General features: G+C 35.9%; 4 protein-coding genes, 1 long non-coding RNA gene and 1 pseudogene across 5 annotated transcripts in view; 2 read left to right on the top strand and 4 right to left on the bottom strand.

Moving 5' to 3' along the window:
- LOC112794189 (monolignol oxidoreductase AtBBE-like 13) overlaps positions 1 to 590 on the bottom strand; it is a 2205-nt gene extending 1615 nt beyond the window's left edge. The window contains exon 1 of the mRNA XM_025836301.3: positions 1 to 590. This exon is cut by the window's left edge and continues 449 nt beyond it. Coding sequence (XP_025692086.2) covers positions 1 to 506 — 506 coding nt within the window. The 5' untranslated portion in view covers positions 507 to 590.
- A 16805-nt stretch (positions 591 to 17395) lies between these two features.
- LOC140173036 (uncharacterized) lies at positions 17396 to 18016 on the bottom strand (annotated as a pseudogene).
- A 241-nt stretch (positions 18017 to 18257) lies between these two features.
- LOC112794610 (uncharacterized) lies at positions 18258 to 19225 on the bottom strand. Its single transcript, XM_072235023.1, has 3 exons — positions 18983 to 19225; positions 18715 to 18897; positions 18258 to 18492 (listed from the first exon to the last, which is right to left on the bottom strand). Exons 1-3 carry the CDS (start codon positions 19127 to 19129, stop codon positions 18373 to 18375), a joined length of 450 nt encoding a protein of 149 aa, XP_072091124.1. The 5' UTR covers positions 19130 to 19225; the 3' UTR covers positions 18258 to 18372.
- A 7027-nt stretch (positions 19226 to 26252) lies between these two features.
- LOC140184393 (uncharacterized) lies at positions 26253 to 30293 on the top strand. The gene is made up of 3 exons (XR_011880914.1): positions 26253 to 28164; positions 28269 to 28416; positions 30043 to 30293. It is a non-coding gene; the product is annotated as an uncharacterized lncRNA (long non-coding RNA).
- Positions 30294 to 31869: 1576 nt separating this feature from the next.
- LOC140184032 (uncharacterized) lies at positions 31870 to 32640 on the top strand. Its single transcript, XM_072234312.1, has 2 exons — positions 31870 to 32399; positions 32487 to 32640. Exons 1-2 carry the CDS (start codon positions 31870 to 31872, stop codon positions 32638 to 32640), a joined length of 684 nt encoding a protein of 227 aa, XP_072090413.1.
- An 11309-nt stretch (positions 32641 to 43949) lies between these two features.
- On the bottom strand, positions 43950 to 45005 carry LOC140184031 (uncharacterized). Its single transcript, XM_072234311.1, has 3 exons — positions 44671 to 45005; positions 44148 to 44270; positions 43950 to 44100 (listed from the first exon to the last, which is right to left on the bottom strand). The coding sequence occupies exons 1-3, from the start codon at positions 45003 to 45005 to the stop codon at positions 43950 to 43952; spliced, it is 609 nt and encodes a 202-aa protein (XP_072090412.1).
- Between the last annotated feature and the right edge of the window lie 27084 nt (positions 45006 to 72089).

The raw sequence follows: 72089 nt of genomic DNA, 5'->3' as shown, positions 1-72089 counted from the left end.
TCTGATATTCTATAATAAACTTCTCCGATTGTGACTCCGGCTTGAACCCAGGCGCTATTGTCTGTTATGTTTACATTGATTGTACGAAGTTTAGCCAAATCAATGATTATGAAAGGGGTTTCAATCTCAGAAACATATGAGACTCCTTCGTAGTCATGGCCACCGCTTCGTATTCTCATGTGAACATCAAGTTTTTTTGAGCAAATAACTGCAGCTTGAACATGAGATTCATTTAAAGGTGTGAATATAAATTCTGGCTTTGGCATTGAAGGCGTCAAATACCTTAGGTTTTGTGCTGTGGAATTAAGGGTACTCATGAATGATTCATTTTTCCTAGTGATAATTATTGTAGAAAATTGTTTTGGATTGCTTGAAAAATATGAGCTTAGACATTGGATAAAGTTTTCTTCAATTGAAGCTGAAGTTGTCAATAAAACTAATAACAAAAGCACTATAATCAACAAGTATGAACTTGGTGATGACACCATGATTTTATGATCGAACATCTCAAATGTATAATCTATGGTTCCAATATATAGTACAACTTCGATACTAATTCATAGAATTAATGACATAATTTTTCACTTAGCTTGTACTCCCAAAAATTGTCTTAAATTAACAAAAAAAAAAAAAAAAAACAAAACTACTATATAAAGTCTTATTACAAAATAATTAATTATTTCTTTATTTGAAAATTATAAAGATATTTATTAGAATTGAGTAATAGGATATGAAGAATCACATCTCCACTTTATAATATGTTAAATGAGTAGAAATCACAAAGAACAAAATTCAAATCTCATTAAATTAAACATTTAGGAAATAAATCACAATATAATAACCTTACCTTTGTAACTATTTTATTTCTTGACAAAGTCGATGTGTATCTCTTTTTCATTAAGTTCGTTTCTATGTAAAATAATAGTAGTATTCAAATGATACTAAATTATTTTAATTTGTTAAGATCCACTATTGGTAACAGAATGATAGAAAGATGTTATTAATTAAAGGGCATGAACAATTTAAAGACAAGAAAATAATTTTATCTTGTTGAAAAGATATGTTTTATCTACCATAAAGTTAGCCTATTTATAGATTAAGAAAGAAAATATAAAATATAATGCCAAAATCAGTCAATTTAATTATCAACGCGTAAATTGATTTATTGAAATATTTTTCTTATAAAATTTAATGAGACTCTTATTTATATATCGAAATTGATTCTATCTTGACAAGTCAAATATTTGTCAGTTCTTATCCATTACATTTAAGTGTCTTATCAATTTATAGGAAAAAACTAATGTAAAATTTGTTACCTATCATTACAATAAAATAGTATTTTCACAATGTTTTTTTAATGTTTAGTGACGATTTTGTCATCGCTAAATTTTTTTGCGACTGTTAAAAAAGCATCACGGATTTCACTATAAATAAATGTTGAGTACTATCGGAATTACCATCGGATTTAGTGTCAAATTGTACGGGCGAATTTACCATCGAATTTTTCAACAGAAAAGAAGAGAAAATCGTTGCCATAAAAAATTACTGATGTAAACCCTACGAAATTAACAAATAATTAGCTAATAAAGAAATCATAAAATTAAATTTTTATGATTTAGAGGAGTAGAAATATTAAAAATACGAATTTTGACACTAATTTTAAAGATTTTAGTTCAAAAAAACAGACCAATAAACCGAATCGGTCGGACCGGATCCAACCGGCCCAAAAACCCAACCTATTAATTAGGGGTGCACATGGGTCGGGTGAAGCCGGGTTTGATGTGACACAGACCCGCCCCGAAATATGCACTGGGTCTATTTATTAGACCCGAACCCGGCTTTAGACCCGATGAAACCAATACACTTTCGGGCCACAATTATACCGGGTGAAAACCGAGTGAAAACCGGGCCGTTAACATTACATTACGTTGATACCTTCTTGTAAACTAGCATGTAAAAATATCCAAATTTCCAAGGCTCCAACCATTAGTTAACATGGTAAAATTCACTTAGAAAAATATAACAAGAACCAACCATTCTTTAAAATTAAAGTATAACTACAATCAATATTAAAGCATAACCACAATCAATACTAATATTGTCTAATAATACCAAATATTTAAATCAATACAAATAACACAATCTTATGTATTAGTCTAAAATCTTATGCATTCTAAACATAAAACATTAACTTATAGTCTTATAATGACTAATAACACAAAATATTAAGGTTTACAATACTTAAATTCCACGTAAGAATAGTCATGATCCATCACTAATAACACAAAATATTAATTGTGTATGATGACCGGGCCACCGGACCGACTTCGGGTGACCCGAACTATGGCACGGACCCGACCCGAAATAATGACCGGGTCTATTTTTGAGACCCGTACCCGACCCTAAACCCGATGAAATCACTCCAAATTAGTTCCTAAAGTGTTCAGGACCGGGTCGGGCCTTCGGGCCGGATCGGGTCTGTGCACCCCTACTATTAATCACCGAGGACAAGCTTTTCTTCACCTTCATTACTAAGCATACGCCGAAGGAGAGGGAATTAATGCCGAAGCAACCCTAACCCCCCACTTCGGTTTTCAAATCCTTATAACTTTCAATCTGGAGTTCCGGTTGACGAGCCGTCAGTGGCCACGTCTTCGTCTCAAAATTCTCTTCAATTCTATCTGAACAAACTGGTAAGAAATTAGCATTTCTCTCTCAGTTCTCTCCCTTCTCAATTTCGTGACTTTAGGGTTTGGATATTGTGGAATTGAATGATATTGATGGTTTAGGTGAACTCAAGCAGCAGATAATCATTGAGTTTTGTCTAATAGATCTGTAGGTAAGGTAAAAAACTGTTAAACCCTTGTGAATCATTGAATTAGTGAATTCTATGATGATTATAGTGATATTGTGTGAAATAGATTGTGTTCTGATTGATTTGGAGTTCAATTGGGCAGTTTGAAATGAAATCCGGGTAATTAGGTTTGAAGAATTGACATTTGGAGGCTTGGAGCTTATGAAAGGAAAGGTTTTTGAGATGTTTCGAGCTTAGGAAGGAATCAGCCAAGGTATGGTTTTGGTTTCTCGTAGTTAATGTTTAATGTCACGTGAAAACATAGGCTAGAAGACCTTAAGATAGGAATGAACTGAATGAATTATTGATGGATTGTGTATATGGTATATGATGTGTGGTTCGATTTTTGTAAATAATTTGCTATTAGAGTTGGTTGATTTTGAGAAAAGATTTAATATTGGAAGTGATTTGATTTTGAAATGATTTGATAGTGAAAATGATTTGAATGACTGAGAGGTGTTTGGTTTAGTGGTTGGGACCCTTGAAGGGTGGCAGAAGTTTAAGTTTTAGAGGAGATACTGCTAAAATTTCTATGAGAATTGGAATGGAGTTTGGACTTGAAGTGTTATTTTAAAAAGAAAAAGATTATTATGTGGCTTGTGTATTTGAGACTATTTGTTGACCCTTTGTCGCAAGATGTGACCGGGCACTTTAACTCTTTGGGTTTTCCCATAGGCATGCATATATATATGGATTTTGAATATTATATTATTGAGCTTGGAGTTTGACTCCATGGAATATTAAATTATTGAGTTTGGAGTTTGACTCCATGGATATTCTTTTTGAGCTTGGGGATGCACGCACATAAGGATTGTCCAATGGTTAACTACCAGTACATGTCAGACTGGCTATATAACCGACATATAAGACTCATCAGCCATAGGACAGGCATACATCATGTACATTTGTATGTTTTGCTTGGGTGTGCATTGTTTTGGTTTGCTTAATTGCTTAACTCTGCTTATCTTCTACTTGTTCTATTTGCTGTAATTGTACCTCTGTCTGTGTTTTCCTTGCTTGAATTGTATGTGTATGTTTTTTAAGAAACCCCTCTTGGCGGAGGTATGAGGGGGGAGGGTTGTTCCACCGGTGATTCGGAGGGTTGAAGGAGACAGAAAGTGAAGTGTTAAGTTAAAGTTAGATTTAGAACTTGAATACCTTAGATAACTTACTAAATTTCTGGTTTAGTTGGGTCTTTAAGTTGAAATCTGAGTGTCGAAGTTCTAGGAATGTCTTTGGCTTTCTCGGGACCTTTTATATTAACTATGTGGGCACCTTTACCATGCTGAAAACCTCTGTTTCTCATTCAATATATATTCTGTTATTTTTCAGATGCAAGTCGAGAGGCACCTGGCTGAGCGTCTGGAGTTTTCCATGCAAGCAAAGTTTGGTTATTTTGGGGTGTTGTATTTTGTATTTATGCTATGTATATATGTATATAGATTCTTCTTTGTATAAATTTTATATTTGCCCCTCCTAGAGGTTGACTTGGAGAAATAGGTATTTATTATGTAGTTTGAGTTTAATTTCCAGGTTGTATATATATATATATATATATATATATATACTCTGGCTAGCCTTAGCTTCGCAGGTCGAGTCTGGAGTTTGATATCTGTGTTTTTGGAATTCTGATCTGTAAATAATGTTTTTAGCCTTCTTTTGAGCTTACCTATTTGTTTTACGATTATTCACACAAGTGTGAAACAATTTTCTGTTTTCGCTTTGTTTAGGTTATTCTTTAAAGCTCCAAGATATAATTTATTTCAACTATATTTATATAAGTCTTTTCTTTTAGAGATCGTAATACCTCGCCACCTCTACTTTACGATTTAAGTGTAAAGCTCTGTGTGGTAGGGTGTTACATTATGGTATCAGAGCAGTTCGTTCTTGTAGAGCCTGAGGGATGGACTGACCATGGCTTTTAGGCATACTCTGGGTGTGTGTATATGCTAATTAGGATGCTAATTAGGATATCTAATTGATATATGTGGCATATTTGTTTATGAGTATGCATTTGGAACTTTGAAGCATTAGACTTGAGATATTGAGACTGATCACCTTAATATCACGTGTTTAGTATGAACAGAAACTAAATGATGACTCGTGGACGCAGACGCGGTCGAAGCAGAAGCCAGAATATTAATGCGAAACCAGAAACCACTATGAATAATCCAGTGAACCTTACAAATATTATGGAAAACATGGCGGCTACTATGCAGGCAACGGCTGAGGCTATTGGTCAGCAAGTTAATAACGGAAACAAGGGTAATAGCGAAAATGGGCCGATGACCTTAGCAACTTTTCTGAAGATAAACCCACCAACTTTTAGAGGAACCACAAATCACACAGAGGCTGATAATTGGTTTCAGGTAATGGAACGGGCTTTGCGAGTGCAACAAGTGCCTGAAGATCAGTGTTTTGAGTTTGCTACTTATCAGTTAATGGGTGAAGCTCAGTATTGGTGGTAAGGGACCCGACGCCTTCTGCAGCGAGATAATGTTGTAATCCCTTGGGATGTATTCCAATCCGAGTTTTATAAGAAGTATTTTTCAAACTCAATAAGGACGGCGAAGGAGCTTGAGTTACTACAGCTGAAGCAAGGTCCTATGTCAGTGGCAGAGTACACCAATCGGTTTGAAAAGTTGTGTCGGTTCTCTAGGATTTGTCAAGGTGCTCCGGGGGATTTTAATGAATGGAAATGCATAAAATATGAAGGTGGTATGCATAGTGACATCCTGAGTACAATGGGCCCGATAGAGATCAGAGTTTTATCTGAACTGGTAAACAAGAGCCGAGTTGCGGAGGACTGTGTGAGAAAGGTAGCATTAGACAGGGGTGATCACCGAGCTTTTGTTAGGAAAGATCAGGGGTGGAACTTTGCGCCTGGAGGACAGAATTTCAAGCGAGGAGGTTATGTCCCACAACAACATCTGGGTTAGAACAACTTTCATAGATTCAATAATAACAACAACCAGCGAAGAGGCAAAGGAAAGCAGATTCAGAATCCTCCCAATAACTTGACATGTAGGAGATGTGGGGCATATCATCCTAACACTCCCATTTAGAGCTGGAGAAGGTGTATGCTACTACTGTGGTAGAGCGGGACATTTATCCTAGAATTGTCTAGAGAGGAAGAAACAGAAAGCTGAGAGAGTTCAGTAGCAGAGACGTGTGTTTACCATGTTAGCGGATGGTGTTGAGAGGTCAGACACTCTGATTAGAGCTAAATGAGAAATTGATGGTAAAATCTTAATTGCTTTATTTGATATTGGGGCATCACATTCATTTATATCGTTTGAGAAAGCTAGTGAGCTAGGATTGAAGATAACCATGCTAACCTATGATTTGCAAGCAGATACTCTTGCCTCTGAGGCTGTCGTAACTAGATTAGGCTGTCAACAAGTTCTGTTTCGAATTAAGCACCGAACTTTTGTCCATGACTTGATTTGCTTGCCGATGACTGGACTTGATTTATGTCTGAAGGGTCTGAAAGACCTGTGGTGGTGAATGGTTATTACCTGAATACTGTCATGGTGAATTGTAGTGGGAGTGAGTGTTCGGGATTCATACTATTGGCTGCCCGTGTATCGAGCGATGAACAAAGTTTGAATCACATTCTAGTTGTGAATGAATTTCCAGAAATATTCCTTGAGGATATCCCTGAATTTCCTCCTTCTCGAGAAATCGAGTTTGTGATTGAGCTGGTTCCTGGAGCAGAACCGATTTCAATTGAGCCTTACCGACTGTCACCTTTGGAGTTGGCTGAACTTAGGGCTCAACTGGAGGAGTTAATGAGTAAGAACTTCATTCATTTGAGCATTTCTCCGTGGGGAGCACCATGTTGTTGGTGAAAAGAAGGATGGAAGTATGCGGCTGTGCGTAGATTACAGACAACTGAACAAAGTAACCGTAAAGAATAAATACCCATTACCGAGAATTGATGATCTGATGGACCAATTGCAAGGAGCTCGCATCTTTTCCAAGATTGACTTAAGGTTTGGTTATCATCAGATAAGAGTGAGAGATATTGTGTGAAATAGATTGTGTTCAGGTTGATTTGGAGTTCAATTGGGCGGTTTGGAATGAAATTCGGGTAATTAGGTTTGAGGAATTGATGTTTGGAGGCTTAAAGCTTGTGAAAGGAGAGGTTTTTGAGGTGTTCCGAGCTTAGGGAGGAATTGGCCATGGTATGGTTTTGGTTTCTCATAGTTAATGTTTAATGTCACATGAAAACTTAGGCTAGATGTCCTTAAGATTTTAGTTCAAAACAAACCAACAAGCCTAATCGGTCGGACCGGATCCAACCGGCCCAAAAACCCAACCTATTAATCACCAAGGACAAGCTTTTCTTCACCTTCATTACTAAGCATACGCTGAAGGAGAGGGAATTAATGCCGAAGCAACCCTAACCCCTACTTCGGTTTTCAAATCCTTATAACTTTCAATCCGGAGTTCTGATTGACGAGCCGTCAGTAACCACATTTTTGTCTCAGAATTCTCTTCAATTCTATATGAACAAAGTGGTAAGAAATTAGCATTTCTATCCTAGTTCTCTCCCTTCTCAATTTTGGGACTTTAGTGTTTGGATATTGTGGAATTGAATGATTTTGATGGTTTAGGTGAACTCGAGCAGCGGATAATCACTGAGTTTTGTCCAATAGATCTGTGGATAAGGTAAAAAATTGTTAAACCCTTGTGAATTATTGAATTAGTAAACTCTATGATGATTAAAGTGATATTGTGTGAAATAGATTGTGTTCTGATTGATTTTGAGTTCAATTGGGCAGTTTGAAACGTATGCGGCTGTGCGTAGATTATAGACAACTGAACAAAGTAACCGTAAAGAATAAATACCCATTGCCGAGAATTGATGATCTGATGGACCAATTGCAAGGACCTGACATCTTTTCCAAGATTGACTTAAGGTCTGGTTATCACCAGATAAGAGTAAGAGATGAAGATATCTTGAAAACTGCTTTCAGAACTCGATATGGTCACTATCAATACACTGTGATGTCATTTCGATTAACCAATACCCCTGCTGTGTTCATGGACTATATGAACCAGATATTCTGTCCTTTCCTAGATAGATTCGTCATCGTCTTCATTGATGATATTCTAATCTACTCTAAGACTGAGGAAGAGCACGCATAACACTTGTGGATCATGCTGCGGATTCTGAAAGAGAGGAAGTTGTACGCAAAACTTTCTAAATGTGAATTCTGGAAGAATGAGGTGAAATTTCTGGGTCACGTAATGAGTAAGTAGGGAATAGTAGTGGATCCTTCTAAGGTTAAGGCAGTAATGGATTGGGGACGACCTACATCAGTGACGGAGATTAGAAGCTTCTTAGTTTTGGCAGGATATTATCAGAGGTTTATCAATCACTTTTCACAAATTGCATTGCCTTTGACAAAGTTAACTCGAAAGGATGCGCCATTTGTCTGGACATCAGAATCTGAGAAGAGCTTTCAAGCTTTGAAGCAGAAATTGACTACAGTGCCTGTGCTTGTGTTACCCGAACCTAATGAGCCATTTGAAGTGTATTGTGATGCTTCCTTGAAAGGTTTGGGATGTGTTTTGATGCAACACCGGAATGTGTTAGCTTACACATTGCATCAGCTGAGACCTCATGAGATAAATTGCCCAACTGATGACTTAGAATTGGCAGAGGTTGTATTTGCATTGAAGATTTGGAGGCATTACTTATACAGAGTGAAGTTTTGAGTCTTCTCTAATCATAAGAGTCTCAAGTATCTCTTTGATCAAAAGGAGCTCAACATGCGGCAAAGGAGGTGGATGGAGTTGCTGGAAGATTACGACTTTGAGTTAAGTTATCACCCAGGGAAGGCAAACGTTATAGCGGATGCCTTGAGTCGAAAGTCATTGACGGTCGCTTGGATGATGATTAAGGAAGAGGCGTTAGTGAGCAAGTTTAGGGATTTAAGACTGGGTGTCAGAGAATTTAATGGGAGTGTATGCCTAAACCAACTGCAGATCTCTAGTGATTTCAAGTCTGAAATTTCAAAAGCTCAACAAAAGGATCAGGAGTTACAGAAAGTGTTGCCAACAATCGAAAAGGGAAAGCGATGGAGAGTTTCATAGGACGGAGATGGAATATGGAGGTACAATTGTAGGATTTGCGTACCGAACGTTAGGAATTTGTGGCAAGATATCTTGAAGGAGGCGCATAGGAGCAGATTCTCTATCCATCCGGGAAGTACCAAGATGTACAATGATCTAAAGGCAATGTTCTGGTGGCCGGGAACGAAGAATGATGTGGCATTGCATGTTTCAAAATGTTTGACTTGCAGAAAGTAAAGATTGAACACCAGAGACCGTCCAGAATATTACAACCTTTAGAAATTCCGCAATGGAAAAGGGAAAGCATTGCCATTGATTTTGTGTCGGGTTTGCCAAGAACTTGAGTTGGATTTGACGCAGTTTGGGTGATCGTGGATCAACTGACGAAGTCAGCTCACTTTTTGCTCGTTCGGATCAATTGTACCTTAGAGGAGCTAGCACGTTTGTACATCAAGGAAATTGTAAGGTTGCACGGTGTGCCTACCACGATAATCTCCGACAGAGATCCTTGTTTCACTTCAAGATTCTGGGGGGCATTTTAGAAAGCATTTGGAACTCAATTGAGTTTAAGTACCACGTACCATCCTTAAACCGATGGCCAATTAGAGAGGACAATTCAAACCCTAGAAAATATGTTGAGGGCTTGTGTTTTGGACCAATCGGCGAGTTGGGATCGATATATGCCATTAGCAGAGTTTGCATATAATAACAGTTACCATGCGAGCATTAGAATGGCTCCATATGAGGCTTTATATAGGAAAAAGTGCCAATCTCCACTATGTTGGTATGAAGCTGGAGAAACAAGTTTGTTAGGGCCTGAGTTAGTAGCTGAAACCGTCGAACAGATTAAGAAAATCCGAAGCCGAATGCAAACCGCTCAGAGACGAAAATCGTTAGAATTTGATGAAGGAGATCATGTATTCCTAAGAGTTACTCCAATAATAGGAGTGGGTAGCGCAATCAAAGCAAAGAAATTGAATCCTCGTTATATCGGTCCATTTCAGATCCTGAAGAGAATCGGGTCGGTGGTGTATCGGATAGCTCTACCACCGCATCTTTCGAACCTGCACGACGTATTTCACGTTTCACAGCTTCGAAAATACACTTCTGATGCTAGCCACATTTTAGAACCTGAATAAGTTCAATTAAAAGAGGATCTGACGCTTCAAATAACTCTGGTTCGAATTGACGATACTAGTATTAAGCGATTATGTGGAAAGGAAGTCTCATTAGTAAAAGTTGCTTGGAGTGGAGCTGAAATTGAGGAACACACTTGAGAACTTTAGTCAGAAATGAGAAAGAACTACCCGCACCTATTTTCAGGTAATTGAATATGAATTTTGGGGGCAAAATTTATAATTAGATGGGTAGGATGTAAACCCCACAAAATTAATAAATAATTAGCCAATAAATTAATTATTATTCAAAAAAATTAGGAAATTAAATTTTTATGATTTAGAGTAGAAATATTAAAAATATAAATTTTGACACTAATTTTAAAGATTTTGGTCCAAAAACGGACCAACGGACTGAATTGATCGGACTGGACCCAACTGGCCCAAAAACCCAACCTATTAATCACTGAGGACAAGCCTTTCTTTACCTTCATTACTAAGCATACGCTGAAGGAGAGGGAATTAACACCGAAGCAACCCTAACCCCCACTTCAGTTTTCAAATCCTTATAACTTTCAATCCGAAGCAACGATTGACGAGCCGTCCATAGCCACGTGTTCATCTCGGATTTCTCTTCAATTCTATCCAAACAAAGTGGTAAGAAATTAGAATTTCTCTCTCAGTTCTCTCTTTTCTCAATTTCGTGACTTTAGGGTTTGGGTATTGAGAAATTGAATGAATTTGATGGTTTAGATGAACTCTAGCAGGGGATAATCATTGGATTTTGTCCAATAGATCTGTGGGTATGATAAGAAACTGTTAAACCCTTGTGAGTCATTGAATTAGGGAATCTATGATGATTATAGTGATATTGTGTGAAATAGATTGTGTTCTGGTTGATTTGGAATTCAATTGGGCAGTTTGGAACGAAATCCGGGCAATTAGGTTTGAGGAATTGACGTTTGGAGGCTTAGAGCTTGTGAAAGCAGAGGTTTTTGAGGTGTTCCGAGCTTAGAGAGGAATCGGCCATGGTATGATTTTGGTTTCTCATATCTAATGTTTAATGTCACGTGAAAACTTAGGCTAGAAGTCCTTAAGATAGGAATGAATTGAATGAATTATTGATGGATTGTGTATATGGTATATGATGTGTGTGGTTTGGTTTTTGAAAATAATTTTTGCTATTGGAATTGGTTGATTTTGAGAAAAGATTTAATATTGGAAGTGGTTTGATTTTGAAATAATTTGATACTGAAGATGATTTCAATGACTAAGAGGTGTTTGGTTTGGTGGTTGGGACCCTTGAAGGGTGGTAGAAGTTTAAGTTTTAGAGGAGATACTGTCGAAATTTCTATAAGAATTGGAGTTTTGATTTGAAATGTTATTTTAAAACGAAAAAAATTATTATGTGGCTTGTGTATTTGAGACTATTTGTTGACCCTCTGTCACAAGATGTGATCGGACACTTTAACTCCTCGTGTTTTTCCATGGGCATGCATATATATATGGATTTTGAATATTAAATTATTAAGCTTGGAGTTTGACTCCATAGATATTATTTTTAAGCTTGGGAGATGCACGCACAGAGGGACCGTCCAATAGTTAACTACCACACTACAAAAAAATTACTTTTAGTAGCCATTTATTTTACTCTTAGCGGCAATAAAAATAGCCACTAATACATTTACCGGCAATTATACATTAGCCGTCTTATGCTTCGTCGCTAAAAGATTTTAGCGGCAATTATAACATTTGCCGGTAAAGACCGTTTTAGTGGCCGTAAAAAGTATATAACTTTTAGCGCCCATTTTCTTGGCAATTTATATGGCCACCAAAAGTAATTCCAAGATTGTAATGTTATTCACTTTTAGTGGCCATTACTATTGTCACCAAAACCTATTTTACTGGCAATTTATATGGACATTAAAAATAATTATAAAATTGTAATGTTATTCACTTTTAGTTGCCATTACAATTGCCGTTAAAATCTTAAAGCTTTTTTAATTATACTCACTCTTTTAGAAATAATAACCTATCATTTTTCTAAAATTTCAAATTATTTTACCAACAATTATTATTATTGTACATAATATAAATATACTAAAATTAATTACTACAAAATAAAATATTTCATTAAATTCAAAATATTTATACACAAATTTTTCTTAAAAAATAATAAAGCATAATACAAATTTAAACAACACAAATGCTACAAGTCTATGTTACATCAATGATTAGCACATAGCTAATGATCAAAAGTAAGATCTTGCCTGAGGATATTTCAAAAGCCTCATCATTGTCAATTTAAAGCGGATGAACAATGGCATTCTAAATTAAAATGCTTCGCATCATATGAGAGTGGTTGCAAGTAAGATGTGATACATCATCTGCTTGCTTCCTTACCTGCTCCACGATTTGCTACCCGATTTTCCGCCTCTACCTTAAATCTAGAAGTTCCTCTGCATAGGGTACAACAATCTTTGCAAACGAGAAATCTGGATTCAATGTGTACGCTATGCCTATCACAAACTTCCATAGTTAACTAACTAATTAAAAAAAATCAAAGCTATCATTCACTGAGAGACGCATGATTATAAAAGAAAGGAAAAAAAACCTTCAAGTGTTGAAAAGGCATTGATAAGTACTTTAACAGTGTATTTTTTAGTTAGGACATTCGAGGAAAAGTGGGAAAAAAAGGATCTTAAATGCAATATGGACTCAACTCTCTCATTCCATTCTCTCCCTCTCTCTCTTCTCCTTTCATATTCCAACTCACAATACACCCGAATCCAAGGTGCGAAACCCAACTATAGTAAGCATGGCAACATGAGGGATTCCAAAGGCTTATAGGAACTAAAAGCTACCTCTAGACTTGTTGAATTGCCACACCTGATCTTTGATCGAGGCAACACTTTCTAGCTATATGGAAAGGGAGAAAACAATGACATGAAATTTGAGACAACTATGGTTAACTAACAGTATACAATCTGTAGAGTCTATGTTCAGGTTAAATATAATCAGTGCAAAACTAATTACCATGTTTTACCATGGTACATAACTAAATTACAGTACAGTACAGTACAACACAGAATAGAATCAATATTTTCTGTGATTCAAACACAAAACAATTATGACCAAACGTATTCATACAAGATCACAAACTAAGTATGTAACATAGTATAAGATTTTAGTGAATGAAGTAACAGTTCAACAATGAAGTAACCATTATGAATAAAGTAATGCAAAGATGATACAAAAGAAAACATTGCAGGTTTAAGTGCCCCAAGAAAATAATAACAGCAAGATAAGCATTCTCAGCATATTACACACAGAAAAATGATTCAATGAATAGTGCATTAGTCTATGACGACATGAATCAAGCAAAGAGCTTGTGATAGTTATGAATTATGACTCATATGTCCGTATCCAAGAATCTAAACCGATCTTATGGATTGCTGAATTGGCAAAATACGTCACATGATTGACAACAGAAAGAACGAACTTACTTTATTAGAATTATACCAAACCAGAGATAGAAATCAATTGGTGATGTTTACCCTCCAAGAATTCGCCATTCTCTAACATCAACCTATATCAGCGTTTGCTAGAATGATGGCTATATATGGAGCCAAAGTGCTTTGACTGTCATTTCATTAGTGACATTCATTAGCAGTAGACAAGTGATTCACTGAAATACCACAAAGCTATAAATTGATCTTTCCAAACATATGGAACAGATTCAGTTGATTATACCATTCTCCAAAAAAATTGTTCAATTTTAAGTGTAACACCCTACCATACAGAGTCTTATGCTTAAGTCATAATTCAGAGATGGCAAGGTATTACGACCTCTAGAATAAAAATTTAGTACGTATAGTAGTATGAATGATTGATTATAACTAGGAGCCTTTATAGAAAAAGGGGTAAACAAAAACCGTAACTCGAAAGCGCAACACTCTGATCGATAACGTAACGAACAGGGATAAGCTAACGCGAGATTATATAAATACAAAGGAGTGTCAAAAACAGGAATGTCATGACTCAAAATCCGGTTGCGAAGAATACCGGTCCGAGCATAGCAATATATACATATGATAAAATAAAGAAACCCCAAAGGAAACCCAAAGGGACACAAATACAGAAACCTATTCTCCAAAATCTCCTATAAGAGGAGTCATCACAGTTTGTATTATGTAATGGAGATAAAAATATCTAATCAAAACATATAAACCAAAACAGAGTCCCAAGAACAAAGGATCTTCGCTAATCCAGAAGTCTCCAGTATGCCTCAGCGAGAAACCTCACGTCATGCATCTGAAAACCACAAAATCCGCATGGGTGAGAACCAGAGGTCCCCAGCATGGTAACAGCTTCCACATATATAATACATAATAATAGAGGAAAGCCGAAGGCAATCCTAGAACTTCCTCCAGATAATATCAAAGCTTATAAACAAGCTAAACCATAAGTGACAACTGACTAAAGATCCTTCAGTCTAACTAATACTTTCTTTTCCAATTCCTTTAGACCTCCCAACCACCAGCAGGAGTATAATATAGCAGTCACAGTTATATCAGACAAGAGAATTACAATTAGGAACAAATAAGGCATGTAGACAATTAACAAATAATATGCAGTCAAATAGGCAATCTCAAACAATTCATATAGTATGCATATGATGAATGCCTATCCCTAGTGGCTGATGATATCATCTGTCGGTTATATAGCCAACCCGACAAGTCCTGGTAGCTAACCATTGGACTGTCCCTCTGTCGTGTCTCCCCAACTCGAGTTATACTCAATATAAATTGATCATAATCATGATCCATATCCATCACCCTCATTGGTGAATATTTATGGGGGTGAGCTCATCCGGGGCTTTCACAGTGCCCGGCCACCCTGACGACATAGGGTCAACAGAGCGTTGAGTTTCAACCTGAAGCACGTGGTGGCTAGCCACTGCTTCCTCCCAGGGAAACCCTCATCTCCGATGGTGGAAGTGCAAACATTCACAATTCATTCAACAGCATATATGCATTTATACTTAGCCATAATCATGGCTCCGCCGTAACACGGCAATAATCCAGCCATTCGGCATCACGATTAAATCTATAACCAGCCAATTCATTAACAATTGCGGCCCTTCAGCCCATGGCATAACAAGCACTTCCACCGCCATCCTCCGCATCTCACATAATCATCTTTGATCCTCATAGATCATTCATTTTTCCCTTGCTTCACTCGCAAGTTACCACATTCACTAGCTCCTTTTCTCATTGCTAGGCATATCATAATGATTTAAGACATAAGTGGTGAGATCGGAGGCTTAGAAGTATGAAATTTGGCTTTTAAAACTCAAAAATCAACTTTGGGATGAAAACAGGGCCACGCGTACGCGCACTCCACGCGCACGCGTGGATGGCCACAAAACTTATCGATGCGTAAGCGTCATACGCGCGGATGCGCGGGTTGAAAAATAGCCAAACGACGCGCAAGCGTCAGCCACGCGTACGCGTGGGTGCTCTTGAGCCCCAGGCACAAAACTGGCACAACTCTGGCACAACTCTCTGGAAAATGGCTGAGCATTTGGTGCAGCGCATCGACGCGCTCGCGCACACCACGCGCACGCGTGGATGGTGCTTTCTCGAAGAACGGCGCGTACGCGCCAAGTGCGCCTACGCGCGGGGGGTCATTCTGCTAAAAATTTTCTAAGTTAAAAGCTGCAGAATTCACAAATTCAACCCCTAATCTTCCGACGGACATAACTTTCTCATTTCAAAATTTTTTTTTCACCCGTTCTTGAAACGGCATGGACATCCCGGATCCAATTTCATTTCTAAATAGATTTGGCACAAATCAGAGATCCGTAGTCCAAGTTATGCCCCGTCAAAGTATGCCCAAAAACCATGTTTTCATACAAAACCACAAAGTGCCATTTTCAAAACAAGCCATTTTCTACTCTTTTCAAAATCAACCAAAACATGCCAATTTCAACCCTTTTTGAAAATAATCAAAATGTGCCAAAATCAACATCAAGCCATCCTCAACTCACACATTGACACTTTACCAAAATTCCCAAAGTCACCATCTAACCATTTTAACACTTCTCAATCAAGTGGCAAAAGGGCAAACACAATATCATATCATACCCCCTTCCTCATCCCAATATCCAATGATACCATTTTCAATCAACCATCATTATACATAATCAACATCATACTCACCATCAACATGGTACCACCCATCAATTCAACCTCAATCATCCATCAAGCATATATCACAACATGCATTTCTCATATATCACACAATCAAGGCATCAATATTCATAATCACATATATGATCACATCATATATCTCAACCATTCAACAACATCAACAATTCAATGCCTATCTTAGGGCCTCTAGCCTAAGTATTTCCTACCACATTACATATTAGATACGGGAAACCGAGACTATACCTTAGCCGATTTTCCAAGCTCAACCGGAGCACTTCCAAACCACTTGTCCACAAGCTCTCGAGGTATCAACACCTCCAAGAACAGATTTTATCACACAAAACCCTCTTCCAAGCTTTCTAAAATCACCAATCAAGCTCCAATATTCACATATACACAACCTAAGCCACAATCATCATACCCATACACAACATCTCAATACCCAAACATCTTAGAACAACAAATTACACTAGGGTTGAGAATCTTACCACACCCAAGGTCCAAGGAGACAAGATTAACCTTCTCCTTCAAGAGAGTTGGGCCCTATAACATCAAAGAACCAAAAATCTCAACATTTTACCCATGAAACTCGAAAACAAGGGCTGGAATTTTGAACAGAAAAACGTGGCTTACCTCAAGATTTATTGTATGGGTTTGGTAGAGCTCTCCGCGGTGAACGCGTGGCCGCAAACGGTGCGACAATCGGAGCTCTAGATCAAAAGTTATGGTGGTTTGAAGATCAACTAAGGGAGAGAATTTGAGAGAGTGTTCTTCCCCCCTCCATATCAATTTTCAGCGTGTTTGAGTGTTGTGTGAGGAGAGAGAGTGCTGAAAACTAGGGTTTTGGTTTAGTTTAGTTGGGCCAAGGGCCCACTTTGGGTCCGATTGGCCCGGTTTGGCCTGTTCGGTCCAATCTTGGTCCGATTTCTATAAAATTGGTACCGAAATTCTCGTCTCAAACTCCTCTATCACATTTAGCCATTAAAATAACATTTTTGTCTTTCTAGAATAAATTCTCATTTATGGGTTAATTAGCCGTTAATTAATCGGGTCTTACATTAAGAGACATACTAAACCAGACATAGAAATTGATGTGTTCTATTTGTCATATTCTAACACTCAAAATACTACGATTCTATGAAGGAAAGATACCAACCATCTTTAAGTTTGATATGACCAAACACAAGCTCATTTAAGGTCTCGGCAACATCTTTCTTCATTTTCTCTGTAGACTCTTTCTTTGAAACTTTATTTTCTTCATTTTCACTACCCTTCTTGCGTTTCCTATCCTCAAACCCTCTCTTCGTATTTCTATCCTCCCTCTTCTTTGCCCTTCCCAAATTCTCGTGACTTGAACAAAAATCCTCAAGCTTACGATGAAGCCTTTGCCGAAGCTCTTCATAAGTCACAGACTGATTGTCCCCTTCAAGGGCAATGGGCTTAGCCTCACCGTCCTTTTCAATGCTACTCTCATTTGCTTTCTCCTTACCCAAGTTCTGCTTCAACATGTCAAGAGTAGTGGCAGGGGGATTTTCAGGATCCAACCATTCCCTTCGAGACTTCTTAATATTCTCCTTAGTTTCCCTTTTCACCTCAGCTTTCTTAGCCTTGCTGAGACCCTGAAACCACGGCTTATCCTTATCGTTGGTTAGAAGGTAAAACTAAGCAGGGATGAGTTAAATCAACTTGTCAAAGAAAAGAGTATGGTCATGAATCACATATCTAAATCTTGAACTGCATCCAGCCATTACAACAGATTGTTGCTTCTTCTTCCTTATCTTCTTCTTCCCCTGGGTCACGGAACTGAAATTAGTTTCCATTAGGGTTTAAGTTGGGAAAGCTTAGTTACTGAAACCTATGTGAAACTTAAAATTTCATCACTAATAATGGGAAAGCTTGTTACAAAATTGAACTAATAGATGATAAGAAAATAGAGGAGGGAAATTGGCACCTAAACCTTAGTGCTTTGAAGTAAAAAACCAGCAAATAGATGGAAAATAGAATGGCTGATCTTGTGTTATAGCAAATAGATCCTGCCACAGAAATATAATTTTTGATTTCTAATAACCGAGTAAGAATATTTATTTTTACAGCAATAAAACAATCAGCTGAAGGAATAATATAATATTGAGATACAAACCTCACCAATGGCAGAAAGAGTCTGTGTCTGATCTGGTGCCTGGTTAAGCAGATTGTTCAAGAAAAATTGGACAAATCTTCTTACCTGCAAGCCAAATGCAATTAAATGAACCATAACGTACAACTTATGTGTAATGTTTCATATTTTTGTGCGGTCATCAAGGGCATTAATATGGAAATAACATGGGGAACAAGTTCTGTTCTAATCCACTATTATGTTGAAATGCCACTCCTTTTTAATAAATTCAGCAGTATTATATGCAGATCTCTTCAAGTTAAAAACACAAAATGGAATAATATAGTATACCTTAATTTTCTTGTTGAAGTTTCTTTGGTTTCTCTTGGTTCTATACCTCTCAATCCTGAGTTTCTGCTCCTCAGGGCTATACCTACATGCTCTACTCATTCCTTTAATGATCATGCTGCTTTCACTTGACAATGGACTATCAGCTGATTCATTATTGTTATGCATGATGCCGCCATGAGTCCTCTGTACCAAGAAACAAACGTTGCATGCCAAGGGTAAGAGAATGAAGGAATGAACGAACAAAAGAAAGCTAATATATGGTGCGTACGTGGAGATCACCGGTGCTGCAAACTCTCCTAAGAGGAACGTCATCGTCGAACAGGTCAGCCAAGAGAGCAGAGAAGGGATTCTTGAAGGGTTGCATTGCAGTGTAAGAAATAGGCGGTACTTGAAGGACTTTTGTCTTGTTATCCATGCATTGCAGAAAACAAATATATACATAATCATTAGAATAATACTAATTCATTGTCATTGTTGTTTAATTGAAAGAGAGCATGTGACAGAATTAATAACCTAGATGAGGACCTGTAGTTATATGAGTTTAACCACTAGAATGATCATACAAATATGAGTTTAACCATTTATATTTTAATCTCTTCTGAAATTTCCTCTAAGCTTTTCTTGGGTCTAACTCTGCCTCTAGCTATAGGACAATCCTACTTTTGATTCACTATCCTAATTTGAGCCTATAACCAAAGATTAAATTGAACAATTATTCTTTATAATCAACTCTAATATGGCAATTCCTACCTCTGATTAGTTGACAATTTCAAAACATCAAAGTTAAACTCACATTAATAAAAAAGGAATAAATTTGTAACAAGGAAAAAGGCACTAATAATTGAAGATCGGGAGACTAAAAACCCGCTCTTGGCTAAGTAATGCTTCACCAATTCATTAGGTATCTGAGAAGAAGAAAGAGTTGGTCCAATGTTCAATCAAATTTAGGAAACAATTCTAATGAAGGAGCTCAAGCATAGATATTACATAAATAGAAGAAAACAGAACGAACCATAGGAGTATAATCTATTAACAAAGCCAGAAACTCAGTGAGTGAAGCATCGCATCATGCCTCCTCCATCGCTTGATTGTAGATTATGGTTAGGGTTCATCTTCTCCTCACACTATCTGTACAATAATCTACCTTGAGAATTTATGAATTTTCTTAGAATTTACTTCAAATTCATATACACGAGACATTCACATTATGCTAAGTTTATATATTAAGGATTAAAAAATCAAGAGAAAAATTTTCGGTAAGCAAAAATATGCATTAAACTAATCAAATTGAGAAGAATGACACACAATTGCTTCCTATCCTGCTGACATAGAATGCAATAGCGTCAGTCGCAAATGAGATGTGTTAACAGGAGAGGCTCTTTCTCTCAATCTCAGGGGATTCCGCGTTGCTACAAATCGGAGATGATGCATTAGTGGAGCTGGATCCCATAAGCTTTATGACAGCAGGGAAAAGAAAATGAACTACGGTGGCAGCGGCGACGGCTGCGATTGCGGCGACGGCTACGGCGAGCTTAGGGTTTCAGCAACGAACTTTTTCCTCTTTGAATCTCTCTTTTTCTGTCACTCGCCACTCCTTTAATCTCACTCTTCTTCTATTTGGGTGGGTTTTGCCGTTTTGGCAATTTGGGAGAATTTTAGTTTAATTATGAATATTGACGATAAGGCTTTTTTAGTTATGTTATTGAGAATAATAGCGGCAATAGCACTATGGCCACAAAATTTTGTTAATAAAAACATTCTTTTTGTATTTTTCAGTGGCAACAGATATATGGTTACTAAAAATTTGTTATTAAAAATATTTTTTATATTTTTTAGTGCCAATAATGATAATTGTCACTAAAATATATAGTATTAATGACAAATATATAATTGCCACTAAAATATAACTGAAATAAACAAAACAATGGCTATTATATTATTGCTACTAAAAGTTTGTCGCTAAAACTAACTTTTTTTGTAGTGCCAAGACATGTTGGGCTGGCTATATAACCGACAGATGAGACTCATCAGCCATAGGACAGGTATACATCATGTGCATTTGTATGTTTTGCTTGGGTGTGCATTGTTTTGGTTTGCTTAATTGTTTAACTATGCTTATCTGCTACTTATTCTATTTGTTGTCATTGTACCTCTGTCTGTGTTTTCCTTGCTTGAATTGTATGTGTATGTTTTCTGAGAAATTCCTCTTGGCAGAGGTATGAGGGAAGGGTTGTTCCACCGGTGATTCGAAGGGTTGAAGGAGACAAAAAGTGAAGTGTTAAGTTAAAGTTAGATTTAGAACTTGAATACCTTAGATAACTTATCTAATTTCTGGTTTAGTTGGGTCTTTAAGCTGAAATCTGAGTGTCGAATTTCTAGGAATGCCTCTGGCTTTCCCGGGACCTTTTATATTATCTATGTGGGCACCTTTTCCATGTTGAGAACCTCCGGTTCTCATTCCATATATATTTTGTTGTTTTTCAGATGCAGGTCAAGAGGTACCTCGCAGGGCGTCTAGAGTTTTCCGTGCAAGCGAAGTTTAGTTATTTTGGGGTGCTGTATTTTGTATTTATGCTATATATATATGTATATAGATTCTCCTCTGTATAAATTTTATGTTTGCCTTTCCTAGAGGTTGACTTGGAGAAACAAGTGTTTATTATGTAGTTTGAGTTTAATTTTTGGGTTGTATATATATATATATATATATATATATATATATATATATATATATATATATATATATATATATATATATATATATACTCTGGTCGGCCTTGGCTTCGCAGGTCGAGTCTGGAGCTTGATATCTGTGTTTTTGGAACTCTGATCTGTAAATTATATTTTTAGCCTTCTTTTGAGCTTACCTATTCATTTTACGATTATCCACGCGAGTGTGAAACGATTTTCTATTTTCGCTTTCTGTAGATTATTCTTCAAGGCTCTCAGATATAATTTCTTCCAACTATATTTCTATAAGTCTTTTCTTTTAGAGGTTGTAATACCTCGCCACCTCTGCTTTACGACTTAAGCGTAAGGCTCTGTGTAGTAGGGTGTTACAACCGTCGAAAGACATTTTTCAATACAAGAAGTTCTAGATGAAATCCACAATGAAATATGTGGAATTCATCTAGGGGCAGGTCACCAGCAAAAAGGTGTTACGAGCTGGCTTCTACTGATTGACTTTTCAAAGCTCACAAAAATGCTATAAGCACGTGGAATGACTCCAACTACCACTGAAGAATTGATGATTGGATTTTTGACAGTTTAGAATTCACAAATGAATCCTCGTTGCAAGTATAGTTCCTAAACCAACAAATAATCCTTTCATACAAAAGGTTGTTTGTCACAAGTACAAACCCCTAAATTTATAAACCGAAGTATTCAAACCTCGGGTCGTTCTCCCTAGGAATTGCAATAAAGTGTTCTTGTTATTGGTTAGGAAGTATGTTTGGGTTTTTGGGATAAGAAACAAGAAATATAAATGGCAAAGGAAACAAACTAACAACTAACAAAGCTCTTGGCAAGGTATGAGAATTGGAAGTCCTATCCTAGTTATCCTCCTCAATTGTGACCACAATTGTCCATTGCTCCCACTTAGTTAACCTCTAACCATGGAGGAAAGTCAAGTGGATGAATCAATTTGATTCCTCAAGTCCTAATTAACTCCTAAAGGGAAGACTAGCTTTAGAGGCATTCAAATCAACTAGCAACTTCTAATTATCAATCAACAAAGACATTAGATAACTCAAGAGTCACTAATTACTTTACAAAAGCCAAGAGGAACAAAATCTATACTAAAACCCATCTAAGCATTTTATCAAACACTCGGAAGGCATCTACACTACTCAATTGCAAGGAATTAACAACAATAAAGAAAATCAACAATAAAGGAATCATAAATTGCATTGAAAGAGAAATAGAAGAACAAAAGTGCATCAACATAAAAGTAGAGAATTACATGAATTAAATGCTAAACTAGAGAGAGGAAAAGTAGGAGAAGAAGAATTACAAAAGGAAAAGTAAATCAAAGCATGAAATTAACCTAGATCTAAGAAATCCTAATCTAGATCTAACCTAATCCTAATTCTAGAGAGAAGTGAGAGCTTCTTTCTCTAAAAACTAACTTTCCCTCCAAAACTAACTCAGATTAAACTAATGATGACTAGACATGTGATTCTCCTTCAGTCCTTGGGTTAAATAGCATCAGAGATGAGTTAGATTTGGGCCTGGGAAGCCCAGAATTTGCCCCCAGCATTTTGCCTTTAAGTGAGTCACGTGCGAGCATCGACGTGTACGTGCCATGTACGCGTACGCGTCGCTTGGAAATTTTCCATCCACGCGTATGCGTCATGTGCGCGTATGCGTCGCCATGCGATGTCACAATCCACGCGTGCGCGTCTGCTGCATGTGCGCATCGTTGGTCTTGTCCCAAATTCTTGCTTTTCTATGATTTCTCCACTTTGCATGCTTTTCTCTCCATTTCTTTGATCCATTCCTAGTCCTTCTATCCTAAAATCACTAGCAAACACATCAAGACATCTAGTGAAATCAAAGGTGAATCAAAATTAGCAATTAAGGGCTTAAAAAACATGTTTTCACACTTAGGCACAAATTAGGAGACAATCATGAAACCATGCTATTTCCTTGGATAAATGTGGGTGAAAGGTGATAAAATCCCCTAAAATTACTACAAGATAAACCCTAAAAATGAAGTTTATCAAGAATCTCCCTTTCGACATGCATATGATACAGAAGTTATAATTCCCATCGACATAAATAAAGAAAAACCAAGGGCAACATTCTGCAATGAAGTCAAAGCACAAGAAGAAGAACTCGACCTCCTTCCAGAAATCTGAGAGCAAACTCAGATAAGAGAAGAGGCTTTGAGAAATTCTACAACGAAGCTAGTAACATTCAAGCTCAAAAAGAAGAACTCGACCTCTTTCCAGAAATCCAAGAGCAAACTCAGATAAGAAAAGAGGTTTTGAGACAAAGAATGGCTATGAGGTACGACAAGATTTGCCACAAAAGCCCCCATCCTGATAAGAAATAATATCGGGTTATAGAGGTTAGGCAAAGAAAAGCTAACAACAAACTAGAAAGGACCCTGAAGTCTCAGGAAAAGGGCTACTACAAAATGCTCGATCTCAAGGGTGACGAACTGTCCAGGTCATGACATGCTTCCAACATGAGAAGATACTGCAATTTTTTATGGAAATTGATTTCCTATAACTAAAACACACTAATGGAAGCTTGGGAAACCGCAAAAATCAAGGACCAACCCTATAGAGGTTGTTCAGATAAAATGATGAGGAACCAATGGGTGGAAAGAAGTGACATACGCGAATTAGAAAAAAAAACACCTCAAAACAGCTCGAGCCAAATAGGTTGAAAGAGTTGTATTTAGAACAAGTCACAAAAGTAACTTAACTAAATATGCCCTCAAGGCATAAATACGATTTAACAACTCGACCCACACGAGTAACAAATAAATCGTACAAAATTCCAAGCCCACGATCTCATATCTACAAGTTCCAAAAATAAACGACCTAGTCGTATAAAATGTAACAACTTCACAAAAACAAGTTGTCTAAAGAAAACTTGTTCAAACATGCACAACAATATAAAGACAACTCGATTTAAACGAGTTGTGCCAGTCAATCATATTTTCGACAAACTTGTGTCAAGCACAAGTCGTGTCAACCTGAAAGCAAAGCTTTAAAAGTGATTTGTATGAATCACTAAAGCTAAATTGAAACAACTCGATATAAAATGAGTTGTAAAAAGAATCAAAAGGGTAAAAGCAAAAATGACAAGAAAAACAATTCTTCAACCAAAAGACTCGTACAGAAACGAGTTGGAAGGATGGTAAAAGCATTTCGAACAAAATTGAAACGTAAAAACAATTCTCCAATTAAAACAGCTCGAATAAAAATGAACTGTATCATATAAAATGATAACAACCTTGTAAAAGCTAGAAATGGAAGGGAATAAGTATTTAATCCCTTCACCTAAGGCGCCAATTTATGCTCGACAAAGTGCGAAAATCACGAGTCGACCTTTTTAATGGTGGCTCAGATAAAGCGATGAGGTTCAAATTGGTGTCCAATAGTTATCATACGGCTTGATGAATTAAAACAACTCAAGCTCATGAGAACGAAATCGAGCCAAAAATAAATATACGATTTAAGCGATTGTATTAAAAACAAGTCGTATAAAATTCTATCACTTTAGAAATAACTTGAATCTACAACTTTCAAAATAATTTGGTATAAAACGATTTGTTGTGTAAAATCAGAATAAGTTTTAGAAAGGTGATTTGTATTAAAACAAGTCATGTATAACACCCCGTTTCTCCACAAAGTTATTCTCAGAAATTCTATGATGAAAAATTCGATAAATATTTGAGAATCACCTCATCATAAAATAATAAGGCAGATTTAGACTTGATAAGTGAAAAGAATAGATATACCGTGAGAGATAAAAGCGTGTCCTAAGCCAACAACCGTATCGATAACGATGAATTTGACTATCGTGTTAAATTCATCTATTGAATCTTTACTACTAGCTTTTCTTGATTGTATTAGCTTAGTAGAATGTTCTACACTTGATCTAAAATTGAGATACTCTCTGCGGCTAATATCTTAATTGCCGGTTGTTCAAACCGATACGGTTTGAAAACGGTAATCTTACGGTTTAGTTATTCAACTGTTTCCCTTCCTCTCTTCGGCAATTTGGACAGACCTTCAAGGAAGCTACCTTTAATATAAATTCATAAAGCCACTGGTGCGCGAAATTTAGAACTCCGCACAGCTTGACCGGCAAGTGCATCGGGTCATCCAAGTAATACCTCAGGTGAGTGAGGGTCGATCCCACGAGAATTGTTGGATTGAGCAAGCAGTGGTTATCCTGCAGATCTTAGTCAGGCGAATAGAAAAGGTATTTGCTGTTGAGTGCGCACAAAACAAGATAATAAAGAAAATAAAAAAGAGAAATCAAGACAATTTTTAAGGAGATAATATATAGAAACAGTTAAGGCCTCAGAGATACTTATCCTTCCAGATTAATGCTTCTTACGGAATACTTCAACAACGATTGATTCATTCAATGACAAGGCTGTAAGTGATCATCGCCACGCCAATGGTCATTAATCTCCTCAGATCCACATCAAACGCCACGCCAATGGTCATCCAATCTGAACGAGGGTGAAGCTCACGCATTCAATCTCTGATGATCCTACTCACAACGCCACAGACAAGGTCAGATCTTCCAAATCAGAGAATGAAGCTCTATGGCTCTAGCCTTAGCGCCACAGAAACCTCAGTTACCCATGACTAACGAGATTTTATGTCACTTATCCAAATTAGCCCAGATACATATTAGAATCTGTGATGCATTCTCAAGCTGCAGCTTAATACTCTCCCACCAAGGATTCGCAAGAACTCATGTAGAATAAGGGGTCATACGCCAGCTCCACCCCAGATTCATAAGGATGAAGAACGACAATGCATCATAGAATAGAATCACAACGTTTATTGAAGTAGAAAAGTAATAATATTAATCCATTGAGATGAGCAGAGCTCCTATCCTTAACCTAGGAGGTTTAGTTGCTCATAATTTACAAGAAAAAATATGAAACGTGTAAAGGGTCCAAAGTTCCTAACAAGGGTGAACTCTTGTCTATATATACTAATCTAATGATTAAGGATTACAAAAATAAGATGAACTGGACTCCTGGTGCAAAAATCCACTTCCTGGGTCTACTTGGTGAGTGTTTGGGTTGGGCTTGGGGTGAATTCACGTGCTTGGACTCCTCTTGGGGTGTTGAACACCGGATTTGGTCCATTTTGGGCGTTCAATGCCGAGCTTGCTCTTTTTGGGGTGTTGAACGCCAGGAAGGGGGTGATTTGGGCATTCAACGGCCGTTTTGGGCCATCATTTTCAAAGTTAAGTATAAACTATTATATATTTTTGGAAAGCCGTGGAAGTTAGCTTTCCAAGGTCATTGAGAGCACATCATTTGGACCTCTGTAGCTCCAGAAATTTTCGTTTGAATGCATTGACGTCAGAATCTAACAACATTTGCTATGCTTTCCTTGCCTCTAACTTGGACTTTGTAAGACTCCTAAATTTTTAAAAATTATTAATAAATTATTTATGATATATTATATTTATTTAAGATTATATTTTTAGAGATTTTTATATAAAAGTTGAGTAAACCCTTATTTATTATTTAGAGTTCTTATAATTGAAAAATAATGAATAGTTTATATGCCATAATTTTAATATATAGATTTTTAACCTTATTTTATAAATAAAAGAGAATTAATTTACTTATCTCTAATTTTTACTAAATTAGTATTTAACTGAAAATTATTTAAAAATTATTAATTAGAAGACATTTTTAAAGATGGATATTTTATATTTAATTTGATTTCTATTATTATCCTACTTTTTATTTAAATCATAAATAGCTTGTTTTATAAAACTTTATTCAACCGTAAGGAAATTATTTGAATGCTTTAATGCTGCTGCTTTGGAAATATAAACAAGACATAGCACTTTATTTTATTTAATAATTGTTATGATAACTAGATTTAGCAATTCTGGTTCTGATTTTAACTAAGAAAAGATTGGGAGTTAATTATCACTCACTTCTTCCCTTTTCCTTTTCACGCTAAACAAAACCCTAACCCCTTCTAAGCTTACCCTCCACCGCCACACTCTTTTTCCCAATACCCAGCAATACCCAAGTACCCAACGTAACTCCAAAAAAAAAAAAAAAGAACCAAAAGAAAGAAGAAGAAAAGGGGAGGGCTGACCACATCACCAGCGCAGGAGAGAACCGAGGGGAGAGAGAGAGTGAGGCGTCTGAGAGAGAGAGAGTCAGAGGGAGCTGCTACGCCGTTGCGAGGGAGAGGAGGCGCCGCTGCTGTTATTGCCTCGCCGTCGCCGATTGATGGAGGGGGAAAACACGTGACTGAGGGAAGCACCCAGGAGATGCGAGGAAGAGGAGCCGCCGCGCTTTGCCGCAACCAGCACCATCGTTTCCTGCGCCGCTGCTGAGTCAAGACGTCGCCACCGAAGCCTATCGCCGCCATTCGCGCCTCTATCGCCGTCCGAGAAGCTTCCATGGTCGTTGCCGTCGAGCTCACAAGTGAGAGAAAGAGAGTTGCATGTGAGAGAGAAAGGTGTTGCGCGGCCGTTCTTTACTGTGCAGCCACCGCCACACCTTGTCATCGCTAGAGCTGCCACCGCCGCATGCCACCGCCGCTTCTCACCGCCAAGGGAAAACCTTGCCTACGCTGCTGCCTTCCAGGCTAGATTCACCGATTAATGCTCTCTGCTGCCTTAAACACTCAGATTAATGCTACTGCCGCCAGAACGGGTTTCCTGGTCTAATTTCTGCTTCTTGTGGCTCCACCGTTCTGTTTCTCTGTAGCTGCAGTTAGTCTTCCATCTAAAACCCTTATAATTATTGATGTCATATGCTTGTTTTGATTCAATTTTTGATATATGTCCTTGTCTTCGGTTTCTTGAAACTATTTCAGTCACTGTCATTGCAATTCATATTGACACGGTTGTTATAAGAGGTGTCGGGCTGTTGTTATTTCCATGGGGGTTATTGTTGTCACTGTCGCCATGAATTGAAAGAAAAGGGAATTACCACGATAAATTACGCGAACTCAGCTAGTTGAGGTAGGGATGTCTTTCTTAAATTTGTTTTCCTTTTCAGAGTTGTGATAAATCGATATTAATGCGTGAAATACATTTCTGTGATTTCGTAAGTCTTATGAATTGGATTGAGCTGTTTTGAATGAACGAGATTATTAATTTGATTGACAGATTGATCGATTGAGAAAATTGGGTGTTTTGATTAGTTGAATGATATTGTTAAAGTGGTTTTTCTTGAATTATCGGATGAGATTTATTATTGGCATTTAGTTTAACTTTAGAAAAGGTTTGATTTTAGAAAAGATTGAATATTGAAATCTGATTTGATGCCGGAATCTGATTTTAAAAACAAATTTGGGAAGGACCTGATATTTGAAAATGGCTTGTTTACTGAGAATAATTTACTATTTTGAAAAAGGTGCGAACAAGGTTTGAGGAATGGTTTGGTTTGAAACTGTTTGAGAAAACCGAGAGTTCTTAATCATTGATTGGATTTTGGATTTTACAGTTTTCTTGGATTTCAGTATGGTTGTGAAAATGGTTTAGAAATGATTTGAATGATTAACAGGCACTTGGTTTGGTTTGGTTGGGACCCAGAAAGGGTGGCAGTGTCCGAGTTTTAGAGGAGATGCTGCCGAAATTTTATAAAAATAGAAGTTTTATTTGAATTAGTTATTTTAAAAAGGTTTAATTTTAAGCATTATATAGTTTAAGATTACTTTATTTATCAAAGGAAAAGTTATGTTTGAATTGGGAATTGTTAGTGAACGGAATGGAAAGAAGGACGATGAGGATTTTCTTTGAAATATGATTTTGAATGAAATCCGATAAAATTGGAAATGAGGTATGATTGATGAATGATAATGATGTTGAGAATGACTTAGACATTGATGAATGTTGAATGAATTATTTATATGGCTTATGAAATTGAAATATCTGAGACACGAGTTTCCCTGGATAAAGTGCTGTGGCTTGCCACCATGTGTACCAGGTAGAAAATTCGATACTCTGTTGACCCTACGACGTAAGTGTGACCGGGCACTATATAAATTCCCGGGAATGTTACCCCCATTGAGCAATATTGGTTATTTGAGAAAAAGCTATGCATAGACTCTTGGGGATGCACGTCGGGGGACAGTCTAAGGACAATTCAGACTTGTCGGGTTGGCTGGATAACCGACAGATGAGCCTCATCAGCCATAGGACAGGCATGCATCATATGCATTTGTATGCTTTGCTTGAGTTTGAACTTGTTTTGGTTTGCCTAATTGCTAAACTGTTCTTAACTGTTACTTGAACTATTTGCTGTAATTGCTACCTAGTGTTTTCCTTGTCTGTTTTGCCTGTGTTTGTTCTGCCGTGCTACATTTGAGAATGAACTTTGGTGCTGAATTATTGATTGTGCTGTTTGATTGTGTGTTTGGTTTTTGATTGAGATTCTCTTATAGGAAAGGAAAGGTTTCGGATTTCTAAAAGATTAAAAGTTATTTCTTTGAAAAGGTTCTGAACGATTATTCATTGGTTTTTAAAAGATTCATAAGGCAATGATAATCACTGAGCTTAAAAACAGCTTTCTTATTGAATATCTTCTTATGACAACTTTGAAACTCCGTGGTGAGACCGTGTGGTTAGGTTCTCACCCCCCTACAGGTTTACCTTTTCAGGAACCGGGTGAAGAAGCATTAAGAAGAGTTATACTGCGTTTGGTTTATATGCTGTTGTATTGATTAGATTATTTTTCTTCCCTCGTCTTTGTTATTACAAGTTTGTAAGAGGGATAGGAATTGTATGTTTTATATGTATAATATATTGAACTATTATGTAAGGAGTCTTGTATATGAATGTATGCCTGTTTTGTATTTTTCTTAAGATAAAGTATTTATTTATGGTTTTCAAAGAAATCAACGATATAGTGTCGAATCACAGGCTCCTATTTTATTATTTAGTATGTAAAGTGGTCGTAATACTTCTTGCTATTAGAGTAGCGCAGCCGGAAGCGTGACTTCTGATAGAGAGGGTGTTACAGACTTTGCCAAAACTCTTCAATTTCAGCCAGAATTTACCTGAAATCATCATAAAATACAACTCAAAGTAGAATTCAAAAATGTGAATTTCGCACCAAAACCTACTAAAACATAATAAAACTCAACAAAACATAACTAAAACGTCATGAAAACAATGTCAAAAAGCGTATAAAATATCCGCTAATCAGAACACCAAACTTAAACTGTTGCTTGTCCTCAAGCAACAAAATAGGATTAAAAAGAAGAGAGAAATACAATAAGTCTTAAATTTTCCAATAAAGCTCAGTTTCAATTGATGAGCGGGGCTAGTAGCCATTTACTTTTGAACAATTTTGGCATCTCACTTTCCTTTGAAGCTCAGAAGTATTGACATCTTTAGGAACTCAGAATCCAGATGATATTATTGACTCTCTTAGTTTAGTTCTTCTATCTTGATTCTTGAACACAGCTTCTTTTTTAGCCTGGCCGTGACCCTAAGCATTTTGTTTTCCCGTATTACCACCGGATACATAAATGCCACAGACACTTAACTGGGGGAACCCTTGGATTCGACTTTAGCTTTACTTAAAGTCCCAGACAGTGGTGTCCAGAGTTCTTAGGCACACTCTTTTGCTTTTGGAATCACAACTTTAACTGCTCAGTCTCAAGCTTTTCACTTGACACCTTCACACCACAAGGATTTAGTTAGGGGAAGCAGCTCATTTGAACTTTTTAGGCCAAGATTTTGTTTCTTTAGACCCTTCTAACCATTGATGCTCAAAGCCTTGGATCCTTGCTCTTGCCTTTTGGTTTTAAGAGTTTTTGGCTTTTTCTTTTTATGTTTTTTCTTTTGTTTTTTTTCACCTTTTCTTTTTCGTTTTGCTGCTGTTTCTTGCTTCAAGAATCAAAATTTTTTTTGGATTTTTTAGATTACCAATAACATTTCTCCTTTTCCATCGTTCTTTCAAGAGCAATACACTTAACTCCAACATCAAATATGCACTGTTAATTCATGCATTCATAAGGTAAAAGCAAGGCCACCACATCAAAATAATTGAACTACTCTTATTATATGACTTGAGTTTATGTATCTCACTTTTCTTTTTCAAATAAATTTTCTTTTAAGCTTGGTTAGGGATACATAGGATATCTTATAACCATAGAAATTTCAAAAATAAATTACTAAAGCAAAGAAATCCTAAGAGTGATCATGCAAAAGCTAGAATAAAAAAATAGAAAAATATAATGAAATACTGAAAAACACAAAGAAAGGGGGAATGATACTTAACAACCTTAGTGTTGATGGTTGCTCAGGCTGTGCTCCCTTAATGTTGATGGTTGCTCAAGCTGTGCTCCCTTTGCTGCCATTGATGATAGTATACACCTAGAGCTCGCTCTGCAACACCAAACTTAAAAGTTTGCTTGTCCACAAGCAAATGAGTTGACTCATACAAACTTATATACAGAACAAAAGATGACTCATGAGCAAAGATTAGTATTCAATGAGATACTCAATGCTGTTATTACAGACTCTGGTGGTTTTTACTTCGTTTATGGGCATTGTGGGTGTAGTAAGACATTTATTTGGAATGGACTTTCTTCTACTATTCGGTCTAGAAGAAAGATTATTTTAAATATCGCATCCAGTAGAATTGCGTCTTTACTCCTTCCTGGTGACAGAACGGATAATTCTAGGTTTTCAATACCCATTACAATTACTAATGAATCTACCTGCAACATCAAACATGGCAATTTGAAGGCTGAGCTGCTCATCCAAAGTAGCTTAATAATTTGGGATGAAGCTCCAATGCTCAATAAAATGTGCTTTGAAACACTTGATCGGACGATCAGGGATCTTATGTCAGTTACTGATCAACATAAGACACATCAACCATTTGGTGGTAAGGTTGTGGTTCTAGGAGGTGATTTTGGACAGATACTTTCGATGATTCTAAAAGGGAGTAGATACGATATATTGTCATCAGCTATTAACTCATCCCATCTGTGATCGTTCTGTAAGGTTCTGAAGCTACATACAAACATGAGACTTCTAATGTCTTCTTCAGATCAACATGATGTTGAAATAAACAGATTTGCTAATTGGATACTGGATGTTGGAAATGAAAATATTGGTTCTGCTGTTGGTGATGAGTCAGAAGTTAATATTCCAGATGATCTGCTAATTACAACTGTTGATGACCCTCTCTCTCATTTGATAGATTTTGCATATCCATATTTATTGTAAAACATGTCAGATTACAGGTATTTCTAGAGTAAGGCAATTCTTGCACCGACGCTTAAGAGTGTCGAGAAGGTAAACGATTTCGTCTCGACAATCTTCCCAGGGATGGAAAAGGAATATCTAAGTTCTTACACAACATGTCAAGCTAATGAGAATGAAGATGTACAACAAGAGTGGTTCATACCAGAGTTCCTAAATAAAATCAAAAGTTTAGGACTGCCTAATCACAAGTTGACTTTAAAACCAGGAGCCGCTGTAATGCTACTACAAAACATAGACTAGACTTCAGGTTTATGCAACGGGACAAGGTTAATAGTTAACGAACTTGACAATAACGTAATTGGAGTGACGGTAGTAACTGATTGATCGGTAGAAATATTAGCGACAAAATGTACATTCTAAGAATGAACTTGGTCTCTTCAGATTTAGGATTTCCATTTAACTTCCCATAGAGACAATTTCCATTAACAGTGTTCTTTATAATGACCATCAGAGTCAGGGTCAATCATTATGCCATGTAGGTTTTTGCTTGCCAAAATCAATGTTCACCCATGGACAACTTTATGTTGCTTTGTCGAGAGTTAAGAGTTGTAATGGCTTCAAGGTTCTAATTTTGGATGAAGACAGCAATCCAAAGTCATCAACAACAAATGTCATGTTCAAAGAAGTTTTTAATAATATTTAGGTAAGAAAAATAGTATTTTCATTTTAATAACATGTTATGATTACACTTTTGTGCAAATGTTTATTGTAGATACAACTAATTTATCTATAACTCTACTTTCAGACTTGAAATGAAATGTGTAACAGGGAGCACAACATTATATGCCAATTGTTTTTCTAATGATGTTAGTCAAACACTATGTTGTCGATAAATTTTTATTAGCCTTTTGATATAAAGTTTAGTATAAAATTGACATGCAAATAGTTATATATAGTATTATTGTAACACCCTACCACACTCAGCTTTACACTTAAGCCGTAAAACAGAGGTGATGGGGTGTTACGACCTCTAAAATAAAATGAGTACATATAATAGCAGAAAGAATATAATAAACTAAGAGCCTTGAAGAACAGGAGAAATAAAAATTGCGTAATAAAAGCATAATGTCCAGAAAATGAGTTAACTTGCGTACAAAGAAAACTGTAGCTATGAAACATAAGATAACAAAAGTAGGAATAGAGGGCCAAAGATACAAAATAACAAGCTCCTAACTTAGCCCGCGAAGTCAAAGCTCGCCAGAGAATATATACATATATATATATATATATATATATACATATATATATATATATATATATATATATATATATATATATCCAAAACCCAAATTTACATAAACAAAATCCTGTCTCTCCATAAGCCTTTAAAAGGATAAAAAAGAACAAGTCATGCGGAGAGTATACTAGGTACACATATATATGACTATACAATCCAAAAGTAACCCGATAATCACTTCGCTTCAGGAGCTCAGACGCCTAAGGAGGTGCCTCTCGACCTGCATCTGAAAAAATAACAACATAGTATAGGGTGAGAACCAAAGGTTCTCAGCATGGTAAAGGTGCCATACATATAAGATATAAGGTCCTGGGAATGCCAGAGGCAATCCTAGAACGCCGACACTCAGATTATATAGCTTAAAGTATTAAACAAAAGTTATAAAAGGTGGTTTTCTAAGATTATCTAAACCTAACTTAACTTAATCTTAAATCTAGTCTTACCGCCTTTCCACCATACCTCCATCTCCGACAAAATATCACAGACAAATAAGCAAATAAAGGCAAACACAAGAAGGTTACAAGTGCTGCAAATAGCAAGTATACATTTAACATAGTAAATACACTTAGGCACACCCAGTTAATGCACAAATAAGTAATTCAAGTAATATGCACATGATGCATGCATGTCCTATGGCTGATGAGTCTCATCTGTCAGTTAGCAAGCCAACCCGACAAGTCCGGTTTGCTAAACCTTTGGACTGTCCCCCGATGCGCATCCCCGTGAGTCTATGCATAGCTTTTTCTCATATATATATATCAAATCGCTCAATGGGGGTACCATTCCCAGGAATTTATAAGTGCCTGGTCACCCTTACGTCGTAGGGTCAACAGAGTATCGAGTTTTTGACCTAGTACATGTGGCAAGCCACGGTACTTTACCCAGGGAATCTCGTATCTCAGATCATTTGATTATTCAAGCCAAGTATCATACATGATCATTCATTTGATTATCAAGCCAAGTATCATACATGATCATCCGTAATATTTCATAATCAATTCATCACTTTTTAGCTTTACTTCACCTCCAAGTTATCCTCATTTCCTAACTTCATCTAATTATCAAGTTTAATAATATTATTTATAGCTAAAGGAATGAAAATAGAGGTTTAGAAGTTTGAAATAGGATTTAAAACTCAGAAAAAAACATATTTGCTGGAATAAGGGCCACACGTACGCGAGGCTCACACGTACGCATGGGAGTGTAAAAATGCAGCTCGCGCGCACATCCCTTGGTCATGCGTACGCATAACTGAATATTTCATGTCACGCGTACGCGTGGCCCATGCATACGCGTGGACATGCATGCTAGTCCATTACGCGTATGCATAAGGCTACTCGCGTACGCACAGTTAAAAATTTCATGCCACTCACGCATCGCGTGGGCGTACGTTTTCCAAAAAAACCTGATTCAGTTGAAAATTGCAGAATTGCCTGTTTCAAACCAAAATTTCCATAGAGCATAACTTAATCATTTCAAATCGTTTTTCATCCGTTCTTCTAACGGTGTAAACTTCATGAACCAAATTTTCATCTAAAACAAGTTGGAAACAAATTGAGGGTCCGGAAGCCAAGTTATAGCTCGCCGATGTTCGGCCCAATACCAAGTTTTGCAAAAATCCCCTAAACCTCATTTTCATTCAAAAGATCCATTCTATTCACTACCAAACCTGCCAATTCAACAAAACATACCCTTCCTCATCACCATAACAATCAGCACAATAATCATGCTCCAAATCATCAACAAATTCATCAAATCACCACTAACCATCAAGCATCATCAACCATAAATTTACATCCTCAAATCTTTAATCAACAAACTTATCAATTCACCAATTAGTTAACAAACACCAAACCAAAACCAACTAGTTAACAAGATACTAAGCAATAATTATATACACATACATTCCAACTTATCCTATGGTTATCTAGCATAAGTTTTCACAAAATATTATATATTAAATGCAAGAAACCTAAACCATACCTTGGCCGGTTTCTTCATGGTGATCAAGACAACTTATTAAAACCAACACAGCCCTAAAAACCTCAACAAAATACTAGCATTCAGCTTCCTCCAAGTTCTAATATCCACAATTTCAAGCTCTAATTATTTATTCACAACCTAATACACATTCATAACACATATATCCCCAATTTAATACTCAAAGCATAAATTCAGTAAATTAAATAGGATTTATGGTATCCTCACCTTACCCAAACTTCGTATAAGTAAGAGTGAACATTTTTCTCAAGCTAATTGGATCCTAAAATATCAAAGAGCAAAGAAATTCAATACCTCCACTTAATTTTTTCAAAAATTGGGGAAGAAGAGGCTGAGATTGAATAAGTGAGTTACCTATGAAATTGTTCTGGTATAAACGTAGAGCTCAATGCGGTGGTCACGTGGCCGCAAACGGTGCAGCGATCGGAGCTCGGACGGAGGAGTTACGGTAATTTGAATTTTGCCGTAAGGGTTTGGAAACGTTTTCTTTTCTTCCCTCCCCTAATAGCTTTCAGCATCACTTCTGCTGAATTAGGGAAAAGAAGTGGCTTCGGTTTACTTTAGTGCTGGGCCGGTTGGGCCCACGGGCCTGATTTGGGCTTGGTTCAACCGGTCCAGCCCGTTCGGTCCAATCTTGGGCCGAATTTCTTAAAATTAGTGTCAAAATTCTCGTTTTGACGAGCTCAATTCTAATTTAATATAATATTTACATTTCTAGTTTTTTATTAAAAATTTATTTATTGACTAATTATTTACTAATATAACGGGGTTTACATCCTACCCACTTAATAAAGAATTTTGCCCTCAAAATTCAAATTTAGTTACCTGAAAAGAGATGTGGGTAGTTTTTTTGCATATCTGATTCGAGTTCCCAAGTATGTTCCTCAATACCAGCTCGACTCCAAGCTTCTTTTACCAGTGATACTTCCTTATATAAGAAGAAGGACGGCAGTATGCGCTTGTGTGTCGATTACTGGCAACTGAATAAAATTACAGTAAAGAATAAATATCCATTACCTAGAATTGATGACCTAATGGATCAGTTACAGAGTGCCGGTGTGTTCTCTAAGATTGATTTGCGATCTGGGTATCATCAAATAAGGGTTAGAGGTGAAGATATTCCGAAAAATGCTTTTAGAACACGATATGGTCATTATGAATATACGGTGATGTCTTTCGCTTTAACGAATGCTCCGGCAGTATTCATGGATTATATGAACAGGATTTTCCGGCCGTACCTGGACAAATTTGTTATTGTCTTCATTGATAATATTCTTGTTTACTCTAAGACTGAGTATGGTAGGGTGTTACAATTATTTTTTTAGGTCTCTTTCCTTATGGTTCAAAAATATTATAGACTTCGAATGGTTCCAATTGTATTTTATTTTGAATAAAGATAAAACAACATATTAAGTACGTTTATTATATAATAACGATGATAGTATTATACTAAACTTGAAAAATTTATGATTATAATTAAAAGTTGTATCGCACGAGTTTAACACTAGTTATGTACAAAGTAATAATTTTATTGGCAAAATATAAACACACTTTAATTTTTAAAAAATATACAAAAAAATTAGTGACATATATTAATATAAATTTATTTAATAAGTACACAACATTTTTTAAAAATATAAATGAATACAAATTTTATCATCTTAGAAGATATTTCCAAGGTTGCGAGAACCGGACCGGTCAATGAACCGGTGAGGTGACTGGTTTACTGGTTCACAGGTTCAACCGGAGTTCAACCGGGGTTCAACCGGTTTAATTAAATATTAAATAAAATTATTAAAAATTTAGTATATAAACACATGAAACACAATACGAGTTCCTTAATGCATTGAAGAGGAAATTATCCAATAGCTATTAAATGTACAATGATGATGCCTATACCAAATGAATTATGTAAATGGAACACAAACTTAAAAAACAATCTATAACCTCTAGAGCTCTTAGTGGCTTCAGTTCTCTGTGAAACTTTCCATGTGCATTACTCATTGACTCCCCTGCCCTATTGCATTTTTCATTGCTCTTGACCTGCTCTTCTGCTGTGTTGCACAGTTCATCAAGAACCATTCCATTCCTATCTTCACATTCACCATTCTGGCATTCTCTCTACAATCTTCAGGTGGAGATGCATGAGGGACATCCTCCTGGCAGGTTCAGAAGCATCCCTTTCAGATACTTTCACCACCAACACAATATAACAAAAATCAAGCACATAAAATGCACCAAAATTAGATAAAATTCAAACTTGATAAATTCAGATGATACGGCAATGAAGTTATTAAAAAACCAGAGTCCCAAAATTGAACTTTTATCAAAATTTATATTCGGTAAAATTTAGAATTACAAAATGATTAATCCATATAATTAACAAAATAAAAAAAAATTGAAAAGTAGAACTCAAAACAAATACTCTGCATCTGAAGTTATGAATTCAAATCTGCCCTAAATTCCTCACTGAGTAACAAATTAATTGAAAAAAAACAAAAACCAGAACAAATTTTAACATAAACAATGTAGTGAAGCAATCCATAATAACACCATCAACTGAGAATCAAACAAATCAGCAACAAACAAGTGAAGCAACTCAGAAATCAGAATAAATAAAATTAACAAACACAACAGAGGAAACAAATAAAAAACTAAAGTGAAAAAAGGAAGAAATTAGTGAAAATAAACAAGACCACGAAGATGTTGAGGGACGATGAAAATTGAAGAACTCACGGGCGAGGGCGAAAAACTAACGGGCGACGGGGACGACAAAGAAGACTGGCAGCGTCTGAGACTAAGAGCGAGATAGATTGGGGGATTTTGCCATTTTGGTGAGACTGAGAGTGAAAGAAAAGAGAGAAGAGAGAAGCAGAGAAGCTCGGTAAGCCATGCACATCAACCACAGCTCCACCGCCTCCTTCCTCCGCCGCTGCTGTGCTCCGACAAGCCTCATTCTTCTGCTGCTCTCCAAAGAACCTTTGAATTAGGGATTTTGATTTTGGTGTTGGTGACACTGAGAGTGAGAGAAGGGAGAGGGGATTGGGGGCATTTGGGCTACGCGTATTTTTTTTTAAATTAAACCAAAACGACGCCGTTTGGTGTTTAAGGAGAGAACTGGATTTCAACAAAAAACCGACCGGTTCGCTCGGTTCACCGGTTAACCACCGGTTCGACCAATTTTTTTACCGATTTTTTGCAGGCCGATTTTGGACGTTGACCGGACTGGTTAACTGACTGGTTTCCGATTAATCCGGTCGAATCGGCCAGTCCGGTCCGGTTTTCAGAACAATGGATATTTCAGCTACAAGTGCAAGGATGTCAGCAAGGGAAACAACACTAGGACAAATTTTTTCTATTTCTTCGTATGAAATTGAGATTTGAAGGTGCACCTACTTATGGCAACAGGATCAATGCTTCACATCTCTACATATATACATATTATATACGTACTTGTACGAAACAATAGTGAAAGTGGAGTCTGATGAGACTAGCAAAAAGCGGTAATTAAGATTATATATTAAATAGTATTATAAAAATTAGAATATGTAATTATTTAAATTTGGTATATATTTTATCTTATTAATTAAGTATTCTAAAATACTCGTGTGTATATAAATTATTAGAATATATTTATTAGGATAAGGTGTCTAAAGTTTTTGTATATATATTGTTAGAATATATTTATTAGACACATTTAATGTAATATATTACCTTTGTTATTATAATCATTCATATATATACAAGAGTTTTAGACACATTAACCCTAATAAACATATTTTAAAAGTTTATATACATAAAGTATTTCTAAGAGTACCTAAAAAGTACTTAATTAACAAGATAAAATAGGTACTAAATTTAAATAATTATATATTCTAATTCTTATAATACTATTTAATATATAACCTTAGTTACAGTTTTTTTTTCTAATCTCATCACTCCACTCTTACTATTGTTTATACAAGTACATATACAATATGAATATATATACCTCTATCATAATCTTATTTATTTCTATTATTATTAGGAAATAATTCTAATGCATGTATATATATGTATACATATAGGGATGTGACAGATTCGATTCTATTGCCATAAGTAGCGTGTACCTCCAAATCTCAACTTCATACGAAGATTGAATGTTGTGAATCTGATTAAGGAAGAAATAGAAAAAATTTGTGCTAATATTCTTGTACTTACAGCTGAAATATCTTCTAAAATGATAAATTTTGTATTTATCTATATTTTTAAAAAATGTAATGTTTAAGCATTAAACAAAATTATATTAATATGTCGCTCTTTTGTATGTTTTTTAAAAATTGAAGTATATTATATTCTACTAAGAAAATTATTACTTTGTACGTAACTAGTGTTAAACTCATAGGATACACAGACTTACATTTGAATTTGACATAATAAATTGAAAATAATATATGTACAAGAGTTTTAACCCCCTTTTCCATATTAAATATATTCTAACAATTTTTATATACTATATTACTTCAGGAGTATCTATAGAGTACCTAATTAATAAGATAAAATGCATACTAAATTTAAATAATTATATATTCTAATTCTTATAATATTATTTAATATATAATCTTAATTACAATTTTTTTGCTAGTCTCATCATACTCCAATTTCACGGTTATTTCGTACAAGTACGTATACAATATAGATATGTATACATCTATCGTGATTTTGTTTATTTATATTACCACTGTTAATTAATGTGGAACAATTCTAATGCATGTATAAATATGTATGTATGTAGGATGTAATGCATCAATCCTATTGCCATAAGAAGTGTGTACATCCAAATCTCAAGAAGATTGGTAGTTGTGAATCTCATCAAGGAAAAAATAGAAAAAATTTGTCTTAGTATTCTTTTATTTACAGTTGAAATATCTTTTAAGATGATAAAATTTGTATTCATTTATATTTTTAAAAAATATAATGTTTAAGTATTAAACAAATAAATATTAATATGTCATTAGTTTTTCTTTAATGTTTTTTAAAAATTGAAGTGTGTTATATTCTGCTAAAAAAATTATTACTTTGTACATATCTAGTGTTAATGCATGAGTTTACATTTTAATTTGACATAATAAATCGAAAATAACATATATACAAGAGTATTGACACGTTTAACCCAATAAGCATATTCTCACCATCTTTATACAATAGAATACTTCAGAAGTACTTAATTAATAAGATAAAATACATACCAAATTTAAATAATTATATAATTTAATTCATATAATACTATTTAATATATAACCTTAATTACATCTTTTTTACTAGTCTCATCAGACTCCAATACATTTATCATGATTTTGTTTATTTCTTTTCTTACTGTTAATCAATGTAGAACAATTCTAATGCATGTATATATATATGTATGTATGTAAGAATGTGGCGCATCGATCCTATTGCCATAAGGAACGTGTAACCTCCAACTCTATAAAAAGATTGGAAGTTGTGAATCTGATCAAAGAAGAAATAGAAAAAATTTGTCCTAATATTCTTGTACTTGCAGCTGAAATATCTTCTAAGATGATAAAATTTGTATTCATCTATATTTTCTAAAAATGTAATGTTTAAGTATTAAAGAGAATTATATTAATATGTCACTCATTTTTTTGTATGTTTTTTAAAAATTGAAGTATGTTATATTCTGCTAAGGAAATTGTTACTTGTACATAACTAGTGTTAAACTCGTGCGATGCACGGGCTTATATTTGAATTTAATATGATAAATTAAAAATAATATATATACAAGAGTATTAACCCCATTTACCATAATAAATATATTCTAACAATTTTTATACACTATAGTACTTCAGGAATATCTATAGAGTACTTAACTAATAAGGTAAAATACATACCAAATTTAAATAATTATATATTCTAATTCTTATAATACTATTTAATATATAATCTTAATTACAATTTTTTTGCTAGTCTCATCATACTCCATTTTCACTGTTATTTCGTACAAGAACGTATACAATATGGATATGTATACATTTATCGTGATTTTGTTTATTTATATTATCATTGTTAATTAATGTGGAACAATTCTAATGTATGTATGTAGGATGTAATGCATCAATCCTATTGCCATAAAGAACGTGTACATCCAAATCTCAACTCCATACGAAGATTGATACTTGTCATCAAAGAAGAAATAGAAAAAACTTGTCTTAATATTTTTTTATTTACAGCTGAAATATCTTTTAAGATGACAAAATTTGTATTCATTTATATTTTTAAAAAATATAATGTTTAAGTATTAAACAAATTTATATTAATATGTCACTAGTTTTTCTTTAATGCTTTTTAAAAATTGAAGTATGTTATATTCTGTCAACAAAATTATTACTTTGTACATATCTAGTGTTAATGCATGAGTTTACATTTTAATTTGATATAATAAATCGAAAATAATATATGTACAAGAACATTAGACACCTTTGCCCCAATCAGCATATTCTCACAATTTTTATACAATAGAATGCTTCAAGAGTACCTAATTAATAAGATAAAATACATACCAAGTTTAAATAATTATATATTTTAATTCTTATAATACTATTTAATATATAACCTTAATTACATCTTTTTTTCAGTCTCATCAGACTCCAATATATTTATCGTGATCTTGTTTATTTATGTTCTTACTGTTAATCAACGTGGAACAATTCTAATGAATGTATATATATGTATATATGTAGGAATGTGACGCTTCGATCCTACTGCCATAAGGAGCGTGCACCTCCAAATCTCAACTCTATAAAAAAATTGGACGTTGTGAATCTGATAAAAGAAGAAATAGAAAAAACTTGTCCTAGTATCCTTGTATTTGCAGCTGAAATATCTTTCACGATGATAAAATTTGTATTCATCTATATTTTTTTTAAAAAGTAGTGTTTAAATATTAAACAAAATTATATTGATATGTCACTAATTTTTTTGAATGTTTTTTAAAAATTGAAGTATGTTTTATTCTGCCAAAAAAATTATTACTTTGTACATAATTAGTGTTAAATTTGTGTGATGCACGGGCTTATATTTTAATTTGATATGGTAAATCGAAAATAATATTCTATAATCATAAAGTTTTCGAGTTTAGTATAACACTATCATTATCATCATATAATAAACGTACTGAATATGATGTTTTATCTTTATTCAAAGCAAAATAAAACCGTTTGAAGTCTATAATATTCTTGAACCATAAGAAAAGAGACCTAAAAAAATTATATATATAACTATAATAGTAGCATGTCAATTTTACATTAAACTTTATATCAAAAGGCTAATAAAAATTTATCGACAACCTAATATTTGACTAACCTCGTTAGAAAAGCAATTGGCATATGATGTTGTGCTCCCATTTATACATTTTATTTCAAGTTTGAAAGTAGAGTTATAGATAAATTAGTTGTATCTACAGTAAATATTTGTACAAAAGTGTAATCATAACATGTTATTAAAATGAAAATACTATTTTTCTTACCTAAATGTTATTAAAAACTTCTTTAAACACGACATTTGTTGTTAATGACTTTGGATTGCCGTCTTCGTCCAGAATTAGAACCTTGAAGCCACGGCGACTCTTAACTCTTGACAAAGCAACGTAAAGTTATCCATGGGTGAATATTATTTTTGGCAAGTAAAGCCCTACATGCGATAATGATTGACCTTGACTCTTGTTGATGGTCATTGCAAAGCACACTGTTAATGAAAATTATCTCCGTTGGAACTTAAATGGCAATCCTGAATCTGAAGGGACCAAGTTCATTCTTGGAATGTACACTTTGTTGCCAATATTTCTACCGGTCACTACCGTCACTCCAATTACATTGTTATCAAGTTCGTTAACTATTAACCTTATTCCGTTGCATAAACCTGAAGTCTAGTCCATGTTTTGCAGTAGCATTACAGTGACTCCTGGCTTCAAAGTCAACTTGTGGTTGGGTAGTCCCGAACATTTGATTTCATTTAGGAACTCTGGTATGAACCACTTTTATTGTACATCTTCATTCTCATCAGGTTGACATGTTGTTTCAGAACTTAGATGCTCCTTTTTCATCCCTTGGAAGATTGTCAAGACGAAATCATTTACCTTCTCAATACTCTCAAGCGTGGGTGCAAGAATTGCCCTACTCTGAAAATGCCTGTAATCTGACATGTTTTACAACAAATCTGGATATGCAAAATCTACCAAATGAGAGAGGGGTCATCAACAGTTGTAATTAGCAGATTATTTGGAATATTAACTTCTGACTCATCACCAACAACAAAACCAATATTTTCATTTCTAACATCCAGTATCCAATTAACAAATCTGTTTATTTCACCATCATGTTGATTTGAAGAAGACATTAGAAGTCTCATGTTCGTATGCAACTTCAGAACTTTACAAAATAACCACAGATGGGATGAGTTAATAGCTTATGACAATATATCGTATCTACTCCCTTTTAGAATCATCAAAAGTATCTGTCTGAAATCACCTCCTAGAACCACAACCTTACCACAAAATAGTTTATGTGTCTTTTGTTGATCGGTAACTGATATAAGATCCCTGATCGTCCGATCAAGTGCTTCAAAGCATATTTTATTGAGCATTGGAGCTTCATACCAAATTATTAAGCTACTTTGGATGAGCAGCTCAGCCTTCAAATTGCCATGCTTGATGTTGCAAGTAGCTAGATTCATCAGTAATTATAATGGGTGTTAAAAACCTAGAATTATCCGTTCTGCCACCAGGTAGAAGTAAAGACGCAATTCCACTGGATGCAACATTTAAAACAACCTTTTCTCTAGACCGAATAGCAAAAGAAAGTTCATTCCAAATAAATGCCTTACCACACCCACGATGCCCATAAACGAAGTAAAAACCACCAGAGTCTGTAATAACAGCATTGAGTATCTCATCGAATACTAATCTTTGCTCATGAGTCATCTTTTGTTCCGTATATAAGTTTGTATGAGTCAATTCATTTGTGTCATATGCTAACTCCTCCTCTATTAGCTTATTCTGAAAATGGCAAACATCAGACACCTCAGAATATGGCATTGATCAATAGTCTTTTAAAGATCTCGCATTGCTGTTGAGTATCTTCTCAATCTCAATAAGGCGAGAGATTTTTTAATTCATCATCAGTCATGTTTAGTCCTAGCAAAAGCACATGATAGTTTTATGAAATATTTAATAAGTAATTTCAAAATAAAAACTGTTAATATTATTAATAAAAATAAAGTAATTAGATAATAGAATCTTGATATAAAAAAAAAGACATAGTAAAATACCTTGATTTTTCAATGTTTTTTTTCCTCTTGTATAGTATTTCGTCAGTTAATAATGTCCAAGTTGCATTCCAAACACGATCTGGTTTGCTAACGCTATTAGATATCAGTAGCATCACAAATAGTTTTCTCAATTGATGACCAGATGCAAGTTCAGCTATCTCATTAATAGCTGCAAGAATTTCCTGTCGTCACACTGTAGTCCCACAAAATAGCAAGCATCTTGGAAGTTAGAATATCTAATCCAATTAACTGTCCTAATAGACTCATATGTTGTGCAACCTCTTTGAACAATTAACAAAATTCTCATATAGTATATACCACCTGTACCTAGTGGAACATAGTTTAACCTACCAATAAAATACCCTCTTTTACATGAATGTCATTCCCTTGCTTCTCTATCATAAACAAATTGATTTAGAAACTCACCATACATTAAAGTTTGACTTGTTTCAAATTCTATGTTGACCTCCATCCATGCTAAGAATATTGTACATTTTCTTTTCTCTTCTTCCACGATTTCCTCAAGATCGTCATCATCTTTAAAGATGATATTTTGCTCTTCAGGCAAATAAAAGGTTAATCTTATCACTGAAGACTACATCTGATAAATATTATAAGCTAAAATTCTCCACACATCTTCACATGTAGACAAATACTTACGATCATAAAATTATTTGATCTCATCAATAATACGAAAATCCTCTCCACTTGAAGGTTCCTTTAAAATTCGGTGGGATCTCTAACATTCCTATTTAAGTTTGTGCATGCAATTTTCTTTTTTATTTTTATATATTTTTGGTCATAGCCTTTAGGCCCAAACGGACACTCGGACCCAATGTTGGTAACCCTACCTATGACCTGTACCCGGCTCCGCAAACCCACCTGAATCAGCCGTCTTCCCCAAATCCAATATCCAGTGATAAACTGATAATAGTTCAGAATAAATAATTACATTTTTTGTTAGTTTTTTTAATGTTGTTGACTTTTATCTCTTTTAGTATATATAGAATTATAATTTCCCTCATATTTTGAGTGTTCCGAAATTCCTAGTCCTAGCATTGGAAATAGACACTCAGTTCTGCCAAAGTATTAACGACAAGTCAAACAGTAGTCCTACTACGTACTGATTAGTCGAAATGAATAATTGCAATCCAAGCAGGCCCAACAAGGTTCCATAATGAGCATTAATACAAATGATTTCTTAACAATTTGAAGTGTAGTTACTAGTTACTTCTCTCGTATCATGTAAAAATTAATTTCTTCAAATCATTATAGATAATCAGTAATATCAGTATTATGCTGCGAGATTTTCCATAGAATAAAATACAACTTAAAATTATTAGAAAATTTTTAAGTATATTAGTACATTAATATTTCAGTAATTTTTAACTATTAATTTTAATTATAAAAAATATATATAATATATATAATTAACATTAACGACAAAAATTTACTGAAATACTGGTATACGATATATTTAAAAGCTTTCCAAATTTATTTTTTGCCGAAAGTGGATAAAGGCGAGGTATAGCCGTATAACAGCCATCGGCATGACAAGCCAGAGAGGAAGAGTAGCAGTCATCGAAACTGGAAAGGAGTAGAGACAATAGCCATGAAACTATGGAAGGGAGCGTAAGGATCAATATTTCAGCCAGATTGGGGTAGCTTTGGGCCTCATCCCTTTCTGTCTCGTATTTAGGCAAAGCCGAAAACCTGTGGATGATAATCTGCTAATATAAAAAAAATTTAAAGGGCCATGATACAAGCTTTTCTTTAATGGTACAACTGTATAGAAAAATAAAACTTGTAAACCTATCCAGCTAGATCTAATGGCCCCAACGGCCAACGCATCTGCAGGCTAAAAGAACAACACCAAAAACATATATATTGAAACACATATATTAGCCTAATTGAGCACCGCAAGGGTTGGTTGAGTAGCAATTATGTTTGCCTTGCTCTAAGGTGCACCGAATTCAAATTCCAACTGAGGCTGATTGTTGTTTAAGAATCCATAGTATCTATGGTAGTGTGTGTGAGTATGTTGTGTAAGTGTGTGAAATGAGTGTAATACTTAAAATTAGGAGCTGTCCAATCTGTTTGACAAAAAAAATATTAGTCTAATTGAAAGATTTTTTTTATAAATAAATAATTTAAATATTTTTTTTTACCAATATAAATAATTTGAAACGTATTTACGAATTTTTATTTTCTTACTGTAAACGAATTAATTATGAGCATATTTCGTTTACACTATAAACAAAATATTATTTATGGAATGAAAGATGTGAAAATTTTTAAATGCGTAATATGGGTGCACACTTAATACGTAAAAATTGATGTACTTCACATATTTTGTTTACCGTGTTAATAAAATATACTCATAATTAGTTTACTATAAACAAAATATGAGTACTGTGATTACCAAAAATTTATTTTTTATAAGTATAAAAATATAATTTTTTAAAATAATAAAAAATATTAAAAATAGAATTTTGACCAATTCAAAAAATAAAATTCGATATTTTTTGTTATTATTTAGATCTACCTTAATTAATTTATATCTCATCTATATTTTAAAATTTAAACTAGTGTATATTTTCGTACTCTATACGGGATAATACATAAAATTATATAAAAAATTTTATTAAAAAATTAAATAAAATATATGTAATAATTATTATTATAAATATTTTACAAAGTTATAATTAAAACCAAACTCTCAAGATTTTTAATATTAAAATATTAAAAATAATTAATATTTGTCTTAATCAATTTGAGTTTGTTGAGTGATCATCTCATTCGTTTGCTTAAACAACTATTAGAAATTAGAATCTCGCCTTGTGTGTGTAGCAATCCATTGGCTAACAGTAAACCCTTAATAAATGGAGCATCAATCCGTGGTTAGACTTGGCAGGAGTACCCGAATACGCGGGTACCCGACCCGTCCATACCCAGTTGGGGAGGGTAATAACTTGACCCAAGTCGGAGCTGATTTTGCTTAAGACAGAGTATGGTCGGGTTTAAGGTGTATCCGCCCCGGATATACATATAAACACTTTTAGCAATTAGGATTTGCCTCACATCACAGATTCAGTGATTCATAGCTTCAGCCCATATTTATAACCATGCAAGAGAAACTCAATCATCCTCACCCAAAGTCTTCTTGGCTTCTTCAAAAAAATCCCCATAACTGTCGTCATCGTCGTTGCTGAGCCTGCCGCCTGCCACTTCACAACTCTCATCTTCCTTCACAACTCATGTCGCCATTGCTGCTTATCCCGTTACCATCGCAGTTGAGCCCGCGACACCTTTTTCCTGTCGAGTCCCTTATGCATGAGATCATTTTTGCATGTAATTTCTGAATTTTCTCATCTAAATTTGATCTATGTGGTTGAGTATTTTAGTATGGTGATCATCGTGATGGTTTCGGTGTGACACTAATGTGATAATAAAAGCGGCGGTAATTTCATAACTTATATGTATGAGACAGACCAGATTATTAAAGTAATCAGGGAAATAACATTCAAATGTGCGCATAAAATTTATAAGATGTGATTATCTCAGAAAAATATATATGCATAGCCCAAATGAAATATTATTAGGAAATTATTATTTCTTAATATATTTATGGGAAATACATATATTAATTATAATCGTACATTAAGTAATTTCACATTAAATGACTTATATAACGGTAATTTCATTTATTGTCATAAATATTGAATTAAATAAGTCATTATTATTTTTTATTTGGATAAATGAGATTAAAATCATAGATACTATTTTATTTGAGTTTTAGGGTTTAATGAGTGTCACACTCAGATATAAATAATGACTTCAGGATTTTGGTCTTCAACACATCAAACTCGCCTCTGTAGCTCTTTTTCCACAGTGAAGTTGTGATTCAGCCCTATCAGGGATACAAAAGGTTTTGGTCGACGAAGATCAAAGAACCACAAGTGCCAAACTCTCTGATTTCAATCATGCTCTCGAATGAAGAAATGCTTCCGCGCTCTCAGTTATATATCTTTATGATTTAACATGGATGATCTTAAGGTTGAGAAATCCTAAAATTTTTAGATAAAATAGAATTTTTATTTGATCAAATGATGATAAATAAATTTAATGAATTAAATTATATTAATATGATCATAGGATGATAAAGAATGCTAGAAAAATAATTAAATAATATTTTAAGAGTATAGAAATATTAAATTGTCATTTCAATTTACTTTTTTAATCAAGGACAAAAATATCTTGAATTAATTTAATTTTTTACAAAAAAATATATACCTAAAATTATTTCATTTCTTTAAAAATCTTTTGAACATACAATGGTTTAGTGAGAGGTTGACTATTGAGAATTGAATATAATATTTTTAAATTTGTATTTTCAATAAAAAGATGTACTAAGAACTAAATAATTCTATATTCACAATTACTTATCCATTTAAATAATTCTAACATTGAAAGAATATTATTTTTAGATGCAAAAAATTTAAAATATATTTATTCTATTTCAAGAATCAATATTCATATTTAACTTAGAATTTCAACAAATATGACAAAAAAATATTACATTTTTTAGTTAAAAAAGTAAAATATCTATAAATATATTTTTGTGCATTAGCTTTAGATTTTTAAAAAAAATTTGGTAAGTTAATAGGAATTAAATCATATTTCTATAACATATATAAGAATGTATATTACACACAAATAAAAAATGTTAGGTATAATAAGAATAAATACATAAATTAAAGTAAAATTTAAAAAAATAAGAACCAATATAATATTGAAGAAAAAAATATAAATAGAAGAGAAATAAAATTATTAGACAGAAGAGAAATAATTTAATAAATTTTATGTGTATATAAAAGAGGAATAAAAAGAAGATATAGAATATCTTATTTAATTTAGCAATTAGCAAAATTTATGAGAATAAACACATAGAATAAGAGAATAAAAATAATAAAAAAAATTAAAAATTTGAATTAACATAAAAAATAAAAAGTAATAAAATAATTATAATCCATCATAATCTTAATCTTTTAATATAATTAATTAATAACAATATAATTAGTCTACCATAATTTTAATCTAATTTTTTAATATAATTAATTCTAATTAAGTAATCAAATAAATTGAATATAAATATGTCTAATCTAATCATGTAAAGAAATAGTAGATTTTTTATAATTATATATATATATATATATTGAAGATAAAACGTCACTTTAAAATAAAATTATTATTATTAATGACATATAAATATTAAAATTGTATTAATGCATTAATGAAAATACATTATATGAATAAAAAGTTACTTTAATTAATTAAATTAATATAAAATAAGAAAGAGATGATTAATTAGATTAAATAAATTAAAAAATATAGTCTCTTAACTTTTAGTACGTCGTACCAATTCCAATGTCAAAATCTTTCCGACCCTCAAAATCATTTTCGATAAATCAATAAAACTCATTTCCAATATCTCAAATCGATTCAAATGCGAATTTATTTTTAATATCAAATTAATCCCAAACAAAAAACAATTATTTTACATAGTATTTAATCAAACTGAGTTTCTAATTCAATAATTAGAATTTTCAGCACTTTTTTTTTGATAATTTTACTTATTTTTTTTATAATAATTTTCAGCACTCTTAATCAATCAAGAAATTAAATATATATTCATTAAATTCAGTCACAAACACAACTCAAACTCATCATTCGGTCATTCCAAACAATCATAAATTATTTACAAATATCCACTAGACTTTCATGATATTCATAGTTTAAAATAGTTAATTTAAAAATAAAATCCCATACCTCCGTACGAAATCAAAACAATGGAAGTTCTGGAGAAACTTTCTGACCGAACTGCTGAAAAAGAAAATGTCTGAAATCGTCTGTGCCTCTTAAAACTCCAATTGGTCGAACTCAAGAGGAAGAGGAGTTACGTCATTGTCAGCTTCCACTAAACAAAAATAACGCCATCGTATAGAGAAAAAGGATACGAACATTTTTACCAGATTAGATTTTTAATTGGAGTTACAGATCTCAAGAAATCGAACTCAAAAGATTTACGGTGCCATGGAATTCTTTCTTTCTGTCGGTTCTCTCTCTTTTTTCTTTCTTGTTGCTTCGCTTAAGAAAAGAAAACTTGATGTTGATGGTGATGATTAATTAATAAGGGGGCTATGTGTCATAATATTTATGAAAGAAATGGATATATACATATGTGTCATTGTTATATTAATGTATGGGCATATATTTACATTACTAATCGTTCTTTTTCTTTTATTATGGTTCGGTCATGCAATAGTGATCCTAACTAAAGCATGATGATTAGGTGTAAAAGGTTATATATACACATTAAGCCTACGTAGATATGCATTAAGCCTACGTTTTCTTACTTCTTTCCTTTTCATTCTTTTATTGGCTTCGGCCAACTAATCTAATAATAATAATAATAATAATAATAATAATAATAATAATAATAATAATAATAATAATAATAATTTTACTTATTAAAATAATTTTTAATAAATAGTTTAAATTAATAAAATAAATTATAATTAATTTAAAATTTAATAATCATAAATTAATTTAATTATTCTTAATAAATTAGTTTCTAAAAATAAGAGGCTTCAATTTATAAAATAAATTATAACTTATTTATATTTATATTTTTAAAAATATAGGTCGTTACAAAAAATATTACTGAGCAAAGCAAATGTCACAATAATTATATTACTAATTTAAAAAAATTAATTCAATTAATTCAAATTTTTATTTAAAATAGACAATTAAAGATCACCAATGAATAAAAATGAATGAGATATAATAAAGAATAATTTTAGTTGTAACACCCTCACTATCAGAAGTCACACTTCCGACTGCGCTACTCTGATAGCAAGAATGTCGAGTTAAGAAATTAACTAAATTAATTAGTGATGACAAACATTATTTTTAGGCAAAATAAATAATTAGTGTTGATTAATTATATTTACTTTTTACTAATTGTTTATTGTTGCAGGCCAAAATTCAATAGCCCAAATGAAATGAAAAATAAATAGCAAGGATGTTGGGCTGAAAGCAGAAATTCAGAAGCCCAAGAAAAAGCAAAAGAAAGAAGCCAAAGAAATCAGATGGGCCAAACGGGTTACATGAACCAAACCGATCCATGCCCAAAGTGAATTTTAATTCCCTCCATCTTGCCTTACCAAAAGCAACGTTCATATCCTCTCTGACCAAGTCAAATCAGCTTCAGAAAAGTAAGAAAGAGAAAGAGAGAGAGAGAGAGCTTCTTCACCAAGCTAGTCACCAAAGAAGCAAGAAAGAGAAATTAAGCTTGAAAGGCAGAAGTCATCTCAACAAATCCAAACCAAATCAAGCTTAGGTTATAGGTAAATCATTTCCTCATACATGCAACTCGGTTTCATCTCTTCTTCCCAACTCTCTGCACTATCCGAAATGGGATACAAGGGAAAGAGGATTTCTGTTCTTCCCTGCTGTGTATCTACGGTCTTAAACATGACTTGGGGACCAAGTTGGTTTTCAAGGACTCAGATCAAGTTGACCTTTGGAAGATTTCTATGGTTGATGTTTTATGGCTTTCGATCAAGATGAGGAAGTCAGAGGGAAAGTTTCTTCTCTAAGGATTAAGGTGAAAAAGTGAATCTGTGGGTTGGTGAAGCTCAAGGCTCAAGGTGTTGACCTTGGAAGAAGAACCAAGCAACATGCAAGGAGATAAATGAAGCTTGCTGTTCATTCAGAAAGGAAGGAGAGAAAACCAGAGTGTGAGAATAGTGTTCTCCAAAGAAGTTCCTCTACTTGGATAATGCTTTCTTTCAAAGAAGCATTCGGCCAATACTGAAGAATTGTATCTGAGGTTTACGAATCTGGTTTTGCACATAGCAAAGAGGCTGCTGATGAAGTCAATCTCCTTCATGTTTTACTGATTGTAATGTACTTTTCAATATTTATCATTCTGTAATTTCTAGTGAGAAAAGGCATTGTGAGAAAACTCAAGTAAAAGCCATGAGTGGAAAAAGGCTGAGTGAAACACTTAAGAGAAAAGCCTAGAGTTATTTTCAGATTTCTTTAGGTGTGTTTATGTCTTGTATCTTGTACCTGTGAGGTATCCCTTTCCTAGTTGGGTTAGCACTAAGAGTGAATAGTTAGGTATTAGCATAGCCAATGTCAAGTTAGGTTAGAACTTGAGTGTGAAAGGATTAGGTAAATCTTGTGGAATTGGTGTATGTAATACTGTTATCTATAGTGAAATTCTTTCATAGTTGTGGAGGAGACTGGACGTAGGTTGCATAGCACAAGGCAACCGAACCAGGATACATGCTGGTGTTAGCTTTTCTTTTCTCTGCTGTGTTCTGTTTTCTGATATTCATGAGACAAAAATAAATTGTCTCATAAATTTCCACTGCTGAGTACAAACAGAATCAGAATTGAAAGTTTGTTTGAAAAGGGTCATAACAGCAACTTAAAAGGAAGGCATAGATTCAACCCCCCTTCTCTAAGCCTACCACAGCCTTCAATTGGTATCAGGAGCTAAGGTCTCAAGAATCAAGCTTAACCGCTTGGAGCAAAGATCCAATGGCGAACAACCTGGGCACAACCACAGTTGCCTACACCCTCACTGAAGGCCAGTCAAACAACCAGCCACCTTTCTTCAATGGGAAGAACTATTCCTATTGGAAAGAAAGGATAAGGATCTTCATCCAATCCATTTACTACAACATATGGAAGATCATTGTGAGCGGTCCCAAGATCCCAACAAAAACAAGTGCTGATGGAGTGGTGACTCCAAAAGAAGAAGCTGAATGGAATGAAGATGACAAGAAGAAGATAGAGCTGAACGCTAAAGCAATCAACCTTCTTCACTGTGCTATCAGCTTTGAAGAGTACCGGAAGGTGTCTAGATGCAAGACAGCCAAAGAAATCTGGGAAAAACTCCAGGTTACACACGAAGGCACTAAACAAGTCAAAGAAACGAGGATTGATATGCTGCAAAAAGAGTACGAGATGTTTAGCATGAAGGATGGAGAAAGTATTGATGAAGCGTTTGAGAGATTCTCAATTATAATCAACAACCTTGATGCTATGGGTACAAACTATGCAGAATAAACTTTGGTGAGAAAACTCCTTAGAAGCCTCACAAAAGAATGGGAAAACACTGCCACTGTCCTAACCGAGAGCAACAACATAAGTCCCATAACCTATGATGAGCTGAGAGGAAAACTCCTTGCCTATGAAGCCACACACACAAACACAGACTCAAAGAAAAAGGGAATATCCCTCAAATCACAAATAGAACCGAAAGAGAGTGAGTCTAGTGATGGTATTTCAGATGACGAGCTTTTGATTTTTGCTAGGAGATTTAGAAGGATGATGAAGAACAAGGGCAAATATAAGGGTTCAAGTTCAAAGGAGCACAAGATAGACTTGAGCAAGGTGACGTGCCATCATTGCAAGGAGGCTGGACACTTCAAGTTAAACTATCCAAAGCTCAAAAAGGAGGACAAAGGAAAGAAAGAAAGGAAGAGAGTACTCATGGCAGCTTGGGAGGATCTTGAGAATGACTCAAATGAAGAAGAAGAATCTGAAGGAGATGACAAAGACTGCTTCATGGCTGGAAACAACAATCTTGATGAGGTAAATTATTATGATTTGACCATTGAGGACTTGCATGCTATTATTGATGATCTCACTTTAAACACCTCAAAACTGCTTGACAAATACAATGAATGCAGATCTGAAAGATATGTGTTAAGAGCTGAAAATGATTTTTTAAAAGAAAAAGTGAAGGAAACTGAATGTGCTTTGGACATCATTGAAGAAAACAGATTTCTAAAATCTGAACTTGAAAAATTAAAAGGAAAACACATTGTGGATCCTTCACATGAGTTAATTGCTGAAAATGAAAGATTAAATGATATGATTAAAAGGCTGAATGGTGACTTAGTAAAATTTGCTCAAGGTTCTAGTAACTTGGACAAATTACTTGCAAGTCAAAGACCATTGTTTGAAAAATCTGGTTTAGGCTACATAGCCAAGGAAGATGCAGTTTCTAATATTTCCTCTATAAAGTTTGTGGCTTCTTCATCAAATACCAAAACCATACCAAATAAATCTAGTATTGAAAAAGCTCCAACATTTGAAGGAAAATTTGATGAAGAATACACAAGTGAAACTGAGCCTTCACCAAGAACTGAACCGAGTTCAAACCGGCCAGGTTTGGGTTACATTTCGAAAAATGAGGCTGTTTTCAAGAAACCACCATTTTACAACAAAACCTCATATTCGAAAGGTAAAAATGTTCAAAGAAATTCTGGTGAAAATGCTTTTGCAAAGAGGAATAACTTTAATAAAAATCAGTTTGTCAAAAGAAATGTATCTCCTCCAAAAACCAGAAAATTTCAACACTTTAATCATTTCAAGCAATATAACTCGCCTCAGTTTCAGCAACACACATCAGAAAATCATTATGTCAATTGCAAGAAATTTGGTCACTCATATGCACAATGCTTCATTGAAAAGAGGGTTGTAGGAAACAAAGTCTACAATGTTATTTGTGATTTCAATGCACTTGGGCAACCAAGATGGATTAACTTCAAAGGATCCAAATTAATTTGGATACCTAAGGCTACTTGAAACTCATCATGCAGATTTGCCTAGCATCCAAGAACAAAAAGGACATGTGGTACATGGATAGTGGATGTTCAAGGCACATGACTGGAAGGTCAACCTACTTCATCAAACTAAATAAGTATGATGGAGGTTTTGTGACCTTTGGAGATGATGGTAAAGGTAAAATCATTGCTGTTGGAAAAGTAGGTAATGAGCAATCTACTTTCATTGATGATGTACTTTTTGTTTGTGGTTTGAAGCACAATCTTTTGAGTATAAGTCAGCTGTGTGATTTAGGATATTTAGTGACTTTCAAAAGATTTGAATGCTGTGTTGTTAATGAAAAGACAAATGAAGTAATGTTTGTTGCCAAGCGTTTTAATAATATGTATGGACTTACTCTTGATGAACTAAAAGATCAAAATGTAGCTTGTCTTCACTCAAAAGAATCTGAAAGGTGGTTATGGCATAAAAGATTGGGCCATGCAAGTATGTTTCAAATAAACAAACTTGTAAAGAAAGAATTAGTAAGAGGCCTTCCTTTGATAAAGTTTGACAAAGACATCACTTGTGATGCTTGCCAAATGGGAAAACAAACAAAAAGTTCTTTTAAAGCAAAGGAAGACATCTCTACTAAAAGACCACTTGAGTTGCTACACATTGATTTATTTGGTCCAACAAGATCTCAAAGCCTAGGTGGTAAACATTATGGTTTAGTAATTGTGGATGACTATACTAGGTTTGGTTGGGTTTTATTTCTTGCACACAAAAATGAAGCCTTTTCGGCCTTTGAACCTTTTTGCAAGAAAATTCAAAATGAAAAGGATTTAAAAATCTCTTCTATAAGAAGTGATCATGAAACTGAATTAGAAAATAATTTATTTGAATCCTTTTGTGAGGAATTTAGAATATCTCACAACTTACTCTTGTCCAAGAACACCACAACAAAATGGTATTGTGGAAAGAAGAAATAGAAGCATACAAGAGATGACAAGAGCTATGCTTTATGAGAGTGATGTTCCAAAATTCCTTTGGGCTGAAGCGGTTAACACAGCTTGCCACATTTTGAATAGAACAATCATAAGGAAATTTTTGAAGAAAACCCCTTATGAACTTTGGAAAGGCTACCCACCAAACTTAGATTACTTGCACATCTTTGGATGCAAATGTTTTGTTTTAAATAACAAGGATAATTTGGGTAAATTTGATCCAAAGGCGTATGAGTGTTTGTTTGTAGGATATTCCACAACTAGTAAAGCATATAGGGTTTATCATCAAGATGCTAGGATTATTGAGGAATCCATACATGTTACATTTTGTGATACTAACTTGGTGCAAAGTATTTTGGAAGATTGTGATGCAGGAAATCAAGCTCAAAAAGAGGATGAAACTGCTAAAAATCATGGAAAAAAATTTCTGGACAAGCTGAACCAGAAACTGCAAATGCTGAAAATTCAAGAGACAATTCCATTTTGTCTCATGAATCTGAAGGAAATCCTGCAGCCAGCAGCGCCCAGAATCCCTTGGTAACTGAATCTGCCTCCAAGTTCACCAGACCTCGTGAGTGGAGATTCTTGAAGAATTATCCTGAGGAATTTGTCATTGGTGATGTCTCTCATGGAGTGCAAATAAGGTGTTCTACTAGAAAGGCAAATGAAGGATCAAACATCGCCCTTCTTTCACAAATAGAGCCTCAAAACGTCAAGGAAGCACTCATCGACCCTTCTTGGGTTAAAGCTATGGAGAATGAGCTTCTTGAGTTTGAAAAGAACCAAGTATGGACTTTGGTTCCAAGGCCAAGTGGAAAGAAAGTGATCGGCACCAAGTGGATATTTCGGAACAAGTTGGGAGAAGATGGTAGCATTGCAAGAAACAAGGCAAGGCTCGTGGCACAAGGATATGACCAAGAAGAAGGAATAGACTTTGATGAATCCTTTGCCCCTGTTGCCCGAATGGAAGCCATAAGACTTCTCTTAGCTTATGCTGCATTTTGTGGTTTTAAATTATATCAAATGGATGTGAAATGTGCATTTTTGAATGGTGTGATAGATAGAGAAGTGTATGTGGAGCAGCCTCTTGGTTTTGAAAATAAAGAGCATTCTAATCATGTTTTCAAATTATCTAAAGCTCTCTATAGTTTAAGACAAGCTCCTAGAGCTTGGTATGAGAGACTTAGCTCTTTTCTTTTGAAAAATGGTTTTCAAAGAGGCACCATTAACACAACTCTATTCATCAAGAACTCTAATGATTCTTTTATTCTAGTCCAAATATATGTTGACAACATTATTTTTGGATCAGCCAATGAATCCCTTTGTTCTGAATTTGGAAAACTCATGACAAGTGAATTTGACATGAGTATGATGGGTGAACTTAATTTCTTCCTTGGGCTGCAAATTAAACAAACTGAAAAAGGTATTTTCATTCATCAAGAAAAGTATGCCAAGGAATTAGTTAAGAAATTTGGTATGGAAAATGCCAAACCCATGGGAACACCCATGCATCCTAGTTCTAAATTAGATAAGGGAGAAACTGAGAAAGATGTTGATGAGACTAGGTATAGAGGAATGATTGGTTCTCTTATGTACTTAACTTCCTCTAGGCCCGATATTGTGCAAAGTGTTGGATTGTGTTCTAGGTTCCAATCCAAACCTAAAGAGTCACATCTTTCTGCAGTTAAAAGGATCATTAGATATGTTCATGGGACATCCAATTTCGGTCTTTGGTATCCTAAGATTGATGATTTTTCTGCAGTTGGTTATTGTGATGCAGATTTTGCTGGTGATAGAGTTGATAGAAGGAGCACTTCTGGTTTATGTTGCTTCCTTGGAAAGTCCTTAAATGTTTGGTCAAGTAAGAAGCAACCAACAGTGGCCTTATCCACTGCAGAGGCTGAGTATATAGCTGCTTCTTCTTGTTGTTCTCAGCTTTTATGGTTAAAAACATAGCTTGCTAATTACAAATTAAAGGCTGAAAATATTCCCTTGATGTGTGATAATATGAGTGCCATTAATATTTCTAAAAATCCAGTTATGCACTCTAGGACTAAGCATATTGAAGTGAAATTTCACTCAATAAGAGAACATGTCCAAAAGGGGGATATTTGCATTCAATTTGTTAAATCAAAAGAGCAATTAGCAGATATTTTTACAAAACCATTAGCTGAGGATAGATTCTGCATGCTTAGGACTTGTCTAGGAATTTTGAGTTATGATTCTTTATTTGAAAAGTGCTTATGTATTTGCTGGAGCTTTTTGTCTCATAAACAGGTATGAGACAATTCTGGGCAGGTGATGAACGTTTCCTTCAAGTCAGCGTATTCTGGGCTTGTTTCAAGTGAACCTCCATCTGGGCCAACTTCAAAATTCAGATCATGAGTGGTCCAAATGTGTTTCCTTAAGTCCAACATCTCTGGGCCCAAATATGAATGTTACATTTTTTTGGTTAATATTTTTGTTGACCTGTGTGTTTAATTTTTTTTTTGAAAAAGTTTTCTTTTAATGTTCTCTTTTTGTCCAAAAAGATTTTCAGTTTGATTTCTTTTTTTAAGGATTTCGAAAATTTTAAAATTAAATTTTCTTTTTTTTTAAAATCAAATCAAATCTTTCTTTTTTGAGGTCATGTCTTTTCAAGTCTTTTCCAATGGTGATGCAGTTGCATGGTTTTGGAAATCTGCTTTTGGGTACGGTTACCAACACTCCCTCTCTTTCCTCCATAACTCCTTCTCTATCCCTTCGGTTTTCACCACTACCCATATTACTCTTTTTCTTCTTAAACCAAAAACCACCAAATAAGGAAGAAAACCATAGCACACAAGCCTCCTCATGAAAAGGTGTATAAACTTCCATCCAAGCCTTCCACTCGCTCACAAGACAAAACCTTTACTCTATCTCCTTCTCCTCCTACCTCTCCTCCTCGCATTGTTCCCATGGCGCGAACCAAGACCACTCCAAGGTACCCTGCTCCTGACAAACCGACGCCACCACCTAAGGCAACGCCATCCAAACCAAGTCCTTCAAAACCTAGTTCATCCAAGGGTAAGCGTCCTGCTGTTGAAGAACCTGTTCCTGAGACAACAAAACCTATGTCAAGGTCTGGTCCTGTGCATTCACAAAGAGGTAACCCTCATCACCCTCTCAAATCTGTTAGAGAACCAGACATTGATCCTTTTGCTCACAAATCACACTTCATGACATCCCACTCAGACTATAACCCCCATCGTTTCAAATCTGCCATGAACCACGATTTTTATAAGGGAGTTATTCAGTATCACACTCTATGTCCCTCTTTTCTTGCAGATTTACCTAATTTGAAAAAGAAAGGTTTTTCTTTTGTTGAAAATTTGGAATTTTTAGACTGGAATCACCTTTTCAAAATCAAAAAACCTGTATATCCTCTGTTAGTCAAAGAATTTTATGCAAACATGACTTACCATGAAGGAAGTGTGCACTCTTATGTTAAGGGCAGAGACATTATCTTGAATAATAAAACTATCAGTGATTTCTTGAAGTACACTGATGTTGGGCCGTGTGCTTATACATCTGTGAAGTGGGATGAAGGTGTTGGTATCTCTTACCATGGTGCTTTGGCTCACATTTGTGAACATATTTCCTTAATTGATGGCATCACACCCACTCACAAAGTCCTAGGATATGAACGTGCTCAGTTGCATCGTATTGTCAACCACATCTTAATTCCTCAAAGTGGTTCATATCAAAGGGTTTCTTACACGGACACACTTGTTTTGTATGCCCTAATCACTAAAACAGAAATCTCTTTTGCCTATTTGATGGCTAGATACATGTTTGATTCTGTTAGAAGTGTGAAAGATAAAGACTACCTTATGGCATGTTTTTAACTTGCATATTTGAGAATTTTGGTGTTGACCTGTCAAATAAGGATTATGAAAACAGACATTTATACCTAAAAGGGGGTGGTTCAGTGAAACAGCAAAAAGGACCAACTCGATCTGAGAGAGTGGTTCTAGATGATGATGACAAAGAGTTCATTCCAGATGACTCTCCTCCTCCTTCCACCGAGGGTACTTCCATTTCCACTGGGAAAAAATATGCTCTGCTGAATGTGGTCAAGGATGTCGCTCAAGAGTTTGTTTCCCAATCAAATCACATGATTGCCATGAGCAAGGAACAAAGGAAGCTAGCTAGCAAGCATGAGAACTTCCTGAAAAAATCAAGGGATAGAGTGGCTGTGCTCATGACTTTCATTGATAACCTTCAAAATGATGAAGACATTGCCACTGATGTTGAAGAGGAAGCTGCTTCGGAGGGGGATGGTTCTGATGCCTAGGATTTGTCTCATGAAAACTGCTCCAGCTGCTCTCTTTTTGTCTCATGAATTCTGTTTATTTTGCTACTATTGAACTGTCTTTATGTTGGATGACTGTAATAACTCTAAATACCTTTGTTAGTTTAGTTAGAACTTTGGACTGTGGCCTAACCGTTTCTTGCAGGAATCTTAATGTTGTTTTTTGTGGATCTTGCTCATTATCCACCCTTGATGACAAAAGGGGGAGTAATAGTAGTAGGATAATAAGCAATTTTTTAGGATTTTTTGGCATTGCTGCAGCTACTAGTATTTCTTTTGGGATTTTTGTCTAATTACTGCATTAAAACTTGACTTCACATGCTGAATCTTTTTGCTGCTGATATTAGCTTGATGTTGGGCTAATTATATGGTGTTGCTCATTTGATGTGTATAGCTCTTCACTGTACTCTCTTTAAGTGTAATGTAAAACAGGAACAAAGAGGAAAGCATAAATCCAGGGGGAGCTAATCTTGAAAAGGAAAGGGGGAGCAACACAAGAGCCAATGACAAAAATCAAAGGGATTTTCTAAACTTACTCAAAATCAATTCCTTTTAATTATTGCTTAAAACCATGTTTGTCATCAATGGGGAGATTGTTGAGTTAAGAAATTAACTAAATTAATTAGTGATGACAAACATTATTTTTGGGCAAAATAAATAATTAGTGTTGATTAATTATATTTACTTTTTACTAGTTGTTTATTGTTACAGGCCAAAATTCAATAGCCCAAATGAAATGAAAAATAAATAGCAAGGATGTTGGGCTGAAAGCAGAAATTCAGAAGCCCAAGAAAAAGCAAAAGAAAGAAGCCAAAAGAAATAAGATGGGCCAAATGGGTTACATAAACCAAACCGATCCAAGCCCAAAGTGAATTTCAATTCCCTCCATCTTGCCTTACCAAAAGCAACGTTCCGCTCCTCTCTGACCAAGTCAAATCAGCTTCAGAAATGTAAGAAAGAGAAAGAGAGAGAGAGCTTCTTCACCAAGCTAGTCATCAAAGAAGCAAGAAAGAGAAATTAAGCTTGAAAGGCAGAAGTCATCTCAACAAATCCAAACCAAATCAAGCTTAGGTTATAGGTAAATAATTTCCTCATATATGCAACTCGGTTTCATCTCTTCTTCCCAACTCTCTGCACTATCCGAAATGGGATACAAGGGAAAGAGGATTTCTGTTCTTCCCTGCTGTGTATCTACGGTCTTAAACATGACTTGGGGACCAAGTTGGTTTTCAAGGGCTCAGATCAAGTTGACCTTTGGAAGATTTCTATGGTTGCTGTTTTATGGTTTTCGATCAAGATGAGGAAGTCAGAGGGAAAGTTTCTTCTCTAAGGATTAAGGTGAAAAAGTGAATCTGTGGGTTGGTGAAGCTCAAGGCTCAAGGTGTTGACCTTGGAAGAAGAACCAAGCAACATGCAAGGAGATAAATGAAGCTTGTTGTTCATTCAGAAAGGAAGGAGAGAAAACCAGAGTGTGAGAATAGTGTTCTCCAAAGAAGTTCCTCTACTTGGATAATGCTTTCTTTCAAAGAAGCATTCGGCCAATACTGAAGAACTGTATCTGAGGTTTGCGAATCTGGTTTTGCACATAGCAAAGAGGCTGCTGATGAAGTCAATCTCCTTCATGTTTTACTGATTGTAATGTACTTTTCAATGTTTATCATTCTGTAATTTCTAGTGAGAAAAGGCATTGTGAGAAAACTCAAGTAAAAGCCATGAGTGGAAAAAGGCTGAGTGAAACACTTGAGAGAAAAGCCTAGAGTTATTTTCAGATTTCTTTAGGTGTGTTCATGTCTTGTATCTTGTACCTGTGAGGTATCCCTTTCTTAGTTGGGTTAGCACTAAGAGTGAATAGTTAGGTATTAGCATAGCCAATGTCAAGTTAGGTTAGAATTTGAGTGTGAAAGGATTGGGTAAATCCTGTGGAATTGGTGTATGTAATACTGTTATCTATAGTGAAATTCTTCCATAGTTGTGGAGGAGACTGGACATAGGTTGCATAGCACAAGGCAACTGAACCAGGATACATGCTGGTGTTAGCTTTTCTTTTCTCTGCTGTGTTCTATTTTCTGATATTCATGAGATAAAAATAAATTGTCTCATAAATTTCCGCTGCTGAGTACAAACAGAATCAGAATTGAAAGTTTGTTTGAAAAGGGTCATAACAACAACTTAAAAGGAAGGCATAGATTCAACCTCCCTTCTCTAAGCCTACTGTTCCGAGGGTTACCTGAAACTGTAGGTTGATCTCAGACGAGTTCTTCTGTACTGGTCGGAGATGACGTGTCCGGCTGGTGGGTGGCGGCCGGAGCTGTCGTGTCCGACTTGTTGGACTGGTTGCACTGCTGATCCTTCATCACCGGAGGGTGGGGGGTACCTGCCAGAGACTCCGATGCTTAAGTTAGCATGGGTATTAAACAGGTTTTTAGTAGAATCAGAGTTTGAGTTATACCTGGGTGCTCCAGTGTATTTATAGTGGTGTGGAGTGACCTTCTTAGATAAGATAAGTTAGTTATCTTATCTTATCTTATCTTTGAGTGAGGTCATCTTATCTCCAAGGAAACCACCCTTATCTCTGTAGGCTTGGGTTGCTTTAGGATTTGGGTCGTGTTCCTCTATATGGGCCCTTTTTTGGGCTTTCCTGTCGATTTGACCGAGTTCTTTGTGAAGAGGTCGGTCCGCTTGACCTAAAGAGGTCGGTCGCTTTGTTACTGAACATCCCGACTCGGATACCTCGGCCCAGGGTATGAACAGTGCCCCTGCTTGAGCTCGGTCTTCTTTTTTGAGGTCGAGTCCTTGACTTTGGTCCTTCTCTAGTGAAGCCGAACTCAAGCATTTTGTCGATTCCTTTCTTTGTAGAGCCTTTTTGAATGTGGAACGTTTTCCTTTAAAAGCGCGTGCTTTTATATCGGCGCTTTGGGAACGTGCGAGGGTTTACTACCCTCATTAATTAGCTTAAAATGCCCCGTTCCCTTTGGTTTTATTTTGAATTTTTTCCATCAAAAACGGTTTCTCTTCTTCGTTCTTCTTCGTAACTTCTCTCTTTACTCTCTCGCTTTCTGTTTTTTGCCAAGAGTTCACAGTTTTCTTCCTGCGACGCCTGCTTTCTTTCTTGTGGGAGAAGGGTGATTCTGGATTTCACCTTCCATTTTCTGCTTCCGGTGAGTTTGAGGGGTGGCTCTTTCGCCTGCCGCTTCCGCTTTTCTGCTTTCCTCTGTGGCTTTCTCCTATTTTCCCAGGTTTGGTTCTTCTTCCTTCCTCTTTCCGCGTCACTTCTTATGTCTGTTTTTTGAGAAAGTTTTGATTTTGCTTTGGAGAAAGTTTGAATCTTTCTGCCTTTCGCTGCGCCTGATCGCTGTGTGTTCTGGAGTTTCTTTGTCTTTGCATGAACTTTTTTCGCCTTTCCTGTTGCTTGATGCTTTTAGGGCTTTTGCATGTTATCACCATTTCTGCTTGTGCTTTTGATGATGATTTTTGCCTGATTCTGAAAAAGGTTGTGTCTTTGACGATTTTCTACTTGGCATTTTTTATGTTGACAATGCTCTTTGCTGGTAGACTGTAGAAAGATAGTAGCTTTGATGACTTTTGTGTTTTTACTTTCCTTTTTCGAAATGTTTGTTTGTTTGAAGTCTTCTTTTCTTGTTTGAGAAATGCCGGGACGTAAGCTGTAGATTTTTCTCAAAAACCTTGCTTTGTTACTACCTCCAAAGGATGCCCCAAGACTTTGGCTTGAGTTTTGGGGTTTTCCTTTTCTGTTTGTTCTTCTGTATCATTTTAGTCGAGTTGTCCGAGATGTTTTTTAGTAATCCAATCTTCTTTTCTTATTGTAGGATTAGTTGGCCTCATGTCTTCTCGCAATAACATTGTAGAGATGTCTTCCAAAGTTTCTGAGGGGATGTTCGATTGGCTGGACTCCCTTGTCTTAATGTGTGTCTCTGTCGTGGACGCTGAATTTTGTGTAGAGCTAAGGAAACATCATAGGATTTGTGGTAGCAGTGCCCGGGAGAGGGATTATGAGCTTGTAGCTCCTGACTCTGACGAGAGGGTTTGTTTTCCTACTTCTGTCGAGGGGGAGCGTCCCTTCTTCTATGCCTATGAATATTTCTTCAGCCAGTTGGACATTACCTTTCCCTTTACTACTTTCGAGACCGACCTGTTGTGGTCGTGTAACATTGCCCCATCCCAGCTTCACCCGAATTCCTGGGGTTTTATCAAGATCTTTCAGCTGCTTTGCCAAGAGTTAGGCGTAACACCTTCTCAGACTCTTTTTCTTTATCTGTTTGTTTCTGCCAAGCCTGGTGGCTCTTCCAAAAAGAAAGCTTCCTGGGTTTCTTTCAGGTCTGCCCAGGGCCATAAAGTTTTTGCCATGTATGATGAGTCCTTTAAGGATTTTAAGAATTGATTCTTTAGAGTTCGTGCTGTCGAGGGGGCCCGCCCCTTTTTTCTTGATGAAAATGATGAGCCTTCTTTCCCTCTAGAGTGGCAGAAGGATGTGAGAGTGTCTCGTTATACATGGGAGATGCTTGACGAGGTTGAGCGTGCTTTTGTTGTTGTTCTTGAGGATTTATGGGGGGAACCACCCTATCTTGATACAAAAAGGTTTTTGAATGACCCGTCTCTGGTCCGGACTATTTTGGGAACTTGTCTGACTTATTTCTGTACTTATTTCTTAGTTTTGCTTCCTCTTCTTGTGATTGTAACCCTTTACTGTGGCTGATTCTGTATTTGCAGAGATGTCAAAAAATAATGATTCCATGAAGGCCTTCAAAAAGGCAAAGAAGGCGACTGCTGCTCAAAACATCTCGGCCAAGGCGGCCGGAGAGGGATCTTCTCAAGTTCAAATGAAGCCGCCCGTGCCGAGTTCTCCTGGGCCGAGGAAAGTGATTCCCACTCCTCGGGTTCGTCTGGTCGATCCTCCACAAACTTCTGCCGCTACTTCTGGTGCTCCACCCAACAAGAAACAAAAAACAACTGAGCCTTTCAATCTTGATGCCCCTGATTTCGACGCAGTTGAGTTCGTAGATCAACAGATTGGTCCCTACGGTGCTCTTGATATGGATGATGTGTCACTCCTTCGCCATTTAGATTTTATAACTCGGAGTAGTGTTAGGATGGCACATATGGGGGCTGCCTTGTACCGGACTGCTCAAAACCTTTCTCTCCATGCCACCAAGGCTTTCATGGAGGAAGCTAAACAGAAGTTCGATCGGATGAAGGGGCTGAAGGAGGAGCTTGAAATGAAAGTGGCCAAACTGGAAAAGGAGCTGAAAAATGAGAAGACTAGCTTCCTTGCTTTGGCAGCTTCTGTGAGGTTGGCCGAGGACACGACCTTGAGGCATAAAGACAGCTATGTCACATCCTATCGGGAGGGAATGCATCTGAAGGAGGAGTTGGAGAATGCCCGAGCTGATTACTCTGAGCTCCAGGGTCATCTTGTTGGCAGTGTAAATGCTGCTTATGAGAATCTGAAGGAGCAGGTTCGGATTATTGCTCCCGAGGCCGACCTTACTCTCTTCAGCCTGGATAATGTTGTGAGGGATGGTAAGATTGTCCCTGATGACCAGGATGATGACGATGTTGAACCTCCCCCTGTGCCTTCTGCCAAAGTGTCAACCTCTTCAGTTCCTTCAGTTATGTCTGATCCGGATTGCCAGATTCTGAACCGGAATGATGGAACCGTGGATGCTGTGCCTATTCAGACTCGCCCTCCTTCTCCCCGTACTGATGCTGCCAAAAAGGCTCCCGATCTTAGCTGATTTTCTTGGATATTTGTGTAAATAGCCCGGCTTGTGGGCTTTTGAACTCTTTATTTTTTAATTTGAATATTTTGCTTGACTATGGATACTCTTTTGGGTTGCTTGTTTAGCAACTTTTATTTTGAAAAACAACAAGTAGTTTTCAAGCTTTTGGGCCTGACCCTGAAGCTTGTTATAATATTGTATTTATATCATGCTTGTTTGTGCTTGCCTTGGCACTTTTCTATGCTTTGGAAGTGTTGGAGCCTTGCTGCTCAGCCTCTTTGGATTGCTTTGTACTTGTTGCTTGTAGGTTGGATCTTTTGTGGTTGTGGATGTGTGGGTCCAACTTCTTTTTCGGTTTTGTTGCTCTTGCTTGTATTTCTAGCACTCCATAACCGATTTCTTTACGTTGGTCCTCTTTCCAGTTATTTTTGTAGTCCTCTTTTTTGGATCTTTGCCAGGTCTCTTTCAGGGACTACTTTTATAACTTGGTTTTGTAGGAGGCCGACTTCTTTATGTCGTCCTCTTCTAAGTTATTTTTGTAATCCTCTTTCTTGGACCTTTGTCAGGTCTCTTTCAGGGATTACTTTTATAACTTGTTTTTGTAGGAGGCCGACTTCTTTATGTCGTCCTCTTCTAAGTTATTTTTGTAATCCTTTTTCTTGGACCTTTTTCAGGTCTCTTTCAGAGATTACTTTTATAACTTGTTTCTGTAGGAGGCCGACTTCTTTATGTCGTCTTCTTCTAAGTTATTTTTGTAATCCTCTTTCTTGGACCTTTGTCATGTCTCTTTCAGGGATTACTTTTATAACTTATTTTTGTAGGAGACCGACTTCGTTAGGTCGATCTCTTCTAAGTTATAGCAATTCCTCTTTTATAGGGTTGGCCAGACCTCTTTCCAGGGATTTGCTGATAACTTGGGTTGACTTGGTCTGACTTTTTAGTGTCGGCCAGTCTTTTAAGTTATTATTTAGCAATCCATAAGACCTCGTCAGGTTCTTTTTCCGGATCACTTTCGATAACTTCTTGCATTATTCTGTGTTCATCTTTGCCGATTTGTAGAAGGTGGTTTCTGTCTTAGTTTGATCATCCTTTAGATGAATTGCGTTTTCACCTTTATCGGACGATCATTTTTATCGTGATCGTGCAGTGAATCTGTTCTTCACTTTTTGCTGATCTGTTGCTTTATAATCGGACGATGAATGCTTTAGATTAATGCGTCTTGAGCATTTGTAGAATATCTAAAATATATTTTATTTAAAAGAGAGTGCAAATATATACATGCGGGAGTTTTTCATCCTCTTAAGTCGGGTATTTTCTGAATCTCAACTTGATGCCTCATTAAAAAACCTTTTCAGGAAAAAGAGTGCATCTTATGATGAGATCTTTTACCTTCTCTAGCTATAATACCTTCTTAGGTTACAGGCGTGCCATGATCTGGGAAGTTCTCGTCCATTGAGTTCGGACAGTCTGTAGTAGCCCTTCCCTAGTACTTCTATGACTCGATAGGGTCTTTTCTAGTTTGCTGCCAGCATTCCTTCTCCAGGTCGAGTTGTTTCGATGTTATTTCGGATTAGGATGAGGTCGTTGTTGGCAAAGCTTTGCTGTACTACCTTCTGATTGTATCTTGAGGCCATTCGACGTTTTAACGCCTCTTCCTTGATCTGAGCTCTCTCTCGGACTTCTGGAAGTAGGTCGAGTTCTTCCCTTTGGATTTGGGAGTTGACCTCTTCATTGTAGAGGGTCATTCTGGGGGATCCTTCTTCGATCTCTACTGGGATCATTGTCTCCATTCCATAAATCAATCGGAAGGGTGATCCCCCCGTGGTGAAGCGTGGAGTTGTTCGATATGCCCATAGGACTTGTGGAAGTTCTTCGGCCCAAGCTCCCTTTGCTTCTTGCAGTCTCCATTTCAGCCCAGCCAATATGACTTTGTTGGCCGCTTCGGCTTGTCCATTGGCTTGGGGATGTTCGACGGAGGTGAACTGGTGTTTTATATTCAAGTCGGCTACTAATTTTTTGAAGCCTGCATCTGTGAATTGGGTGCCATTGTCTGTGGTGATGGAGTATGGGACCCCGAACCTTGTGATAATGGTTCTATATAGGAATTTTTGGCTTCTTTGAGCAGTGGCGTTGGCTAGGGGCTCTGCCTTGATCTATTTTGTGAAATAATCTACCCCTACTATGAGGAATTTGACTTGTCCCGATCCCTGGGGAAAGGGTCCCAGAAGATCGAGTCCCCACTTTGCGAATGGCCAAGGTGAGGTTACGCTAATGAGCTCTTCTGGCGGGGCGATGTGAAAGTTGGCATGCTTCTGACATGGTGGACATGTCTTTACAAATTCTGTAGCTTCCTTTAGTAGGATTGGCCAATAAAATCCCGCCCGGAGTACTTTTTTGGTGAGAGCTTTTGCTCCGAGATGATTGCCACAAATGCCGCTGTGTACTTCTTCTAGCACTTCCCTTGTATTGGAGGTCAGCACACATTTTAATAATGGTATTGAGATCCCTCTTTTGTATAGGGTGTTATTTATGATAGTGTAGTACTGTGCCTCCCTTTTTAACCTCTTTGCCTCCTTTTTATCTGTGGGGAGTGCTTCTGTTTTGAGGTAGTTAATTATGGGGGTCATCCATCCTTGATCCCGACCTGTTATGGCTAGGACTTTTTCTTCTTCCGATATTGACGGGTTCTGTAGTATTTCCTGGATAAGGCTTCTATTGTTGCCCCCTGGTTTGGTGCTAGCTAGTTTTGAGAGTGTGTCAGCTCGGGCATTTTGTTCGCGGGGTATGTGGCAGATCTTATATTCCCCAAGTTGTCCGAGCTGTTCCTTGGTTTTATCCAAATACTTTTTCATGGTAGGATCTTTAGCTTGGTAGCTCCCTGTTATTTGTGAGGTGACGACTTGTGAATCGCTAAAGATGTTGAGTTTTTGAGCTCCAACCTCCTTAGCCAGCTTCAAACCAGCTAATAACGCTTCGTATTCCACCTGATTGTTTAAGGCCGAGAATCCGAATTTGAGGGAAAGCTCAAGTTGGGTTCCTTAGTTGCTTTCAATTATCACCCCTGCGCCGCTTCCGGTTTTATTCGAGGAACCGTCCACGTATATATTCCACTCTACGGGGGTCTCGGGGGTGTCTGTAAACTCTGCAATGAAGTCGGCTAAGTATTGTGATTTAATGGCTGTCTGGGACTCATACTGAAGGTTGAACTCAGACAACTCGATTGCCCATTGTAGGATTCTTCCAGATAGATCTATTTTCTGCAATATCCCCTTTATGGGCTGGTTGGTCCGAACCTTAATGGTATAAGCTTGGAAGTACGGGCGAAGTCGTCGAGACGTTAGTATGAGAGCGTAGGCAAACTTCTCTATTTTCTGGTAGTTCAGCTCTGACCCCTGCAGCGCTTTACTAATGAAGTAGACGGGTTGTTGCCCACTTTCGACTTCTCTGACTAGTGTTGAGGCTATTGCCCGACTTCCTACCGCGAGGTATAATATGAGTGGTTCTCCTTCTCGTGGCCGAGATAGGATAGGTGGCCGTCCCAAGAATTCTTTGAAGTCTCGGAAGGCTTGCTCACATTCTGTTGTCCATTCGAATTCCGTTGTCCATTGTAAGGCCCACATCGGTTGGGGAGGGGAACGAAGCATGCCTTATAAGGGTGTGGATACCTCTCCCTAGCATGACGCATTTTGATGAGTGAGTGTGGGGGGCTTCGGCTAGCATCCCTATCGTCAAAGGCAAAACCGTGAGGCCTTGTGTGCCAAAGCGGACAATATCGTGCTAGCGGGTGGTTTGGGCTGTTACAGATGGTATCAGAGCCAGAACCCGGATCGATGTGCCAGCGAGGGCGCTGGGCTCCTGGTGCACAAAATTGTGATCATCAATGGCGCCATCAACATGGTACGCTCAATTGTAATCTCAACTCTTTATCACAACTTCGCACAACTAACCAGCAAGTGCACTGGGTCGTCCAAGTAATAAACCTTACGTGAGTAAGGGTCGATCCCACGGAGATTGTCGGTATGAAGCAAGCTATGGTCATCTTGTAAATCTCAGTCAGGCGGATTCAAATGGTTATGGAGGAATAATAAAATAAGACATAAAATAAAGATAGAGATACTTATATAATTCATTGGTGAGAATTTCAGATAAGCGTATGGAGATGCTTTGTCCCTTCTGTCTCTCTGCTTTCCTACTGTCTTCACCCAATCCTTCTTACTCCTTTCCATGGCAAGCTGTATGTTGGGCATCACCGTTGTCAATGGCTACATCCCGTCCTCTCAGTGAAAATGTTCAACGCGCTCTGTCACAGCACGGCTAATCATCTGTCGGTTCTCGATCATGTCGGAATAGAATCCAGTGATTCTTTTGCGTCTGTCACTAACGCCCAACACTCGCGAGTTTGAAGCTCGTCACAGTCATTCAATCCTTGAATCCTACTCAGAATACCACAGACAAGGTTTAGACTTTTCGGATTCTCAAGAATGGCTGCCAATGGATTTTAGCTTATACCACGAAGATTCTGATTAAGGAATCCAAGAGATACACACTCAATCGATGATAAAATGGAGGTGGTTGTCAGGCACACGTTCGTAGGTGAGAATGATGATGAGTGTCACGGATCATCACATTCATCAGGTTGAAGAACAAGTGATATCTTAGAACAAGAATAAGCTGAATTGAATAGAAAAACAATAGTAATTGCATTAATACTCGAGGTACAACAGAGATCCACACCTTAATCTATGGTGTGTAGAAACTCCACCGTTGAAAATACATAAGAACAAGGTCTAGGCATGGGTGTGAGGCCAGCCCCCAAAACGTGATCTAAGATAGCATAAGACTACTCAAAGATGATCCGAAGATAAAATACAATAGCAAAAGGTCCTATTTATAGAGGACTAGTAGCCTAGGGTTTACAGAAATGAGTAAATGATGTAAAAATCCACTTCCGGGCCCACTTGGTGTGTGCTTGGACTGAGCATTGAAGCTTCCATGTGTAGAGACTTTTCTTGGAGTTAAACGCCAGCTTTTGTGCCAGTTTGGGCGTTTAACGCCAGCTTTTGTGCCAGTTCCGGCATTAAATGCCAGAATTCTTGAGCTGACTTGGAACGCCTGTTTGGGCCATCAAATCTCGGGCAAAGTAT

This window comes from Arachis hypogaea, chromosome 4 (genome assembly GCF_003086295.3).
Source record: "Arachis hypogaea cultivar Tifrunner chromosome 4, arahy.Tifrunner.gnm2.J5K5, whole genome shotgun sequence".
In the NCBI taxonomy this organism is placed as follows: domain Eukaryota; kingdom Viridiplantae; phylum Streptophyta; class Magnoliopsida; order Fabales; family Fabaceae; genus Arachis; species Arachis hypogaea.
This window is presented reverse-complemented; position numbering and strand designations above follow the sequence as displayed.

What these genes read in the sequence shown, in the direction of transcription:
- LOC112794610 (XM_072235023.1), bottom strand. Translation starts at nt 19,129, where the DNA reads ATGGATAACAAGACAAAAGTCCTTCAAGTACCGCCTATTTCTTACACT. An exon ending in GCAGCACCGGTGATCTCCAC is followed by an intron (nt 18,898 to 18,982) that starts GTACGCACCATA and finishes TTCTTGGTACAG; the next exon opens with AGGACTCATGGCGGCATCAT. An exon ending in ACTTCAACAAGAAAATTAAG is followed by an intron (nt 18,493 to 18,714) that starts GTATACTATATT and finishes TTTGGCTTGCAG; the next exon opens with GTAAGAAGATTTGTCCAATT.
- LOC140184031 (XM_072234311.1), bottom strand. Translation starts at nt 45,005, where the DNA reads ATGCCATATTCTGAGGTGTCTGATGTTTGCCATTTTCAGAATAAGCTA. An exon ending in GGCAGAACGGATAATTCTAG is followed by an intron (nt 44,271 to 44,670) that starts GTTTTTAACACC and finishes TGAAATAAACAG; the next exon opens with ATTTGTTAATTGGATACTGG. An exon ending in GATGACCCCTCTCTCATTTG is followed by an intron (nt 44,101 to 44,147) that starts GTAGATTTTGCA and finishes GTCAGATTACAG; the next exon opens with GCATTTTCAGAGTAGGGCAA.
- LOC140184032 (XM_072234312.1), top strand. Translation starts at nt 31,870, where the DNA reads ATGACTCATGAGCAAAGATTAGTATTCAATGAGATACTCAATGCTGTT. An exon ending in GCTATTAACTCATCCCATCT is followed by an intron (nt 32,400 to 32,486) that starts GTGATCGTTCTG and finishes TGAAATAAACAG; the next exon opens with ATTTGCTAATTGGATACTGG.